Here is a 72,089-nt window from a genome sequence, read left to right on the forward strand (position 1 = left end):
TTTCAAGTGCAGCTCGGTTCGTTAAATTGTGTAATGCGGGTATAGTGAGCGAGTCAAAAATGCTTTAAAAATTATGAAAATTTTATTTTATTAGTTTTTAATTATTCTGAGAATCTTAGAATTTGTTTGGTAATTTTTCTGATTTTATTTACCGGCGCGTTTATTCGATAAGTTGAGAAATGCGGGGTAAAATAAAATTTTCAGGTATAAATAAGGATATGTTGATGTGCTCTGTTAAATAAAAAAAAGAAGAAGAAAAACGTGTCAAAACCCCCAACCCCCTGGCTACCCACGTACCCCCCTACCCCTCCCCCTGTGAATGTTTGTGTTTATTTTCTCAACAGTCTCTCCTCTGTCTCATGTCTCTCTCTCTCGTATATGTTTATATACTTTTAATTTTCAAAAATTCATATCTTCTCAACCGTTTATCCAAATTTCAATTGTTATATATATAAACGATCAGCGCTTCGATACCTACGCATAGGTATATATATTTCGAGGTTTTGAGAAGAAAATTTGCGGGACATATTTCCGTTTTAATTTATTTTCGGGACATTAAAAAGGAGTATGGCGGTGTTGATTACTCCATATGGCATCTCAGCGTGTATATATCTATCGCTATTAATTTCGGATTTTTCTGGAGATATTTTCCGGACATCAGATTTTCTCTTCGGGGTGATCAGAATTTATTTAGGGTAACGATTCCGAAATTCCGCCTTCATAGTTGTGTATATTATAGCATGTTAATGTTTATATATTTATTTCGTAATTTTTAGAATTGGTTGTAGAAGTCATTTTTGACCGTGTTATTCATTTCTGGAGTGTTTATACGCGTAAATATAAATTATTGTGTTGATTTTTGTTGGTTGTGTCGATATGATATCGACTGGCAGTCTGAGAAATAGAGGAGGTGCTGTCCGATTTCCAAGAAAATATTATTTTAAATTATTTTTCAGGCTCGATAATTCTTATAAAATTATTTTCGGGTGTTCGAGCCCTATTATTTAGTTATAAAATGATTCAGAGACCTGTTTTAATTCCGAAAAATGTTCAAAAATTCATATTAAATAAACCGTTCGTCCGTTTAATACGACACGAACGCGTACAGACTCAGAAAAATATCCTGCTTTCATTAAAAATACTTTTGAGACCCAAATCCTTTTGTTTCGAAAGGTCGTTTGTTTTACGAATCATTCCAATTCGATTATTGATCGATAAATCATATTTTTGACCCGATTTCAGTTTTAAACGTATCGAGTCGAACCTTTTGACGAACTGAGTCATATATGATATGAATTATGTGATACGTGGATTATGTGCTTACGTGCTATGTGAATTATGTGCATATGTGGGTCAAGATTCCTGTGTTTGGCTGATATAATTATGTGTGGGCTATCGTATGGGTAGACAATAGGATTTTGACGCGCAGTTCGTCGAGTGATTATCGTTTAGACAATTAAAGTTCTATATTTTAATTATAGATGCGGATCTTTCGAGTTGATCAGGACAAGACGTTGGATAAAGAATGAGATGGAATGATATTGGGTATCCGGCTTCTAGCAATCGCAGGATCAGCATATCAGTAAAATATTGAAAATAAAGACGGTGATATTTTGAGACAGAATGTCAGAATAGATGCGGTTTTGCGAGTGTGACTAACTGCTAAAAACCCAATGGCAAGTACCCCTAACTTCACTTATCGTTCAAGTGATGTTTATTTCAAATCATATTATGCAAGTATCCCTATCATCACTTATTGTTCAAGTGATATTTATTTTAAATCTTATCATGCAAGTACTGCTTTTCCTATTCTCAGTTCGTAATAGATAAATGTTTTACATATCGCTGAATTAAATAATTCTGTTTATGCAAATGCTCATCTGCTATTCTATATTCAGAATATGCAAGTGTTGTTACTTATCCAATTACTGGATTTACAAATGTTTTGGATTTTGAGGAAGATGATTTGGTTTTGCAAGTATTCCCGAACTTTCTTGTAAATACTGCAAGTACTCCTGATTTTTCTTTTAAATTACTGCAAATATTTCTTCGTTCCTATTCTAAGTTCAGAATAGTAAAATGTTTTACATTTCGCTGCAATTACTCTGATTATGTATGTTCTTTTATTCTTGTTCCTATAATTCGATTGCTCTCTTGAGCAAATACCCATTCTTTCGGGTTATTTGCGAACCCTGAATTGGGATGTTTTGAATTCAAAATGATTTGATATCAAAATACTCCACGGGCTGGATAGTGATACTTTGGGGATTAAGTTTTACTTAATCCTAAGGACCGAAACATAACCGGTGCCTTGAGATGGGCCGTAGTGTCTGAGGACCCGACTGGAACTATACAGGTTGGTGTAGATCTGCAGTGTATCCTGACTGATCAGCTGGATATCGATGCGAACTAGTGTCCAGTCATATTTGTTGTTGATCGCCATTAACGTCATTCTCTCTCGAAAATTTTATGATTATGGATTAATGCTATTCTTTCTTAGCATTAAGTTTTGGGAAATTACAGTGTTTATAAATGAATTCGAAGTTCAGATTGTTGCTTTAGCATTAGTTGCTCAGTGATAATTAGAATTTTGAATGAATTGGGATCTTCTTAATTATTCAACCCGTCCTTATCAGGCTGGTTTAGCAGGCTAAGTCTATGGAAACTTAGTCGATAATGATGGATACTGAATAGTTATGAATTTCTTGAACGTTGTTTTATGGATAGTTGATGCATTCGTTGCTTAGATATGAAAGTGTTACCAGAAGCTATTTTGAAAACACGCAATACTGAAGCTCTTACAAAAATGTCATTATTTCCTATGTGATTTATAGGAATGCAAATCAAATTGATTTTTAAGTTGTTGAAGTATATCCTCTAAATGATTTCGTATTTCGCTCTTCAAAATATTTCAGAAATTGCTTTTACTTTAATGATACTTGCTGAGCATTTCTTTCGCTCATACTTGCCTGTTTTCAAATTTAACCTCCAGTGAGGATTAGTTTCGCTGTTTAGCTGCGTAATTCGAGGAAGCAAAGAAGAAGCTCTTGGAAGGTGGTTGATCCAGGGTTTGCGGGCTAGTGTAAGTTTTATTGTGAAAAGTTGTTTATATTATATTATATTATAATTGTGTTATTTTTGGGCCTAGTATATTTGGAAAATTTTGAATAGAGTTTCAAAAGAAAGTGAAAAATTTATTGGTGGAATTTGGATATCTTGTTTCTAGAACTGTAACCTTAAAAGATCTTGGAGTAGTTTGGGGTCATTTATGATAAATATCTTCCGCTGGCATTTAATTATTAATTAAACAGGTTGATTTAGATTGAGGTTTCATAGTGACGACCAAATCCTCTGACCCCGGATTTGGGGGCGTTACAGGTTGGCATCAGAGCTGAGGTTATAGTAAACTAGAAACGAGAGTCTGTAGAAGTGTGTATAGCTATGTGAGGACGCTTGAGCTCATATCGAGTTCCTGTTGGACTATTGGATATAGTACCAACGAATAAGTTAAGATAGGCGCATTCGTTTGAGATGGTTGTGTTGAGCTGGACAAAACTCCTGGCAGTTGCAAACTTCTATTGTGGAATCTTTCGAGGCTACTACGTTTTGACGACGATGAAGATTATCGATATCCTTGGAACATGAAGAAGCGTCTAGAATCAGATGGCGAGTCAACTGGAGAGTTCAAATTGAAGATAAATATTAAGACTTTGGCAATACCTTTTCTTTCTATAATTTCTTTTGGCCTCTCTCAAAAGAAGTAATTGTTAGAGGATATATTCCCTAACACTCATTTTCAATCATAACTGTGTTTTAAATATGTCAGAGGCTGTCATGAAGCCTATTTTTCAGGTTTTGATAGCTCTGCCAAGTTATGATAATTTAACTTCCACTTTTCTTATTTGGTGGATGGTTTCTTGGTGATGTGACACCACTTGCTCATTTGGTGCCAAAATTTTGTTCTCTGGATTTCATTCCTTCAGAAATATCAGCTTTGAAATCTTTTCAGTTTTATTCATTTGATTTTCGATCCCTTTGATATTCTTTCATTCTGACTGAGATGAACAACCCTAACTATAGGGGACATAAGGTATACCTGTCTGTGTGATAGGAGTTGGATGGGACGCCATCACTTGTGTGTATTGTGAATACATGAAGGTTAACAACCTTTAGTAGTGTCTTAATTTGGACACGCAATACCAAGTTCATTTGATCATATTGATCTCTCAGTTATTCTTTCATTTCAACAACACTTTCTCATAAATTCAGACTTTGGTACCCACAATGGTGAGACATCTGTTATGATATCAAATTCTTTTCTTTTTGAAATTCCATGATTTTATCATCTCAAACATTCGAAGGTATGCCAATCAAGTTAAGCTGAGTTTTCCTGGTCAAGTCAAAGCAGGGTTATGTGATGGGATTATCAAGAGCAACAGTGGATTGCAATGCGATTAAAATATCAGGGGTGTATAGCGAAGTCAATCTGTTTCTTTATTTCTCTATCTCTCTATTTCTTTTCTTCCCTCTATCTTTCTCTCTATTCTTCTTTCTCGCAATCAGTAAAGCGATTCTATTGAGGAATTGGTCAAAAGAGGTGAATGGAATAGTGGTGCACGGTGAAGCTCCTATAAAAGTTTTATTATACAAGGAATACAAGATTTATTTGAGATTATGGAAAATTGAGGTTATTTGGAAATGGAAAATTGGCTAGAAGAATAATTAGTGCTTTCTTCTGTTGATTCCGAGGACGGAATCCTTATAAGGAGGGTAGATTGTAATATCCCGTATTTTCAGAATTATTATTATTAATATTTGAATATGTTTATGTGATTTTCTGATTTAGAAGGAATAAAATGGTGGATATTTTATTCCTATTTGACGAGTTGGTGTTATTATAAGGTAATGTGTTAATTGTTAAGTGTTATATCGATCCTTGTTAATTTCTGAAAATATTTCTTTAAATGTATTATTTTCAAAAGTTTATTTGAAAACCGATCATTTTATTGATATCGGTAAATTGAGTTCGTTTAGTAATATTAGGGATTGGATGGATATTCTGTCTACTATGTGTTGTATGTAATATTAATTGTGTGGGACTCAGTTGTGATTGAGGATTATTTGTATTATTAATTACTGAGTCGTATGTTTTGTTTTTGTCTTTAAAAGTGATTTTATTGAAAATCTAATTTCATAAATATTTAAATTATCTTAAAAAACTATTTTTATGACTTTATAATTAAAATAATTATTTTTGGGATTTTATAAAATTTAGAAATTAATATTTCATCAATTATTTAGCCCTGTATGATTTTCTGATTGCATTTATTTGTAAAATCCGTATTTAATTCCAACGTTCTTCAAAAATTATGAAACTCATATTTATCTAAGTTTGGAATATTCTGAGAATTTTAAAATTATTTTGGGAATTTTTAGGATTAGTTTTACCCGCGCGTTGAATCGTTTAATTGATAAAAGCGGGTATAAATTGCGTTTCAAAAATTATTTTAAAATTTCGAAATTTATGTTTTTATAAACTTCGGGATATTTGTAACATTTTAAGACTATTTTCGTGATTTTCTGAATTTGTTTCAAGTGCAGCTCAGTTCGTTAATTTGTGTAATGCGGGTATAGTGAGCGAGTCAAAAACGCTTTAAAAATTATGAAAATTTTATTTTATTAGTTTTTAATTATTCTGAGAATTTTAGAATTTGTTTGGTAATTTTTCTGATTTTATTTACCGGCGCGTTTATTCGATAAGTTGAGAAATGCGGGGCAAAACAAAATTTTCAGATATAAATAAGGATATGTTGATGTGCTCTGTTAAATAAAAAAAAGAAGAAGAAAAACGTGTCAAAACCCCCAACCCCCCTGGCTACCCACGTACCCCCTACCCCTCCCCCTGTGAATGTTTGTGTTTATTTTCTCAACAGTCTCTCCTCTGTCTCCTCTCTCTCTCTCTCTCTCTCTCTCTCGTATATGTTTATATACTTTTAATTTTCAAAAATTCATATCTTTTCAACCGTTCATCCAAATTTCAATTGTTATATATATAAACGATCAGCGCTTCGATACCTACGCATAGGTATATATATTGCGAGGTTTTGAGAAGAAAATTTGCGGGGCATATTTCCGTTATATTTCCGTTTTAATTTATTTTCGGGACATTAAAAAGGAGTATGACGGTGTTGATTACTCCATATGGCATCTCAGCGTGTATATATCTATCGCTATTAATTTCGTATTTTTCTGAAGATATTTTCCGGACATCAGATTTTCTCTTCGGGGTGATCAGAATTTATTTAGGGTAACGATTCCGAAATTCCGCCTTCATACTTGTGTATATTATAGCATGTTAATGTTTATATATTTATTTCGTAATTTTTAGAATTGGTTGTAGAAGTCATTTTTGACCGTGTTATTCATTTCTGGAGTGTTTATACGCGTAAATATAAATTATTGTGTTGATTTTTGTTGGTTGTGTCGATATGATATCGACTGGCAGTCCGAGAAATAGAGGAGGTGCTGTCCGATTTCCAAGAAAATATTATTTTAAATTATTTTCCAGGCTCGATAATTCTTATAAAATTATTTTCGGGTGTTCGAGCCCTATTATTTAGTTATAAAATGATTCAGAGACCTGTTTTAATTCCGAAAAATGTTCAAAAATTCATATTAAATAAACCGTTCGTCCGTTTCATACGACACGAACGCGTACAGACTCAGAAAAATATTCTGCTTTCATTAAAAATACTTTCGAGACCCAAATCCTTTTGTTTCGAAAGGTCGTTTGTTTTACGAATCATTCCAATTCGATTATTGATCGATAAATCATATTTTTGACCCGATTTCAGTTTTAAACGTATCGAGTCGAACCTTTTGACGAACTGAGTCATATGTGATATGAATTATGTGATACGTGGATTATGTGCTTACGTGCTATGTGAATTATGTGCATATGTGGGTCAAGATTCCTGTGTTTGGCTGATATAATTATGTGTGGGCTATCGTATGGGTAGACAATAGGATTTTGACGCGCAGTTCGTCGAGTGATTATCGTTTAGACAATTAAAGTTCTATATTTTAATTATAGATGCGGATCTTTCGAGTTGATCAGGACAAGACGTTGGATAAAGAATGAGATGGAATGGTATTGGGTATCCGGCTTCTAGCAATCGCAGGATCAGCATATCAGTAAAATGTTGAAAATAAAGACGGTGATATTTTGAGACAGAATGTCAGAATAGATGCGGTTTTGCGAGTGTGACTAACTGCTAAAAACCCAATGGCAAGTACCCCTGACTTCACTTATCGTTCAAGTGATGTTTATTTCAAATCATATTATGCAAGTATCCCTATCATCACTTATTGTTCAAGTGATATTTATTTTGAATCTTATCATGCAAGTACTGCTTTTCCTATTCTCAGTTCGTAATAGATAAATGTTTTACATATCGCTGAATTAAATAATTCTGTTTATGCAAATGCTCATCTGCTATTCTATATTCAGAATATGCAAGTGTTGTTACTTATCCAATTACTGGATTTACAAATGTTTTGGATTTTGAGGAAGATGATTTGGTTTTGCAAGTATTCCCGAACTTTCTTGTAAATACTGCAAGTACTCCTGATTTTTCTTTTAAATTACTGCAAATATTTCTTCGTTCCTATTCTAAGTTCAGAATAGTTAAATGTTTTACATTTTGCTGCAATTACTCCGATTATGTATGTTCTTTTATTCTTGTTCCTATAATTCGATTGCTCTCTTGAGCAAATACCCATTCTTTCGGGTTATTTGCGAACCCTGAATTGGGATGTTTTGAATTCAAAATGATTTGATATCAAAATACTCCACGGGCTGGATAGTGATACTTTGGGGATTAAGTTTTACTTAATCCTAAGGACCGAAACATAACCGGTGCCTTGAGATGGGCCGTAGTGTCTGAGGACCCGACTGGATCTATACAGGTAGGTGTAGATCTGCACTGTATCCTGACTGATCAACTGGATATCGATGCGAACTAGTGTCCAGTCTAATTTGTTGTTGATCGCTATTAACGTCATTCTCTCTCGAAAATTTTATGATTATGGATTAATGCTATTCTTTCTTAGCATTAAGTTTTGGGAAATTACAGTGTTTATAAATGAATTCGAAGTTCAGATTGTTGCTGTAGCATTAGTTGCTCAGTGATAATTAGAATCTTGAATGAATTGTGATCTTCTTAATTATTCAACCCGTCCTTATCAGGCTTGTTTAGCAGGCTAAGTCTATGGAAACTTAGTCGATAATGATGGATACTGAATAGTTATGAATTTCTTGAACGTTGTTTTATGGATAGTTGATGCATTCGTTGCTTAGATATGAAAGTGTTACCAGAAGCTATTTTGAAAACACGCAATACTGAAGCTCTTACAAAAATGTCATTATTTCCTATGTGATTTATAGCAATGCAAATCAAATTGATTTTTAAGTTGTTGAAGTATATCCTCTAAATGATTTCGTATTTCGCTCTTCAAAATATTTCAGAAATTGCTTTTACTTTAATGATACTTGCTGAGCATTTCTTTCGCTCATACTTGCCTGTTTTCAAATTTAACCTCCAGTGAGGATTAGTTTCGCTGTTTAGCTGCGTAATTCGAGGAAGCAAAGAAGAAGCTCTTGGAAGGTGGTTGATCCAGGGTTTGCGGGCTAGTGTAAGTTTTATTGTGCAAAGTTGTTTATATTATATTATATTATAATTGTGTTATTTTTGGGCCTAGTATATTTGGAAAATTTTGAATAGAGTTTCAAAAGAAAGTGAAAAATTTATTGGTGGAATTTGGATATCTTGTTTCTAGAACTGTAACCTTAAAAGATCTTGGAGTAGTTTGGGGTCATTTATGATAAATATCTTCCGCTGGCATTTAATTATTAATTAAACAGGTTGATTTAGATTGAGGTTTCATAGTGACGACCAAATCCTCTGACCCCGTATTTGGGGGCGTTACAGGTTGGTATCAGAGCTGAGGTTATAGTAAACTAGAAACGAGAGTCTGTAGGAGTGTGTATAGCTATGTGAGGACGCTTGAGCTCATATCGAGTTCCTGTTGGACTATTGGATATAGTACCAACGAATAAGTTAAGATAGGCGTATTCGTTTGAGATGGTTGTGTTGAGCTGGACAAAACTCCTGGCAGTTGCAAACTTCTATTGTGGAATCTTTCGAGGCTACTACGTTTTGACGACGATGAAGATTATCGATATCCTTGGAACATGAAGAAGCGTCTAGAATCAGATGGCGAGTCAACTGGAGAGTTCAAATTGAAGATAAATATTAAGACTTTGGCAATACCTTTTCTTTCTATAATTTCTTTTGGCCTCTCTCAAAAGAAGTAATTGTTAGAGGATATATTCCCTAACACTCATTTTCAATCATAACTGTGTTTTAAATATGCCAGAGGCTGTCATGAAGCCTATTTTTCAGGTTTTGATAGCTCTGCCAAGTTATGATAATTTAACTTCCACTTTTCTTATTTGGTGGATGGTTTCTTGGTGATGTGACACCACTTGCTCATTTGGTGCCAAAATTTTGTTCTCTGGATTTCATTCCTTCAGAAATATCAGCTTTGAAATCTTTTCAGTTTTATTCATTTGATTTTCGATCCCTTTGATATTCTTTCATTCTGACTGAGATGAACAACCCTAACTATAGGGGACACAAGGTATACCTGTCTGTGTGATAGGAGTTGGATGGGACGCCATCACTTGTGTGTATTGTGAATACATGAAGGTTAACAACCTTTAGTAGTGTCTTAATTTGGACACGCAATACCAAGTTTATTTGATCATATTGATCTCTCAGTTATTCTTTCATTTCAACAACACTTTCTCATAAATTCAGACTTTGGTACCCACAATGGTGAGACATCTGTTATGATATCAAATTCTTTTCTTTTTGAAATTCCATGATTTTATCATCTCAAACATTCGAAGGTATGCCAATCAAGTTAAGCTGAGTTTTCCTGGTCAAGTCAAAGCAGGGTTATGTGATGGGATTATCAAGAGCAACAGTGGATTGCAATGCGATTAAAATATCAGGGGTGTATAGCGAAGTCAATCTGTTTCTTTATTTTTCTATCTCTCTCTTTCTTTTCTTCCCTCTATCTTTCTCTCTATTCTTCTTTCTCGCAATCAGTAAAGCGATTCTATTGAGGAATTGGTCAAAAGAGGTGAATGGAACAGTGGTGCACGATGAAGCTCCTATAAAAGTTTTATTATACAAGGTATACAAGATTTATTTGAGATTATGGAAAATTGAGGTTATTTGGAAATGGAAAATTGGCTAGAAGAATAATTAGTGCTTTCTTCTGTTGATTCCGAGGACGGAATCCTTATAAGGAGGGTAGATTGTAATATCCCGTATTTTCAGAATTATTATTATTAATATTTGAATATGTTTATGTGATTTTCTGATTTAGAAGGAATAAAATGGTGGATATTTTATTCCTATTTGACGAGTTGGTGTTATTATAAGGTAATGTGTTAATTGTTAAGTGTTATATCGATCCTTGTTAATTTCTGAAAATATTTCTTTAAATATATTATTTTCAAAAGTTTATTTGAAAACCGATCATTTTATTGATATCGGTAAATTGAGTTCGTTTAGTAATATTAGGGATTGGATGGATATTCTGTCTACTATGTGTTGTATGTAATATTAATTGTGTGGGACTCAGTTGTGATTGAGGATTATTTGTATTATTAATTACTGAGTCGTATGTTTTGTTTTTGTCTTTAAAAGTGATTTTATTGAAAATCTAATTTCATAAATATTTAAATTATCTTAAATTTTTTTTCTTTAAATGATTAAGAAGCTCAGGTTCATGCACCAGAACCTGTGACTGTTGAAGCTGAAAATATGGTTTTTCAGAAAGAAGCTGAAGGGTCAACCCATCAGAATTTAGATGAAGCTGAGGGTTCAGGTACTTTGAAGAGGAAAAGAACTGTAACATCTGATGATCAAGCAACTTCTTCACTATCAAGGAGATTAAAGAAAATGAGGGCAAGAAGGCATATGGCTAAGCCTCCATCAGAGAATACTGAATAAGCTGAGGAAGGGGATCAGGAATCTCTGATCTCACAACCAATTGTACTTGAAGCTTTTCCATCTCCAACTCAAGCTCAAGACACTGCTCAAGATACTGTGCTCACACCTCCTGTCTCTCCTATTCATGACAAAGCTACAGATAATGTTGAAGAACATGCTGCAAGTTCTGAAATAGATATTCATAATCTGAATATACCAATTGTTCTTTATACGGAAGCTCCAACACCAGCAGCTCAACCATCTACAGTCAATTTTCCAATTTCACAGGCTGAGATTCCATCAGCACCTATTCTGGAGATAAATTCTGATGCTCAGAATTTAGATGAAGTTGTTCCAGGATCTCCAGTTGCCTCACATACTCTAGTACTATCAGATGATAATGAGTCTTCTTCAAGTTCTAAAGACAGTGTTTCTGTTGATACTCCAGCTCCCATTCTAGGAAAGGAGTCATTTATTGACAAATTTGTTGAGCAAGCTGCTCCTATTCCTTGGGAAGATTGTTAGTCCCAAAGCATCGTAGAAGGGGGGGTTGAATACGATACCTACAATCTTTTTCGATTCGTTTCAAGTTCTTCGTTAAAAGTACGAAATCAAAAACAACACAAAACAATTCGAGGAATATATTATATTATTAATATAAACCTTGAGGTTTCTACAATCTAATCAAAGTATTGATTAGCTACAATAAATTCAGCAGCATAACATTCTGTTTACAAGGATAATAAATGTGAAGCTTTAATGGAGCTCTCGTAAACTTTATGTGTTTGCTGAAGAAGATGACCCACTTAAATTCAATTACATTTAATTGCTGCTTTGTAGTCTTTCAAAATTAAATAGACAGCTGGCCAATTATTGTCCACACAAATCATTTAACTTTGCTGCATATTGAATCAGTGAACAACACCTCTGTGGTGACATACCTATGGCGACAAGTTTTCTCTGTGTATCCTCTGTGGCGACAGCTCTGTGGTGACAGAGTTGTATTGTTATTCTCTGTGGTGACAACCTCTGTGGCGACAAGCTTCTATGGCGACAATTGCTCTCCTGTGGCGAAAGCCTCTATGGCGACAGTTGCCTTGAGCAATTGTTCCAACACCTCTGTGGTGACAAGAGCTTCTGTGGCGACAGAGTTGTCTTAGAGCAATATCTCTGTGGTTACATCTCCTGTGGCGACAGGGGTGCCTTGGTGCCATTTCTCTATGGTTACATCTCCTGTGGCGACAAGTAGAGAGAGCTGTCTTTTACTTAGAATATTTTTGGCTCTTTGTCAAACCATTCTTCAATGTATCAACCATTCTTCTTCTGTAAATTGAATCAAAATACTTCCTTGAATGTTGATGTTTGGTGCATTGGTCTGGTTCAAAAATAACTGGTACTGAGAGGATCCTAATTCAATTTGTCTTGTGATTCTGAGTTGATACATATTGATGTTTATCCATTGCTTCTTTCACTGAACCCTTGATCTGTAACATTTGAAGTCAATACATGCAACTGATACTTAAAGCCCCTTGATGTCTTATTCTTCATGGCTGCTTGAACATAGCAATGAACTTCTTCCCATGATCTGTAGGAGGATTTAATGAATCAATCACATCATTTGGTTCTTTGTGTTTATCCTATCTTCATCTGAAGGGTTCCTGTGCTTCACAATTTAATAATGTTTATCTGTTTCTATTTTCATGTTGAGTTATAAATCCTCGATTACATGTTACATTACATTATGCCTTACAATCTCCCCCTATTTGATTGTTAGAGTTCGACAAGCAAATCCTTAAGGATAACTCAACTGATAATAAGAAAAAGTACGAACTGTAAAACAGATAAATATATTAAATACATTCTGGATTATATATTCATTTCCAGATTTCTTAAGATACAAATTACAAAGAAGTGTTCCTCTAGCCTGAATATATACTCTATGTCTTCTTTGTCTTTGTCTTCTTCTGCTTCTTGCTTCCTTCTTCTTCTTGAGGCTGAACGGATTTTCTCTTAGAGACTTTCTTCTTAGGAGGAGATTCCTTCAGCTCATTCAATCTAGCTTGAACACAATCACGAGCTTCTGTTTCAAGTGCATTGACCGGAGGTGGATTGTTTAGCTCATGAAGCAATATCTCAAGATACTTGACTTTAGAACATTTAAGAACCAGATCAAACAATAGAGAGGATTTTCTGGACATTACGAAGACTATTATCCTTTTTGGATGTCCTCTTACTCTTCTAGTGTCATTAATCGACTCTTCTTCCATTACTTCATCAAGAATCTTTATGATAGGGATCAGAGCAACCTTGTCATCTTTACAAGTAGATAGTTTGACATCCGTCAAGGCTTGCTAAATTGAGCTTGATTCACTTATCCTGAAGTCTTTGATTCTGATTCTGCATTTGTTAATTCTAAAGACTAACTCTCCTTCACTGTCAATGCTGATTATGGGTTCAGTGTCTTTGAGAAGATTAATTTATGCTTCTCCATTAATGAACACCATTTCATGATATTCTCTTGTGATTGCCCTCATATTTTTCTCCGTGTCTCTGATCATCTTGTCATTGAGCCTATAAGCGTATGGAACTTCAGCAGCTTTGACATCTGCTTCAGATCTCTTGACACCTGGAGTTGTCAGCTTAGCTCTTTTGCTCCTTAGTTGACTTTCCAGAAAGGTAAGTTGTAGATACCGAATGCTTCTTATCTGATGGTCAGACATGGTGATATTCTGCAATCTACCACCCGCAACAAGTTTGATCACGAATGGATACATAAATGCTTGAGGAAATACATCCATCATCATTCTCTAAAGTCTGTCTCTGAAGTATTCATTTTCATTCGATTTCAACCATGGGATCTTTGAGGCTAAGACAAACAGTTCAACAATGTTCAACTTCTTCAGTACACTAGTAGACACTTTCATCTGTAGACCATCTTTATGATTGATAGTGATCTTCCATCCATTTTTCAGAATGTTCACAGTAGTTCCAGTAATTACTTTGCTAAACTGATCATAGAACTCATGGATGTTTACATATGTCTCTCTGTAGTGCTCCACAGTTCTCAACAGATTAAAGTTTCCAAGGTCTGAATAGTGATATATTTCTGGTTTATCCATTTTCTTCTTTATTTCTTCCCATTTACTTCCTTTCCGATTAGCTCTGTTCCTTTTTCTTTGAATAGCTCTTTGAATTCTTGCTCTGGATCTTTCTATTTCTTCTTGAATTTCCAGATAAGAGCGATTGATTTTCTCTATGATTCCATAGGATAGACAGTCATCTGAGAAACCATCTTCATCTTCAAATTCTTCATCCTCTGTGATGATCATTCTTTCTTCTGTAGCCACTTTTTCAAATCTTGGCTCACACCCTATCGGAACATCACTTTCATCTATTTCACCTTCTTCTAGTTCTTCTCCAGAAAATAAGGGTGTCGGAGCATATATCTGAGACAACAGATTTCTCTGTGTTGTAATAATTCTGCTCAGATGCCCTGATTGCTCCCCCTGAGATGTTGCGCTTTCCTTAGAGAATCTTTCCTTTAGGAGCACCCTTTTATCAATTCTCTCCTCTAACTCTTCCTTCATCTCTACTTCAAATTCATCATACGTACCAGTCATCTGAAAGGCATCTTGAAGTAGATTAATAGCAGTGTCCACTTTTTCTTGTTCCACTACCCTTTTCTCCCCCTCAGTTGGGTTATCCTTCAGAGCTGGTGTTGATTGAGCATGTAAGGTCGAGACAGGGATCTCAAGAGAAGCAAGCAGTTGCTTGCTGACTGAGGTCTTTGGCCCAGTACTGGCAAGAGCTGCTTCAGATGAGACCGGGATCGGCGCCTGCTTGCTAACTGAGATCTTTGGCTCAGTGTTGGCAGTTGCTTTTCCTTTCCCTGTATGAGAGATAGATCGCTCAACGAATTCCCGCAAACTGGCGAATGCTGCTTGTTGATGTTCAAGTTGATCGGAAAGACTGGCGATCTGATGATCTCGGAGAGATAGTTCTGTCTGAAGGTGTTGATCTTTGAGAGCCAGTTGTTCCTTGAGATAGCTATCTTTGAATGATAGCTGCTCTTTGAGATAATCTTTAGTAACGAAGTTTGATAGATCTATAGGTGTATTTTGGATGGTAGGTGTCTCACAAGATTCTCGCAGTGTATCGCTCAACACTCTATCACTCGGTTTAGGGTCATGTGTTTCACTCGTTCTCACAATTTCACTCCTCTCGAAGCTCCGAGTTCCAAGTGTACCTGCAGAAGACACTGAAGCCATCCTTAAGGAGGTCAACAGTGGTGCAATGGGAGTTCGCAATTCCCCATCCTTGTCTGAGACAAGTTGCCTATCATCAGGAGATGATTCATCCAGAGTTTGAATCTCTGGGGGGAGCACTGGGGCCTTCATTTTTGGCATCTAATCCCCAACTTCCCCTTGTATCTGTGAAGATACATTCCCCTTTGGCTCACCAGTTAAATCTGGTTCATCGCCAATGGGTTGCCGATCCGCACCTACGTCGGATCCACTATCCACAGATGCATCTAGGTTTATTAGTCCCGGGGTGGTAAGTGTTGTGCTAGATTTGGCAGCGATTACAACACTCTCTCCTAATACTTGTGAAGGCAATTGATCCATTGAAGGACCTTGAACAGGATATTCTAACCGTAAAATGGTTGAATTCCCTGTTACCGTCAATGCTTCCTCACCAAATAGTACTCTTCTAATTGACTCATTTAAAGCTTCAAGAGCTTGGATATGGATAAGTTGTTTGACTCGTTACAGGATGCCGTGGCTGACGGGCGAATTTCAATAGATCTACCTTGTCGAGAAGATAGATCTAGTAATTGTGTAGTTGCCTTTTTATCCAGAGAATCCTTTTGAGAAGATACCTGGAGGTTTGCAGTTATCTCAGGATGTTCACTACTTTGCTTCATAGGAGACAGAGTTGCGGGTTCACTCAAAGTACCTTCCTTATTTGCTGCATCTAGTGCAGTTTCTCCCTCTATTTGCATAGGGTCCTTATACTCCAGGATTTGAGCTAGGAGAGATGACGGTGTTTGGTTTGGCTCTAGAGGGTGGTTATGAATTTGTGGCATGCCAAATTCACTCCCTAGCCTATCGACTTGTTCAACAAGTATCTGTGTGTGCTGAGAATCAAGGTGTAATTGATCTATGCTAATGAAATCGGAGCATGCTTCAAAAGTACGACTCATAGCAGAAGTACTCATACCTGAGAAGACTGGTCTATAGACAGATGTATTAGAATGAGTAGACTCAGCAGCTTGATATGGTGGACTAGCAGCTTCAGGTTGAGGTTGAGGGGAATCTTCAGGTTCAGCTTCTTGTTCTTGGTCAACTTCAGCCTCTGCTTGGACACCATGCTCAAAAATAGATTGATCTACTTCTACATTCACATCTTCTTCAGGTTCATGATTAATGTTTTCCTGTGGGTCATTTTCAGCTTGAGGTTCATCTGCAGCTATAGATGCATCTTCAACTTCTTCTTCTTCTTCTTCATATTGAGCATTGATAGTGGCAAATGCATCTATCATGTGGTCTGTTAGGAAAGCAACATCTCAGTTTGGATAGTTCCCTTTCTTGTGTAGCTTTGTTACTACCAGTTGAGACAAGACATGAAGATATTGCATTAAGTCACTGTGAGTGGATGTCTTTTGGGCTTCTGACAGTTTTCCATTTAGCACTATCTGAAGAAACCTTGCATATAGGATAAAGTTCTGATGATTGGATTTGTTCTCCAAAATGTGCTCCATGAATAACTTCCCAAAGTTGATGCGAAGATTATCCGCGACAGTAACCCCAACAACTTGATTGAAGATAGTGAGTCCATAAAATCCAGCTGTCTTGGGAGACAAGCAATGAGACAGAATATTGAAGAATAGATTCCATTCCTTCGGAAGATGACTTTTGTTGAAATGCCTTGGTAAATCATCATTCGCTGTCATTGTGCTCCTGATTGCTCTGAAGAAGCTGAGTAGTTCCCAGTCTTCTGGAGTGTCATCAAAGTTATCTCGAGGTAACTGAAGATGTTCATTGATATCATCCTCTATAATTCTGATGGTCTCATCATCAATGTCAAAAGAAAAAGCTAATTTGTCATCTGCAGAAGAGTTGATAGCTGTTGTGTGTACATGCCTGAGAAGCTCAACATTCAATTTCACATTAGTCGTTAATGCGAAGCGCACAATTGAATGTTCGTTTAAAAAACGGATCCAAGTTTCAAAGTGTACCATTTTCACGGGATCACGTTCAATAATAGAAACAAAATTTGTTTTTGGAATCTGAATATTATTCGCCATTTGAATAAAATGAGAATAAAATTTAGATTTAAAATAAATTAAATTGAGCACTTCGAATTATTAAAAGAAATAAATAGACTCTAATTTAACACACTTTAGTTCTAAAGGATTAACCAAACAATGTCTTAAGGAAGAAATTTAATTGAGATTAAAACCCTTAATGGAGTAACCAAACAAAGCCTTAAACAGTTAAAAAGACAAGTATTTCGATCTGCAAAATTAACTGGTGAAATTGAGTGATTTTGATATCAAACTACTCCTGATTAACTGGGCTTTTCAAAACTGTAAAAATTATAAATTTCGACAGCACTTAGTTAGGGTTTTGATCAACGAAAAAAAAAATTTCTTTTCCTGCGAATGTAATGCTGTGTGTATAATGAGGATAATCAAACCTGACTGTGTATATACATTAACAGCAAAACAAACAAAATCAACCAAGGGGCTGTGTTGCGACCCCTCTCTGTGGCGACCACTCACTGTGGCGACACAGAGTACTGGACTTAGAGAAATTTCTAAGTCAGGTCTCTGTGGCGACACAGTCTGTGGCGACACTGAGTACTGGACTTAGAGAAATTTCTAAGTCAAGTCTCTATGGCGACATAGTCTGTGGCGACACAGAGTACTGTACTTAGAGAAATTTCTAAGTCAAGTCTCTGTGGCGACACAGAGTACTGTACTTAGAAAAATTTCTAAGTCACAATCCTTTGCTACTGATTTATTTTAAAAATAAAAAATAACTCGTTAAAAAGGATGTTTAAAACAAATAATTATTCACAATTATATTTCACTATTTTTACATATATTATCATTTTATTGATAACACTATAATTTTGTGAAAGAAAAAAAATTTATGCTACAACATATTTAATTTTAATTTCAATGAACCCCTTTAAATATTAATTATTTAAAGTCCACCGAGATCAAATTAAATAGCTTTATCAATATGAATGTGTTCATCCATATATATAATTTGTATGTAAGCACAAAAATGATTGAATTACGAGAAATAATTAATGGCATGTAAATTCAGATGTCCTTAAGATATTGAGATTAAACAATAAGTGAATTTAACCAGACCAAATTGCAGGTATTGACTTCTAAAATTAATTAGAAATATTTAACATCCCAAGTTCACTAACCAACTTAGAGAAAGTGTTTTCATCAAGTGGTTTGGTGAAGATGTCTGCAATTTGATCATCTGTGGGTACAAAATGTAACTCCATAGTGCCATTTGTGACATGCTCTCTGATATAGTGATACCTGATATCAATGTGCTTTGTCCTTGAGTGCTGAACTGGATTGTTTGAGATTGCTATTGCACTTGTATTGTCACAGAATATTGGAATCTTTGACACCAATAGACCATAATCCCGGAGTTGGTTCCTCATCCACAAGATTTGAGCGCAGCAGCTTCCAGCAGCTATGTATTCAGCTTCAGCAGTTGATGTGGATACTGAGTGCTGCTTCTTGCTATGCCAGGATACCAATCTTCTTCCAAGAAACTGATAGCTTCCTGATGTACTTTTCCGGTCAATCTTACAACCTGCAAAATCTGAATCTGTATAGCCAACTAGATCAAAACCTGTACCTTTAGGGTACCAAATTCCAAGATTTGGAGTTCCCTTAAGGTACCTAAATATTCTTTTAATAGCTATTATATGAGATTCTTTTGGTTCAGCTTGAAATCTAGCACATAAGCATGTTGCAAACATTATATCTGGTCTACTTCCGGTGAGTTAAAGTAATGAGCCTATCATACCTCTGTAGCTTGTGATGTCAACTTTCTTACCAATTTTGTCCTGATCAAGCTTGGAGGTTGTTGGCATGGGAGTCTTTGCTGGAGCTGAATCTTCCAGATTATACTTCTTAAGAAGTTCTATGATGTCCTTAGATTGACAAATAAATATTCCATCTTTCCTTTGACTCACTTGTAATCCAAGAAAGTAGTTCAACTCTCCTATCGTACTCATTTCGTACTTACTCTGCATTAACTTAGAGAATCTCTTGCAAAGATCATCATTAGTAGAACCAAATATAATATCGTCAACATATACTTGAACTAATATCATATCAGATTTATGCACTTTATGATACAGAGTTTTATCTATGACATGTCTAGTAAAACCATTTTCAAGTAAAAACTCAGAGAGAGTGTCATACCATGTCCTTGGAGCTTGCTTAAGACCGTAGAGAGCTTTGAATAGAAAGTATACAAAATCAGCCAGATTTGGATCTTTAAAACCAGGTGGTTGTTCCACATACACTTCTTCTTCTAACTCTCCATTCAAGAATGCACTCTTCACGTCCATTTGATAAACTTTGAATTCTGAATGTGCTGCGAATGCCAGAAACATCCTGATTGCCTCAAGTCTAGCTACTGGTGCATAGGTTTCATCATAATCAATACCCTCTTCTTGAGAGTAACCTTTACCTACCAGTCTGGCTTTGTTCCTCGTTACAGTGCCATCTTCATCTAGCTTGTTCCAGAATACCCATTTAGTGCCTATCACTAACTTGTTCTTTGGTCGGGGTACCAGCTTCCATACTTTCTGTCTCTTAAACTGATTGAGTTCTTCTTGCATTGCAATAACCCAATCTGGATCTTCCAGTGCCTCATCCACTTTCTTAGGTTCCATTTCTGAAAGAAACCCTGAGAAGTTGCATTCATTCTGCGTGGCATGTCTAGTTCTTACTCCTGTGTCAGGATCACCAATGATAAATTCAAAGGGATGGTCTCCGTTCCAAACCCTTTGACGAGGCATATAAGATCTTGATGTTTCCCCTTGTTCAGCCTGATATTGAGTGTGAACTGTAGATCCTCTTCCTGCTCCCCCTGAGTTGCTGTCACCATGACTGGATGATTCTGATCTGTTTGTAATGGTTCTTGATGGAGTTCCTGAATGATTATCATGATCATTATTTCCACCATTATCACCACTTGATCCTGAATCAGCATTGCCCTGAGCTACAGGCACAGTTCTAGCAATCTCAGGTTCTGTTATATCCAAAGGATCATCTGATAGATTCTCAAATTCCAGAGATTCAAAATCCTCTTCTCTCTGCAGGCTTGCCAACTTGGTGTCGTCGAATGTTACATTAAGGCTTTCAATCACCTTCTGATCAGAGATCACATAAACCCTGTAAGCTTTAGATTCCAGAGAGTAGCCAAGAAATATGCCTTCTTCTGCTTTAGCATCAAACTTTCCTAGATGTTCATTTCCTTCCTTTAGCACAAAGAATTTAGCACCAAACACATGAAAGTATTTCAGTGTTGGTTTCTTGTCAGCCATAATCTCATAAGGAGTCTTGTCATGATCTTTGTTAATCAGGGTACGATTTTGAGTGTAACACGCTGTGTTGACAACTTCAGCCCAGAAGTAGGTGGGAAGTCTTGATTCACGTAGCATAGTCCTTGCTGCTTCAACCAATGTACGATTCTTCCTTTCTACTACCCCGTTTTGTTGTGGGGTCCTTGGGGCTGAGTACTGTCTCGAAATACCTTTCTCTGTACAAAATTCATTTAGAAATGCATTCTTGAATTCTGTCCCATTATCTGATCTGATCTTTCTAACAGGTAATTTTTCTTCCACCTCAGTCTTCTTTATATGATCCACTATCAGCTGAGGTGCTTCATCCTTGGATTGTAAAAACAACACCCATGTGTACTTGGAGAAATCATCGACCATTACTAAAGCATATCTTTTCCTTGATAGTGACAATACATTCACGGGACCAAATAAATCCATGTGAATCAACTGAAGAGGTTCAGTTATACTTGTCATTTCCTTGCTTCTGTGTGATGCTTTCTTTGATTTCCCTTTTTCACATGCTTCAGAGAGTCCTTCTTGATTGATAGAATTCTATCTGTGGTAACCCTCTCACTAGTTCTTTCTTGATCAGAGAGTTCATTGTTTTGAAGTTCAAGAGCGAGAGTTTCTTGTGCCATAGCCAACTTAGTTCTGATGAAGCTTTGCTGTAGAAACATCTGCTTACTCCATCACAGGTAGACTTCAAGTCAGCTACGTACAGATTACCTTTCCTTACTCCCTGTAAAGCAAGCTTCTCATCTTTCCTGTGAGAGATCAAACATCTTTCTGTTCTGAAATCAACATTGTATCCCCTGTCACAAAACTGACTTATGCTCAGAAGATTATGCTTTAATCCTTCCACAAGAGAGATATTCTCAATGATGACATTGCCAATTTTCAAATTACCATATCCCTTAGTAAATCCTTTGCTGTCATCTCCAAAGGTAACTATAGGGCCAGCTTTCTCAACCACACCTGTGAGCAGGGACTTTTCTCCTGTCATGTGCCTAGAACACCCACTATCCAGTATCCACATGATCTTTTCTTTTCTTACCTTACCCTTGAAACACAGATTGATTAAGAAGACTTTGGTACCCAAGCTTTCTTGGGTCCTGAAGGTTTAGGAGTAGAAAAAGAATCAATAATTGAACCCTTAACAGGCTTAACTTTCACTTTGGCTGGTTCCTTCTCAGTGTTAGTCTCAACAGAGTTGTCAGACTTAGAAATAGGAGTAACAGTTTTGTCTTATGTGTGCTTATTACTCATGCTTGTCTTAGTGTTGATGCCAGTGCTAGCAGTTACATGAAAAGCTTTAAAATAATCAGACATGGTAACAAATACATATGACATACATCCAACTATACCACAAGGTTCATGAAAACTAGGCATGTTAGGCATGGCAGACATACTGGAAGTTGCAATAGATTCTACTTTACCTTTAGTGCATGCATGTGTAAGATGTGCAGCATAATTGCAATTATTACAACGCTTCCTAGATGCAGATGAGGAAGATGCAAAATCAGATTTCTTATTAACACCTACCTTGCCATTCCTGTTCTTCTTAGTCTTAACCTTAGCACTCTAACCAGTCTTAGAGTTGACTATATGTTCTGGTTTTTTAAGAGTTTCAGGTTCCTTTCTATCCACCTTAGTACCTAGGTCAGCTATGGATTTAGCTTTCGTAGCTGGAGCCTTAGGAGCCTTAGGAGATTCCTCTACCTTCTCTCTATCTTCAGGAAATAATTCGTCATTGATCAGCAAACTTACTTCATCCAAAGGTTCTGAAACAGACTCAGTGAATATCGGAGATACAACATCCTTAATAACATGTGGAACCTTTTCTGAGACAAACATGTTTATCTCTGATGTGCCACTATGTTTCTTATTGTTCAGCTTAGAATAGTCAAGTCCTATTGAAGTCTTAGATTTAAATCTGTGACTATCTATTATCTCCTTCTGAGTCAAAGCTGCATTCTTAAACGCCTGTAACTTCTTTTCTAAGTCAGCAATTTGGGTTCTAAGAATGGCCTCTATTTCTGCATTGCACTTAACCTTATTCTCTAGATACTCATTCTTTTGCTTAAGGTCTTCTAGTCCAACTACAAGCAATTCTAGTTCTTCATTCCTAGAGGTTAAACTCTCAGATTTAAGAACTAACTTATCATTTTCCATTTTATATGCAAGCATGCTTGTATGAACATTATACAATTCTAAAGTAATTTCATGCACAATAGATTTGTATTCAGATACAGACATTTCTATAGTGGTAAGTTCAGGAACCTGAGATGGTCGTGGTGATTCCTCTGCAGAGTCTGCCATGAGAGCCAGATTTACATGCTCTTCCTCTTCATTCAAATCAGTATCATCCCAGCTTTTTCCTTCAGCGATGTAGGCTCTCCCTTTTTCCTTTACCACATAAGAATTCAGCTTCTGTTTCAGCTTCTCATTCTTCCTTTTCAGATCTTCATAAGTTTCCTTCCTTTCATAGGAATCATTTGGTTTAGCTGCCTTGGGCTTTCTGCAGTCAGATACAAAGTGCCCTAACTCATTGCAGTTGTAGCATCTGGTTTTGCTCTTGTCAACCCAGCTTGACTTGTAGCGTCCTTTGGAGCTTGACCCTGACGAGTGGCTTCCTTTCTGAAATCTTCCTGATGAACCCCTTCGTTTGTAGTTGGGATTTCTTCTGAATCTAACATGACTAAATTTTGCAGCCATGTATGCCATAGATTTGTCCTCCAACTGTTCAAGTTCCTCTTGAGTATAGAACTCACTTTCATCTTCTGGCTCACCATGAGTAATTTTAGCTACGAGAATTTCTTTAATTGTTGAGGAGGGTGCAACCTTGTTTTATTGAGATTCTGGTTCACGAACTACAAGTGCAGTGGTTTTTGCAAGTGCCGTACTCTTACTGTCAACAGAACCAGGTCCATAGATAATGGCTCTTTGCTCTTGCTCTAGCTCATGTGTTCTTAACTTACCATAGATCACATCCAGGAAAATAGTGATAAAATCTGATCTTTCCCTGATTGATGTGTTCTTTTGTTCCAGGTGAATTGAGAGCGTCAACATAAACTTTCTGTTAGACTCTCGTATGGGGTAGACTTTCCCTTGCAGCTTTAATTCACTTAACAATCTTGTATATCTCTCAAAGAGTGAAGACAGTGCTTCTCTGGGTTGAAGTTTGAATGCCTCATACTGAGTCGTCAGAATATCCATCCTGTTTTCTTTGACTTCCTCTGTTCCTTCCATCAAAAGCTCAATGGTCTCCCACATATCTTTTGCACTGTTACTTCCTAGAAGCTGATGACTCATATCCTTATTGGTCAATTCCACAATTATGAGTTGAAGGCTTGTGTCCAGATTTATCAACTCCTTATCGGTTTCCGTATATTTAGACGGATCCCTGTGAGTAGATGTGGAAGGAATTCTTACACCAGTTGCAGTTGTGGATTCAACAATTACTTCCATCGGAACATAAGGTCCATTTAGTAGTATCCCAATGTAAAGTGGATTCGAAGCTTTCATAAACAACATCATCTTTTTCTTCCATAGGTTGTAATTATCTCAGTCAAATGGAGGAACCTTTATGCTTCCAATTCTTTGGTTATTCATTTTCTTGGAAGAATTAAATTATTTAAAATTCAAAAAATTACAAGAAATGAGAATTTTTGAAAATTAAAAATTTCAAGAATTTTTCAAGAACTTGTTTCTTTCTCTGGATCTTGATTTGTGTGTCAATCAACAAGCTCTAATACCAATTGTTAGTCCCAAAGTATCGTAGAAGGGCGGGTTGAATACGATACCTATAATTTTTTTCGATTCATTTCAAGTTCTTCGTTAAAAGTACGAAATCAAAAACAACACAAAACAATTCGAGGAATATATTATTTTATTAATATAAACCTTGAGGTTGCTACAATCTAATCAAAGTATTGATTAGCTACAATAAATTCAGCAGCATAACATTCTGTTTACAAGGATAATAAATGTGAAGCTTTAATGGAGCTCTCGTAAACTTTCTGTGTTTGCTGAAGAAGATGACCAACTTAAATTCAATTACATTCAATTGCTGCTTTGTAGTCTTTCAAAATTAAATAGACAGCTGGCCAATTATTGTCCACACAAATCATTTAACTTTGCTGCATATTGAATCAGTGAACAACACCTCTATGGCGACAAGCTTTCTCTGTGTATCTTCTGTGGCGATAGCTCTGTGGCGACAGAGTTGTCTTGTTATTCTCTGTGGTGACAACCTCTTTGGCGATAAGTATCTATGGCAACAATTGCTCTCCTGTGGCGACAACCTCTATGGCGACAGTTGCCTTGAGCAATTGTTCCAACACCTCTGTGGCGATAAGAGCTTCTGTGGCGACAGAGTTGCCTTAGAGCAATATCTCTGTGGTTACATCTCCTGTGGTGACAGGGGTGCCTTGGTGCCATTTCTCTGTGATTACATCTCCTGTGGCGACACGTAGAGAGAGCTATCTTTTACTTAGAATATTTTTGGCTCTTTATCAAACCATTCTTGAATGTATCAATCATTTTTCTTCTGTTAATTGAATCAAAATAATTCCTTGAATGCTGATGTTTGGTGCACTGGTCTGGTTCACAAACAACTAGTACTGAGAGGATCCTGATTCAATTTTTCTTGTGATTCTGAGTTGATACATACTGATGTTTATCCGTTGCTTCTTTCACTGAACCCTTGATCTGTAACATTTGAAGTCATACATGCAACCGATACTTAAAGCCCCTTGATGTCTTATTCTTCATTGCCGCTTGAATATAGCAATGAACTTCTTCCCATGATCTGTAGGAGGACTTAATGAATTAATCACATCATTTGGTTCTTTGTGTTTATCCTGTCTTCATCTGAAGGGTTCCTGTGCTTCACAGTTTAATAATGTTTATCTGTTTTTGTTTTTATGTTGAGTTATAAATCCTCGATTACATGTTATATTATATTATATTATGCCTTACAAAGACACTCACAGAGGTGTGGAGTGGACCAAGAAGTGGAATGAAACTGATTTCATTCCAAGCTCCAAAGTACTGACGACCATATTGGAAAAGCTGATGAGTTGCTCACAAATTCTGATTTCAAGACACAACTGAAAGTCACAGCTCTGTCTACCAAAAATCTTCAAGGTCTACACTTTGCTACTCATGAAAAGGTTGACAAACTTCTTGAAAAAGCTGAAAAGCTGGATATGGAGACAAAACTTGATAAAAAGAGGTTTATCAGACCTATTTCCGAGAAAGTTGAAGCCATTGAGAAAATTCAAGAATAGCAACATGCCCAAATCACTGAGGTCCTGCAGAATCAAGCTTCTCAAAAAGCTCAATTGGACGAAATCCAATCTTCAGTTGAACTTCTCTCTCTCTCTCTCTCTCTCTCTCTCTCTCTCTCTCTCTCTCCTACTACCTGATGATGCCAAAATGGGGGAGAAGGTAGTTAAGTCCAAATACACTCCTACTCTAATACTGAAGAAAAAGGATGATAAAGGTGATGACCAGGGAAACTCTGATAAGAGTAGAGGTCAAGGTCAAGGGCAGAGCAGCAAGTTTTCTTCAAGAAAACTAATTACTGATGTAAGAAAATCTTCTACTCAAAAGAAGACAAGTTCTGAAGCTGCTTAAATTCAAAATCTGATAGCAAGTGTTGATAATCAAAATCTGATATCAAGTTCTAATAAGAAAAGTCTGATGACAAAGCCTGATGTTCTGATACAAGGTGGAAGTCAAGACTCTCATAAGTTTCTGCAAACTCTGAAGCTAAAGGGGAAGCAGACTACAGTCTACTATAAGGATCCCAAGGTTCAGACACTTGATGAAGAGATTGCTAGAAGATTATTTCTGAAGCATAATCCTGGAATGGATTTAGAAAATCTCAAGGTAGAAGAAGCTAGATTTAAAGATGAAAAGACAAATCTAAAGCCAAAAGCTTCTGTTGCAAAGAAACCTCCAAGGCCTAAGGAAAAAGGCATTGTGATCAAGGAGAAGTCAAATACTGAGGCATCAAAGCCCAAAACAAGATCACAGATTGAGATTGATCCCAAAGACAAAGGGAAGGGAAAAGTTGATTAACCAACCAAGCCATTGGAGATGAAAATTACTCAAATCTTGATGAAAATAGTGTGCAAAATGGTTCAAGTTACTGATGATACTCTTGCTGAAGATGAAACTGTTCAAACTCTGAAAAGAAGGAAGATTTATGAAGAATCAAAGACAACCTCTGACAGTGCTCAAGTTTTTCAGAGTGAAGAACTGCAAGCTACAAAAGAAATAACAAGTTCTGATAGAGTTATCAAGACATCAACCTCTGACATAGCTCAAGTTGATTTAGACAAGATGAAAGTAGCTGATAAAAAGAAACTTCTATGTAAAAATGTCAAATCATCAGATCCAAAGAAAAGCCAATTGATGTCTGATTTCATGACTATTGGGTTAAATGCTAGAGAACCAAGAGACAGGGCTGGACTAGGTTCTGATGAAGCTAAAATCAAGACAGGCGTTGAAGTTGCTACTAGAGATCCATTTCTATTGACTGACAGACCTCTTGAAGATGTTACACAGAAACACCTTGATAAGGTTATCTCTGTTTAAGTGGTACTGGATGCTCATGACAAACACAATGTCAAGGAAAATCTGATTCTATTTCTTGAATATGGAAGGACATATCAAATGTCAGAATCGGATTTGCTAAACAAATCACTAAAAGAACTTCAATTCTTTCATTACCTTTTAGAGGTAAAGTCTGATATTACCAGAAGATGGTCAAATTTCATATTGAAGACCATAAGAGATAAAGCTAGAATTTATGGTTCAAGGGTTACAGAATTTATTCCTAATATTGTTGAAGATGATGGAAGTGAAATTCCAATAAAAAAGGATTCTGCTAAACTTGAAGTGATACTGAAAGAGAAATGTCTATGCTACAATGAAGATTCTTCTCACCCAAGGGTAATAAGACTGGATGATGGTTTAGAAAGAAATCATATTTCTGCTTTAAGGACTGCAATCTACCAGATTGGAAGTCAAGATGAAGAGATGAAGCAAGTCAAGACTACAATAGCTCAAGTCCTTAGGAATAAAGAAGAAAAGCTGATATCAAACTTTGTCAAGAATCACTTTGGATTCAGATTGACTCAGTGAGATTGGTAAAAGCTACAAGGACTGTAAGTTGTAGTTAGTTATCTAGTTAAACTCTTATTTGCATTTGTACTTAAATGTTTTTGACATCATCAAATCTATTAACTTGTATATTTTGCATAATTTACAAGTTGGGGGAGATTGTTAGATATATTTGAGATGTCATGTCTAATATGATTTGTGTTTAGTTTTCAGAACTTAACAACATGACATATCAGGACTTACTGAAATCAGGATTTACTGAAGTCAGAGCTTAATATCAGAACCTAAGGTCATATCAAAACTTAAGTGCAGGAAGACTTTCAGTTAAGGAATGAAGCTGATTTACAGGAGAAGATCGAGATTAAAATAATAGAAGATATGCATGGAAAGAGTTAGAGGACTAGAAGACTTATAGAAGATATCTGATTGATATATTTTAGGAGACAGAATTATATTCCATATCAATTAGAATATATCTTGTAACTGTGTACTATATAAACACAGACTTAGGGTTTACACTATAAGTGTTATCATTTTCGAGAAGATTATACATTGTAACCTAGCAGCTCTTAGTGATATTTGTTCATCACTGAGAGAGAACAACAGTTCATATCATAACAGAATTTATTGAATATACTTGATCTTTGTTACATACTTGTGTTAAATCGATTTGATTGTATAAACACTATATTCAACCCCCTTCTACGGTATTGTGTGACTTAACACAACCACCATCATATCATCATCTCAACACTAACTCCTCTCAAGAACATCATGTTCTTGAGGCAACAACATCAACCTTAGTATAAACTAACTAAACATCAATATAATAATATAATAACCATCAAAACTAGGTTTACAACAAAGATCTTAAATTTTCTTGAAACTTAAACCTTAAATGAAGTTTGGTCAAAATATTTATAGCTTTTTTAAAAGCTTGAACTATGTTCTTCTTGATGGTTGAACCTTGGGGATGCTTGGATAAGCTTAAGAACCCTAAATCAATCCATGAAAATCAAGAAACCAAGACAAGTTATTATTCTACACTATTCATCATCACTTTCATGGAATTATTTCACCATTCATACCTTAATGAAATGCTCTCAAAAATTTATCTTACCTTATTTTAGTATGTAGGAAGCTTATGAATTAATTAGAGAATTTTTCCATGGCTTGAAGTGGAGTTTTGAAAATTGATTCTTTCTTGTTTCTTGATTTTGCCGAATGGAAGCTTTTGGAGAGAGGAAAGAGTTTTTTTGTGGTTTTTATTGGATGCTTATTGTATAATGATATGTATCCTTTATGTATATATCTTCTAGGACAAGCAAATCTCTTACAATCTTGCTAGGTTAACTAATAATCAAAGCTAGTTTCTAGCTAAGTACTCTCACCACTATTCATGTCACTATTTACTTAGCTAGGTTACTATGCACTAGCTTGGTTACTATTCTTGTTAGATTAGCTACTATTTGGTTGTTTAACCGTGGTTACTTTCTTACCCTAGTTATCTTGCATGGTTAGCATGGCTTGATACGTTTTATTTATTCGCTTACGCGTTCGCTTATTCATTTTCGTAATAAATCTCCGTAAGCGGTTCACGGGGTAAATCCTTTCTTATATGTCCTTTATGCTTTGAAGCCATGTATTTGGGTTTGAATTTGTAGGATTTTAGATTTTTAATTACATTCTGATTCTCATATTCCTTGATAGTTCGTAGATACGGTCATTTTTTAAAGTTTGTTTTCTTCGAAAACTAATAGCATTTACATACACTTATTTGGTATGTATAATCTTGTTATCGACTCGGAAAATAAATTTCTCATGCATAATATAGTGTGGGCTAAAAAGTTTTCCTCGATTGTCCGGGTTACTATTCATAAAATATTTCACAAAGTCTCAAAAATTCGTGTTATTATAGCCTTGAACCTAATTCCTCAACTTTCCAATTCAAGGCATATTCCTTCCTGAGATTTTGATGGATGGTTAGCATGAAGGAATCAGGAAGTTTGACATACAGTATCTTGGTGAGATACTCCTTGACTTGCTCAATGTCATGCTTGAGTTCATCTACAGTTTGATTATGTTGGAGAGCCTGAATTTTATGCAACTGAAGAGACTCAAGATGGGCCTGTAGAAGACTTTTGGTGCTGTCATTTTTGGTGGCTTGTATGGCAGCTTGGGCACTACGCCATAGATTGGATTCTGCAACCCCAAGAAACCGTTACTAAAGGTCAAAAAACCGTTGTTACATGAGCAAAAAATGCTATTACAATGCTTATTTGGGGTTGCAAGTTTAGCCGTTGGGAAAGAACTATATTGCAACCCCAACATACCATATTGCAACCCCTGCTTATCTGTTATAGAAACATGCTACTGTAACATCACTGGGGTTGTAATAGTTGTTAGACTAGTGTTACAATAAGTGTTTGACAATTAGTAGAATATTGTAGGAATATTGTGGGCCCCACTGGGGGTCCCACATGCAACGACCCACTGGTGGGTCCCCCGACAACGCTTTTATAATCAAAAATTGATAGGAACCTATTTGATTTATTTCTATATTTCCCAAAAATAAGATGCATGTTTTTTCAATTTCATCAATAACAAACAAGCGTTACATCAATATAACATATTATGAACATTCATCTAACCTAAAATACTCGTTAAACACCTTATTACTAGTACAAATGTGAGAACTACAACATTTAAAAGTCATAAATATCCGACTATGAAGTGATGCATCAGTCTTGTACTAGCATTCTGCTATTTATACAAAGTGTTGCTATTTTTACAAAGTCATAAAACGAGGAACACACGATATTCGGGGAAATATATATTCATATATAAATCCGCAAGGGTGTTGCTACACTCCGGTAAATAAATTAACCGGCTACAATCTAAGAACAACAAAGTTCCTAAATTCTACAAAGATTTACAAATCAAATCCTATACAATGATCTAGCTTTGTTTGTCTAAGGATTTAATTACCGGGTAACATTTATAATGACCCTATGAATATACAAGAGTTAAACCAGGCATTATAACGTTACTCCGGTGAGAAGTTAAACGGATATACAATTTGCTTGAGCTTCTCTGAAAATATTTGCTTCTGTTTTATCAGCTCTCTTGTTGGAGAAGAAGATAAACAGAACTACTGAATTGCTTGATATGATCTGCTGCTGTAGTGTAGTCTTTATATTCAATTCAAATATGTGGCTAAAAATGAACCACACAAATAATTGATTGTACAATAAAGTAGTGGATGGGGAGTTAGTTGAGTCCAGGGCTTCTATCACTTACTTGCGCACACATGGGGCTTTGTACTTAAAATTATTTTCACAAGCTTTACATGCGACCAGGAGGAGTGAGGAGTTGTTTGCCTTAGTTTATTTTAGTTTCCAACAACCTACTTGCGACCTCCAATTCACTAGTACATTACTTGTACTTAAATAAAAAGAAACTAAACACAAGTTACTTGCGACTGGTTGTACTAGTATATATACTTAACAAAATTGGCACCTCCTTTAACCTTTTGAATTTGATTGCGCCAGGAATACTAGTACTTAACCTGTGTTTCTTTCCTTTTTCGTTTACTCCTTTTTTTGTTTTCTTTTTTGTTTTTGTTTTTGCTTTTTTTGTTTCCTTTTTCTTTCTATTATTTTGTTTTATTTTTAATTTCTTTTCGTTTTGTTTTCCTTTTTCTTTTGTTTTTTTTCTTTTAGTTTAAATTGTAACTAAATTAATTTATAAAATAAACTTAAATATAACTTATATAAATAAACTAATTTAGATTTATAAAATAAACTTATTTAAAGTTCATAAAATAAATCATTTTAAGTTTATTAAATAAATTATATTAAAGTCCATTAAATAAATTTAGTAAGTTAACAATTAAAATTTGAACTTGGCCAATCCCTTGAGCTGTTTAGCTGTATACTCCGCGCACCCATTCTCGTACTTTACAGATAAACGTTCAATCCAAGTACGTTCCTCAACTTAACAATTCTTCTAAAAATAACACCCAGATTCCTTTCACGAGCTGTTGATGCCTAGTGCAACTAGTCTGGTTCACAGACGACTAACTCCAATTCAGGTCTTCGTATTATAGCCTCGATTATATTGTTAAGCTTGAAACAACTTTATCACTTCAGACACTGATTGTCAATAAATAAATGTACTTTCACTGGAACCCTTTCTTGTACCTTAGAAAACATCTTCATTGCTACTACAATCTTGAATACTTAATTCACTGTTCTTCACCAACGCTTGAACATATAAATGAACTCCTGTCAGTGAGTATAACTTCAAGACTGCAGCTGTCTTCTTTAACCTCTGTCTATACCATGTCTTCAATTCTTCAGATTCCTATGCTTCGAACACTGTCTATCTTTAATCAATGCCAATATACTTAAATCTTCCGGTGACACTTATACACTGAATCTTCAACATTTCCGAAATCCTGAAAGTCTTTAACCTTTATTCTTCACTGAGGTATGAACATATTAATGAACTTCTTTCAGTAACCTGTAAATAGACTTCAAGCTTTCTTCTAATCTTTGGATTCTTTGTATTTGCCTTGTCTTCATTTCTTCTGATTTCTTGTGTAGACATAGTATTATTTACCTGTCATGTTCTAGTGTTGTTCTCATGTTGTGTTATCACGTAACTGTTCATACAACTATGCAGTCTCACCAACAATCTCCCCCTATTTGATTGTTAAACCTAACAAACAAATTAATTAGAGAGGATAACTCAACTAACAACTTGAAAAAATAAAGTACCAGGACTTGTAAATAATGCTACTGGTTTTCTGGATCAAATACTGCATTTCCAGATTTCTTGTGTAACTGAAATGAAAGATGCTTGTTTTTCTAGCACTGAACTGATCTTCAAGTAGTTTCATCTTTATTTCCTTGGTTCTTCAAATCTCTGCCAGATAATACTTCTCAGTCTTGAAGTAATCATCAGCAGCTTCTTTTGTACAACCACATTTCCTGTTGAGAAGCACATATCTCTTGATTCTCCCCTATGAGAATCGATATCACTTTCATTTACCACCTCTCCCGTACAATAGGATCCGCAGATAAAAACCAACGGTACTCCCCGTTTGGAAAACAGCTTCTCCCCTTATGAAGAATAGTGATGAACCTATCCACTTCTTCTGATGTTGTGTGATGTACATGTGCTTTACCTTTTTCCTCCTGGCCTGCTATTTCTCCCCCGTAGTTGAGGAATCCTCCAAACTATTATTTAAGCTTTTATCTCCCCCTTAGAGAAGGAATGTATGCTGTAGTTTGAAAGAGTTCTCATATTTTACTTGGTCGGAAAAGAAATAACAAGTCATAGTCTGATCAACCATGCCCATTTAAATGCTACAAGAATGACTTCACCGTTGATCATCCTGTTAACCAATCTTCCCAACTCCTTATACCTCCCAACTGTGAGATCACCAATTATTACCAATTGTTATGTCCCCAACTTCTTAGGTCCCGAATTATTCTAATCCAATCTGTAAACGTTAGGTCCCTAGAGTTAGGTTCTAATCATAAACATATTCGAGACCCGAAGTATCAAGAACCAGTGTTTAGGGATAGGAATGGGATATGGTGTTTCTCTTTCTTCCTCACTGTGAGTGTGTGATTCTGTTTCGTGTACCTCACAAGTTTTTCACTCTTCTCTCCACTCGTGTTTACACTCATTCACACAAGTGTATCACTCCTATCATAGCTCCAAAGTCCAGCTGTACCTGCAAGGAAAATCACCTTATCCATCCTTAAGGAGGTCACAAGCGGTGCAATGGTAGTTCGCAAATCCCCATCCTCGTTAGACTCGTCAGATGAATCTGAGTCATAATCTACAAGTTGCTAGTTTCCCTTTGAAGGTTCCAGATTTGAACTCTGGGAAGGTAAACAATGATCCAAAGAATTTAGCATGAAAATCAAAATTTCATTCTAATGTCTGTGAAGACATTTCCTTGCGACTCATCAGGTAAATCTGAATCATTGTCAACAAGTTGCCGATCGGCACCTATGTCAGATCCACTATCCGCAGATGCATCCAGGGGATTTAATCCTGGGGAGGTAGACACTGACCACTAACATATGGCTATTGGATCAGTATCCTCTCCTAACACCTGTAATGGCATTTGGTCCAGTAAAGGACCTTGAAAAATTGAATCTGACCGTAATAATGGTCTAAACTCTTATTTCCGTCAACTCTTCCTTTGTGTGTGTAACCTATCCTTGTACATCAAGCATTAATTATGTTTGAGGTGGTGACACTACATCAGATACCCTGGCCAACAGGCGAATTTTAATAGACGCACCCTGTTGAGAGGATGAATCTAGTAACTGTTTTTGTGCCTTTTTAGCCATTACATCTTTTTGAGAAGATGTATGGAAGCTAACAGTTGTCTCAATTTTAATATATCTCAACTTTTTAGGAGACAATGCTGATGGGTTGACTTTAAAACCTTCCTTATGTGGTGCACCAAGGCACTTTCTCCCTCACGCTCATTCATACTTCATTTTGGTGGTAAGAGGGTGTTGGTTAGTTCTGTTTCTGTGTTTGTCTTTACAGTATGGGATAGAAGTTGTGGGTTTTCAACCTCATGACTATCAAATGAAAGAAGGCTATTGGAGGCTGAACCTGCATCACAGAACTTATGGAAATATAGAGATAAAAATTCACTTAAGATCTATAATGAATGAAAGTTATGCATTTAATCTTTTGAGAGAAATGATGTACAATAGTGATTTCAAAAGATTTTAATGAAATAAAAAATCACCACTGTAGAAAGAAGTTTGATTTTTCTCTTAAAACTGTTCGAGTGCACGAGTCTGTTTTTATACATAAAAAGATAAATAATCATGTCTTTTAATATGAAAAGGACACAGACTCATGACCTAGCAGTATTAAAAAGAGAAAGAAAGATTTTTTCTTTCAAGATGAATGAGTTTTTGTAAAAGCATTGATCACTTAGGGTAAAGTCTAAGCAATTCTCATTCATGTCAAAATCTGCATAATCTAACTTTATAAGATTATAATCAACAAAATTGTTTATTGATAAATAACCTTAATAAGACTGATTATGCTGCTGATTTCAAATTCTAGTGAATCTGTCAGATATAACAACTCATATAAATTCACTAGAACTTAAAATCTCAAAATTATCTGCAACAAAATATTAACAATATATCATTTACTGATAATTGTCAAGTATTTTAGATACTAATAATTATATTGCATCCTACTTTAATATAATTTAAATCATGGAACTGATTTGACATGGAATTGTCTAACATTATAATTCAAATATATTATAATAAGATATCAATGATTTAAATACCAACTATCTATTAAATAGACATTAGCATTCAATTTCATATATTATACAATTGTTAGCTCTTTACAACTGTAATATCTCAAACAATGTTGGTTCGATAAATAAAGCAACATTAACCAACATTGTCTTGTTTGCATTCTTAGAAAAATATTCTAAGTTCCATATACTTTGATCAATTGAGTATGGCATTTATTATCAAAGTGTTAAGGAATTTGCAAATAAGTATAAAAATTATTCTAAGTTGACAACATATGGTTATTTCTAATAAAGCATCAAACACTGTTGTTGAGTGGCATTTATGACACTTTATTACACTCTATAGAGCTTTGAATTGGTGTGTTTATACTCAAGTTATTGGTATTTTAATGTGTTTTCTAGTGTTTTTGCATTTTCAGGCATTCTCCAGGTAATCAGGTAAATTAGCATTATTTTGGTGCTAATTTGGTGTCAGGAAGGCGTTGGAATAAAAGCTCTTGGAAAACCAGCTCAATCGGCAAGGAAAAAGAAGAATCCAGTTTATGGGTCAGAGAGCCAGCGCTCCCGTGCTGTCAAAGCGCGTGGCCGCGCCCAAACATCAGAAACCCAGCGCACCCATGCTGATCAAGCATGCAGCCGCGCCGTGTCGGGATATTAGAATCCTGATTCTACTTGGATTTTGAGAGAAATACTTATACATTGCATGGGGCTGATATATAATCATAACTTTAGGTCATTTTTCATAACTTATCAGAAGGAGACATAACAGAGCTTAAGGAGAAGACATCAAGAGACCTATAACATAATTCAACAAAGGCGAAGACGATCTAGTTTATTTTTGTGAATCTTTGTTTTGAGTTGTAATCTTGGATGCTCGTTTCTTATTTTGTTGAATCTATACTCTTGTGTTAACTTTGTTTTATTTATTCAGTATAAAGACTACATTTATTATACCATGCTTTCATCGGAATGATGATGAGTCCGATTATGGGCTAATCATTATCGTGGGGTTCTAACGGATTTATTTATCAATTTCTTTAGTTGATTTATCTCGATGCCTTAGTGTGTGGTGATTGTATGATAGCCTAGTATTGGTTGTGCGTATTCGTCTTATGAGCGTCGCGAACTTATAAGATAGTGTGTTAATTCTTAATGAAGCGAAAGTAAATTTAAGGAATTAGAACTTGCCATGCTACCATAGGTTCATGTATTTGTTATGCATAATTCATAGGAAATTTTAACCATCTTACTTGCCCTATGTAATCAAGATAGATAACTTATGCTTAAAACGTTATGTTGTCAAATTCTATAGACATATAAAGTCTCAATATAATTGCTGTCTATTCAGCTTCTATCTCTTTTGTGGATGTCTGATAGTATGGTATTCGTGCAACGAAAGTTGGCATTTATCAATTTCGTGTTATCTGATTAGTATCATAACCATTACAATCTAAGGTTAAGAACGAAAAGACTATTGAATGAAGTATTTAATGAAGTTAGAATCCCATGTTTGTTATATATATATTAATTCAATCATTCTTATTTTCTTAGTTATAATTGGTAGTTTAATTCTTAGTTATCAACAACCTCATATTGTTATTCGTCTTAGCATTGAATAATAACCATACATTGTTGCTTCAGTGCATATATTATAAAGTTAACCTAAACCAGTTCCTGTGGGAATGAATCTGATTTATATCTTATAATACTTGCGAACGCGTATACTTGCGTGTAATTTAGCGCGTGTTTACCGACTAACAAGTTTTTGGCGCCGCTACCGGGGACTCGGTTTTAATTTTTAGTTTATGTGTTTTTCATCAGTGGTCGTTAAAGTTCATTGACTCGGACATTGTTACTTATCTGTTTTCTTGACTTTTTTCAGTTACTCTAGCAAGCGTGTATGCATACGCGTTCGCGGTCTCGTAAGAGAACTCTGGATAAATCCGAGGAAAAAGTTGTGGTGGTTCGAAGGGAAGTTTTTAAAGAAGAAAAGAAGGTAGAAGAAGAAGAGAAAGTCGAGGAACCAGTTTTAGTAGTGATGGGAGATCAAGCAAAAAATTCTAAGGCTTTGATGGACTATTCTCAGCCTAAAATCAATGACATTCGGTCAAGCATCATCAGGCCAACCATCAGGGCTAACACTTTTGAGATCAAGTCAAGCACGATTGAGATGATACAGAACTCAGTTCAGTTTGGGGGTTCTCCTACTGAAGACCCCAACATGCACATCAGGGATTTCATCGAGATCCGCGACACTTTCAAGTTCAATGATGTAACTGAAGATGCTATTAAGCTGCGACTCTTCCCATTCTCTTTGAGGAATAAAGCTAAGTGCTGGTTACACTCTCTACTAGCAGGGTCTATCACCACTTGGGAAGATCTTGCTCAAAAGTTTCTCACTAAATTCTTCCCTATGGCGAAGACTGCTGCAATCAGGAATGCTCTTACTCAGTTTGCTCAGCAAATTGGAGAATCTCTGTGTGAGGCTTGGTGTGGCGCCCTCCAAACCCGGGTCAGAAGTTTGGGGTCCACACACACATCTTATTTATAACCTGCTTATAACAATAATAAAGATAACAATAATATGCAGTGATCCTATTTACCAACTACCACGGATCGCAACAGGTTAAAGTATGCACACAAGCCACACATCTTCTTATATTACATATCGTTCAAATCCCAACCATTCAAACTCAAACTGAGTATTAAACTTTATTACAAACTTTTACAGACTTAGATTATTCCAAAAGAAGCCTACTAGCTCAGCTTTCTCAACCTGAACCCCTAGCTCTCGCGCTGGACTGGGGATCCTCGTTACCAACTGGTTCCTTTTTAGCTGGAAAGAATATAAACAACATCGCACAAATGAGCTAACTAGCTCAGCAAGTCACAATGACAAAACTTAGAATAATGATCATCAGGTGAACATGATTACGATATCAAGTGAACAATGGATTATGATTTAGAATTGGATATTATACTTTTAATTTAAAAACCAAGGTTAGGCTACTGATCAGTCACACACTAACCCCGAGCAAGGCACACAACATTGCTCTAACTACTGGATCCAAGGCACACATTGGCCTAACTTGACCATTATATGGTCTGACCACGAATCTGGTCCACAATTTTATAAAAACAATCCAATTCTAACATAATAACAAAATAAGCAATAATAAACAATAATCAGAATCATTAACAATAATGAGTGTTTAACAATGTAAGGGTTTCAATACTTGTAAGGATCAATAAGATAATTTAAAAGCTTAGATGCTGGTATTGAAAGAATTGGATAACAAAGGAATCAACATTTCAGGGTTTCAAAGATTTGGGCTTTCAAAGCATAGGATACAATGTTTGAGTATATAATTAATTCAGTTTAGTGTTTGGAATTTTGTTTGCATGTATTTGTGGAGTAGTATCGTATACTTGAGGTTCGTGTTTGGGTATACAACAATCAATGGTCTAGAAAAAATAAGGTTCATAGCTCAAGATCAATAACTGGAATCAGGGTTTAGGTTTCTGTGCTTCAAAGCACTTGCAATATCAGAGGATTATCAAGTACTACAATATCTCGAGAAAGTTCTGAACACTTGCCTGGTACTAGCTTACTATTCTGCACTCACTTCCAATCACAATCGTCTTACTCCTCAACTACCTGTTTCCCTTTCCTACGCCTTGCCTCTTCTGCTCACATATTATAAACATCTATCAATAATCGACTCATAGAGTTCTATTCAACACATACTTCTGTCTACCCTTCGTTTTACCCAAATCCGATTAACAGATTGAAAGTTATGCAATAATCAAGTAAACACCGAATATATAGACTGATAGTCAATCAATAAGTCACATATAGCACATAATACATCACGTAATCAATGATATATTATTTATAAAGAAGTCTCGGGTCATAAATAGGCTTTCTGATATTTAAAATAATTTTTAAAACATTTTTCGGAATTAAAATGGGTCGTTGGATCAATTTCAGAATAATAAACAGGATTCGGTTGGCCAATTATGGCTCCGTAACAATTTTATACTAATTATCGAGCCTTGGAAATAATTTAGTATAATATTTTAAAGCTCGAAACTATTTTTCGGAATTTTTAAATCATTTTTAAGTAATTATATCTAATTAAATAATTAATTAAAATCAATTAATAATTAATTAAATCAATTAATCAATTAATTTACAAATTAATTGACCAATTAATCGATTAAAAATTAACTGAAATTAATTAACTAATTAATTCAAATTTATTTTTGAATTAAAAATAATTTTCGGAATTAAAATAATAATTTTCAGAATTTTCAGAAATTAAAAATGAATTTTTATAATAAAAATAAATAGGAAATATGATTTTTAAACATTTTATAAATAGGAATCCTATTTTTGAAAACTTTGCAAACTACAGGGACTAAACTTCACCATCTTCAAAAATACAGGGACTAAACTGCAATTTTGCAGTTTTAGTCTCCGGAAAATCGTGGGTGGCCGAAGAAGACGATCCCGGCGTTCTCACCCCACCAACACCTCCAGATCAACACTACACAACACCAGGAACTTGTTCATGCATTCAAAACATTCTAATCATCCCTGTTCTGACCGGAAATTGGCCAAGAACATCGCCGGTTTCCGGCGAACATCGTAAATCTTTAAAACACAACTCCCTTCGATTCAAGCATCCTCTGTTAACGAGCTATATATCAATCGATTGCAAATTTTATAAGGAACACAACCCACTATAAATCAACAGCTAATAACCCCTAAATCAAAAACCCCCAAATTTCAATTGAAAACATTCATACGGGTTATAAACCCTAATTTTGAAATTCCAAAATTAAACCCACTTTTGAGCATGTTATTGAACTCCAAATCCGACGTATGACATATGAAAATCATCAGGAAAACGAGCTCTACAACATGCAATCATCAAATCATACAAACAATCATCCGAACAAAAATTCATATTTTTAATAAAATAAATTCGAAAATAAATAAATTTTCAGAAAATAAACCTTTGATTCTGCAGTGAAACAAAGCTCAGAATCTGATAGAACACTTCAAATCCTTCGTTTTGGTTACTCAAGCTTTGAAAACAGAGATTGGTAACGCCTTCGTTTTGCTGTTTGATTCTTAGAACAGTTTATGCAATTAGGGATTTTCTCTGAAAATTATAAAATTAACTATCTACAAATGATTTTGATACGAAATAAAATACGGAAAAAGGCTATTTATAATTACGGAAAATTAGTATCCCGTTGGATCATTCCGGATATAAAATGGTACGTTTATTTATAAAAACTGATCCAAACGGTATCGGTTTTCGGGATAATTATCCAAATCAGTACAATTTGTACTGCGGTCTTGGTCTCAGAGCCTGGTTACACGTACTACGAAGTGATAATTGGGATAGTTTAATAAAAAGCTCCCGTTTATCGAAAATACGGGTTTTATTGATTTACCGAAACGAATATTGTATCAAAAATATTGCGCCGGGACCCGCGCAGAATAAACCGTACGCCGGATCGAAAAAGTCGAAACATGAAATATGCTCGGAATATTACAATTAGGTTAGGAAGGAGTTCTCGGAAGAGTTTCGGGTTCCAAAAACGTAACAACGGTTGACGTCAGTGGGTTCCCGTTTTTATAAAATAGATTTTAAATACTCATAAAAAGATTTTATAAATTTCATATGATCCTTATAAATCCATAAATCAACATAAAAATAATTAGGAAAATATGACAATTATCTATGTTTTATTTTGGACATATAAAAATTAAAATACTCAATTAATATTATTTTTGAATATCCAAGTACATATAACATTTAACAATTAACTCACAGAATAGATACTGAACACACATAATAATTATTTAATAGCAAAATAATTACACGATATATCCCGGATATTACATCCTTCCCCCTTAAAAGGATTCTGTCCTCCGAATCTCCTAAGAAAACAAATGAGGGTACTTTTCTCTCATATCACTTTCTAATTCCCAGGTTGACTCTTCAACCTTTGGGTTTCTCCATAATACTCTTATTAACTTTACCACGTTATTTCTCAATACTTTCTCTCTCTCCTCTAAAATCTCTATCGGACTCTCTACATAAGACAAATCTGCCTGAAGCTCTATTGGCTCATATTTTATTACATGCCTAGAGTCTGGATTATATTTCTTGAGCATCGATACGTGAAAAATATTGTGAATGTGCTCCATGTGCGGTGGTAATGCCAACTCGTAAGCTACTTTGCCAACACGCTTTAGGATCTCAAAAGGTCCGACATATCTTGGACTCAGCTTTCCTTTCTTTCCAAACCTCGTTAGTCCTTTCCACGGTGATACTTTCAGTAATACCAAGCTTTCTTCTTCAAATTCCATGTCTTTCCTTGACTGATCTGCATATTTCCTCTGATGATCTTGTGCGGCTATCAATCTCTTTTGGATAATTTCAACAATTTCCTTTGTCTGCTGCACCAATTCAGGTCCGAGTATTTTGTGTTCTCCTACTTCATCCCAATATACTGGAGATCTACATTTGCGTCCATAAAGGGCTTCATAGGGTGGCATCCCAATGCTGGCGTGATAGCTGTTGTTATAAGCAAACTCTACCAGGGGTAAATGCTCGTCCCAACTTCCCTTGAAATCAATAGCACAAACACGTAACATGTCCTCGATTGTCTAAATCGTTCTTTCACTTTGGCCGTCCGTCTGCGGGTGATAGGCCGTACTCATATTCAATTTTGTTCCTAAACATTCTTGAAAACTCTTCCAAAATCTTGAATTAAATCTCGGATCTCGATCAGATACAATAGACACTGGAACTCCATGACGAACTACAATTTCCTTTAGGTACATATGGACTAACTTGTCGAGCGAAAATCTTTCATTTATAGGCAGAAAATGAGCTGACTTGGTAAGTCTATCCACTATAACCCAAATGGCATCATGATTAGCCCTTGTCCTTGGTAATCCAACTATAAAATCCATGGCAATGTGTTCCCATTTCCATTCTGGAATCTCCAATGGCTGTAGCAATCCACTTGGTCTCTGATGCTCTGCTTTAACTCTCTGACAGGTATAACATTTGCTAATCCATTCCGCAATTTCCCTTTTCATGTCTGGCCACCAATAATTCTTCTTTAAATCTCTATACATCTTGGTACTTCCTGGATGGATGGAATACCTTGAATTATGTGCCTCCTGTAGAATTTCATTCTTTAACTTTGTCACCGGTGGAATCCAAATTCTAGATGAAAACCTCAGAATACCTTGGTTATCTTTCTGCATGCATAAGTCTTCCCCTACCAAATGATTTATATCTTGATCCATTACATCTTCCTGACATTTGTTTAATTTTCTCTAATAATTCCGGTTGGAAAATCATACTGTACACTTTTACTTCCTCAGGCTTGCAAACTCTAATCTCTAATTCCAATTTCTGAAATTCCTTATATATGTCTTCAGGTACTGATAACACATTCAACCTTTCCTTCCGACCCAATGCGTCTGCTACCACGTTCGCTTTACCGGGATGATAATTAATCGAGCAATCATAATCCTTGATCAACTCTAACCATCTCCTTTGCCTCATATTAAGTTCCTTCTGGGTAAATATATATTTTAAGCTTTTGTGATCCGTGAAAATCTCGCACTTTTCTCCATACAAATAATGTCTCAAAATCTTCAAAGCGAAAACTATGGCTGCTAGCTCCAAATCATGAGTAGGATACTTCTGTTCATGTGGTTTCAATTGCCTTGACGCATACGCAATCACCTTTTCGTGCTGCATTAGAACACATCCTAATCCTTTGTGAGAAGCATCACTATAAATTACGAAATTCCCTTGATCGTCTGGAAGTGACAAAACAGGTGCCGTGATCAATCGTTGCTTCAACTCCTGAAAACTTTCCTCGCATTTGTCGTTCCATATAAACTTTTCATTCTTTCGTGTAAGCTTTGTTAATGGTGTGGCAATCCTCGAGAAATTTTGAATAAATCGACGATAATATCCCGCCAATCCTAAGAAACTTCTTACCTCGATGGGTGTTTTCGGTCTCTCCCAATTCGTAATTGCCTCGATCTTTGTCGGGTCCACTTTGATCCCTTTATTACTAACTATGTGTGTAACACCCCCAAATCCGGGGTCGGGGATCCGGGTTGTCACGAGTTCCATTTCCCTTAATAACACCCAATCTTAATAATTACTCAACTACTTTGTACTGTGACCCCACAATAAACACACACACCACACGTTATAGTCTCAGAGATGAACATCAAAAAAAATAACCACAAGTCATTATATTCCACAATTATCTGCCAATACACCTTAAAAGGTTTTCTGAATAAATTTACATTTCTTTGCCATTATTACAATTCATAAATATACATAAATCTGGTACATCAGAAGTTGAAAGCCTAGCCTATTGGTAGTTCCTACCTCAGCTATGGCGGCATCAGTGCTTCTAGAAAACTGCGGAACGTCTCCTAACCTCTTGCGAATCGGGAGCTTGGTCCGGTTCATCTTGTCTATCTGATGTTGTGTGATGAAAGAAGAAAGCAAGGGTGAGCAGCAAGCCCACTGTTATGGATTAAAACTACTATATATAATTGCTGTATTTAATACTAAGGAACGTGAGCTTCGAGGCTCGATTTGACTGCTCTTGTGTTTCGTGACTCAATCTGCCTTAACAAGATGCCTACGTACCTTGCTGATTGCCAAGGATCAAGTCAAAAAACGTAGTTCTGATGGGTGGGGGTGAGACCCCTTATATAGATGTGGGAGTCCTTGAATTGGACTTGGTATAGGAGACTTGGTGGATAAGCCTCTGAATTAGGATAGACTTAGGAGTCCTAGGAAGTAGGAAGCTGATTCCTTATCCTTTTAGGTTCCCTTGAGGCTAATCTCTAAGGACTTATATCCTCATCGGGACTCTTTTCAACATCTGATTTCTCCCTTATTAATTAATTACGAAATTAATTAATAATCAGGGCTTTTTGGCCTTTTTTTATTCCACCAGGCCTGATCTGGTCCGTCAGGCTTAACCTTTCTGGTCTGAATATCATACATCTTCTTATTGGGCCTAGCAGCCCATTAATTATAAAACCAGGACTTATTTATCCCTATCATTTGCCCCCCAACTTTTGGGAAACATTGATTAGGTTTCGCAGAAGTTAAATCTATTCGTTCCCTTACAGGGTTTCGTTTTTGCGTAAAGTGTGGAGCGACCTACACATTTACAACGAATCTTCCTTTTATTCAGAAATTATCTTAATTTCCAGGAATTTTTCCCTAATTTTCTGGGATTTATCCTTAATTTTCTGGATTTTTCCCTTAATTTCTGGGATTTATCCTAATTTTTCTGGATTTATTCCTTATTTCTGAGAATATTAACATTTTTCAGAAAATATTTAAGGAATTTCCTTATTTTTCTGGATTTTTCCCTTAATTTCTGGGATTTATCCTTAATTTTCTGGATTTTTCCCTTAATTTCTGGGTTTTATCCTAATTTTCTGGATTTTTCCCTTAATTTCTGGGATTTATCCAATTTTTCTGGATTTTTCCCTTAATTTCTGGGATTTATCCTTAATTTTCTGGATTTTTCCCTTAATTTCTGGGTTTTATCCTAATTTTCTGGATTTTTCCCTTAATTTCTGGGATTTATCCAATTTTTCTGGATTTTTCCCTTAATTTCTGGGATTTATCCTAATTTTTCTGGATTTATTCCTTATTTCTGAGAATTTTTCAGAAAATATTTAAGGAATTTCCTTATTTTTCTGTAATTTTTCAGAGATTTTTCTTTTCTTTTTTTTTTTTTTTTTTTTTTTTTTAATATAAAATTCGACCAGGAATCCATTCGGCCAGGATCCTGGTCGAATTACCCTTCAGTGTGCCTTGGTCGACTGAATTTCGAGCAGGGTCTATTCGATCAGGAATCCTGGTCGATTTTCGGCCAGGATTTTCACCCCTTCCCCCTTTTTTTTTTTTTTTTTTTTTTTTTTTTTTTTTTTTTACAATTTTCGACCAGAAAATTTTCGACCAGAAATTTTGTTCCTTTCGGTCAGGAGTCCTGCTTTTTGACCGAATTAACCTTCATTTGTTGCCCAGGTCGAAGCAATTTCGACCTCCTGTATTTCGACCAGGATTTCCACATGATTCCTGGTCGAATTGGGTCATATTCCTGATCTTTTTATCCATTTCTCCCTGGACTTTATTTTTGGGCCACCTTCACTTAGCTGGGCCTTCATTCTTTTGGCCCATTATGACTGGATTTTGGGTTATGGGCTGTTAACCTTAAATATCTGGGCCCTTTTCTGGGCTTTTTAAACACTTGGGCCCTTAGCTGGGCTTTATTTTTTCAAGGTTTTTTTTTTTTTTTTTTTTTTTTTAGAATTGGGCCTCATTTCTAAGCCCAAATTCCAAACTCTTCTAATATCTTTCTGGATTCTTCCAAAATCTTGAAAAAACTCAAGCTTTTCTTTTGATTTTTTTACTAGAATTCTCTTGAATTTTCCAGGAACTTCCAGAACCTTCCAACTTTTGGGCCCAAATGGGCTTTTTAAGGTCCATTACCCATTTATTTCTCCTATATATAGGTGGGATGAGAGTGTGATTCTTCACACCTCTCATTTCATTTCTCTTCACCTACAACTTTCTAATCTTCTCCTCTCTCAAATCCACTCCTTCTTCCTCCCAAGTCTTTTCCAGTCTTTACTAGATGGCCGACAAGAGTTCCGAGAGGGCGGCCAAGATAGCCTCGGCTTCAAAACGAGGTAAGGATATCGAGATCCGCTCTTCATATATGTCTTTAATTGATATGATTAATACTAGGGGGGATGAATATCCTTCCACTGCACATCTCGACTCCTTTAATCACTGTAATACTTGGCATAACATAGATTTCAATAAACTAAATGCTCGTTATAACGTCCCTCCTCCCTTTAGACTAGTTCCAGTCTCTGGTGGTGACCGTACTTGCCACTGGAGGCCTGATACTCTCTTCATCTACACCGACGCCCTTAATGCTGGGCTCAGGTTCCCTTTTCATCCTTTTATCCCTCATCTTTTGGCTGACTTACAAATTAACCCGTGTCAGCTTCCTCCAAACGCCTGGAGGAATATTCTATGTTTTATGGTTTGTTGTCTTAGGGAGGGCTTTCCTCTTTCTGTAGCCGTTTTTAGGAAAGTCTTTCAATGTTACAATAGTTCTTCCAATATTTGTGGCTGGGTTTATGTCAAACAAAGGCCCAAAAGCAAACATATCTTTAACAGCGCCTCTATTCCGGATAATAATCCAAATTGGAGGAATAGTTTCGTCGGGTTACGTTGGGAGAATGGCGATTGGGGCACGCTCTTTCGATCTTCCTTCGGGAAGGTCAGTGATGGTAGCCTCAAATCCATTCACTTAACTCCTGAAGAAACTATCATTTATAATGGGCTCACTCAGGATGATGGCACCACCACCAGCTGGACTCTTTTAGAAGAGTTTTCCCTGATTCATGTGGGACTATCCTCTGTTTCTCAACAGGGTATTTCTCTTCCCTTCTCAATTTTTCTTTATTTCACGCATTATTAACATCACTTATTTTGTCTTTTGCTTTGTTTCAGCTGCTAAGGAGATTAACGAGGACAATGTCCCCTTGGTCGAGGAAACAGCTAGGATGAAGAAAGCTCGGTTAGCAGGCCTAGACACCAGAGGAAAGGCGACAGAGCCTATCTTCTTGAGAAAGCACAAGGAGCCTATGGGGGAGGCTTCAACTGAAGGAGCTGAGGGCCATAATGCTCCTATCACTGCTGCTGCCCCTGCTGCTGCTGCTACAGGCGCCTTTCAGCCTCTCTGGGGATTCCGCCGAGGGGATACCGTGGTTGGTTCCACGAAGCATGCTTGGGATTGGTCCTACCATAGCGTGACCCCAAAGGACTTTACTGATGTGGTGGCCACCCCTGACCTTGAGAGGATTAAGCTCATGGGAGCCCAGTCTCTGGCTTCGGTATGCCTTCTCTTTTTTAAACTTATTTCTCGTTCTTGTAGCACTTTCTTGCCTTATACTTTGTTAATTGTTTTGTTTCAGTCTAACGCCTACTTTCAAGGCGCTGTGAGGCAAGCCGAATCATGGAAGCGGGCTTCTGATAAGGCCGATAATGCCCTCAGGAGGCAGCAGAAGAAGTATGCTACCCTGGAGAAGAAGCTCAAGCGCAAGGAGGAAGAACTCGGAGAGTCTAACGCCGAGCTGGTGGTACTTCGGGCGGAGAAGGATAAAGCTATAGACAATTATCTGGACTCGGAGGAGTTTGCCCAATCCATGAGGATTAGGGATGATTCAGTCTTTCCCGAGTTTTTTAGGACTGGCTGGGACACGGCCCTTGGGACCGTGAACGAGGCTTGTCCTGATATTAACCCGGCGGACTACATCTGCCCTGACGATGAGGCTTTGCTACAGAGGTTTCGTACCCGAGTAGTTGTCTCGGATCATGTTCCTCAGGATCCACTTCTTCCTCCTCCCGAGTCTTTTTCCAGACCTGCTGAGGATGACAGCTCTTCCTCCTCCGAGACGACGGAGACATCTAGCGAGAGCGGAGAAGACGATGATATGGACGCCGAGGGCACCTCAGCTCCTTAGAGCTTTTTCAGCCCTGCGTGGCTTTTTTTATTTTCGAGACTTTATTTATCAAACTTTTGTAACATCTATCAGATCTATCTCATTTATCACCTTTTATGCTTTGCATCCATGCATTTGATTTTTATTTGTTAGGCCACAATCATACTTTGAAGAACTTATGAATTTCATAAAATTGTCTGGGATTCGTCCCTTACACAAGTCTTAATAAATTTCGTAATAAAACTAAAACATATAAATCCTAAGCAAGCAAAGCTTCAAGGTGCTTTTCAACCTACTCGCCATCCTGACGAGTGAGAATCGTACTTCGACCATCTTACACGTAGTAAACCTTCAGGTTTTGTGCGTGCCAGGTTCTCGGGACTTCAAAACCATCCATAGTCTCCAGCTTGTAGGTTCCTCTACCCTGAACGCTCTTGACTCTATACGGCCCTTCCCAATTTGGGGCAAGCTTTCCTTTCTGTCCGACACCAGAAGCCTCTATTTTTCTCAAGACTAGGTCACCTTGTTTGAAAAACCTCTCTTTAACCCTTAGGTTGTAGTAGAATGAAGCCTTTTTCTGATATTCTACTATCTTTGCGTGTGCTTTATCTCGTACTTCATCGATTAAATCCAGGGCTAACTTCTGCCCTTCCTCATTTTCTTTTTCATCAAAAGCCTGAATCCTTGGAGAAGAATGTGATATCTCCACGGGAACTACTGCTTCCGCCCCATATGCCAACATGAAAGGAGTTGCATCTGTCGTGACTCTACAGGTAGTCCTATAAGCCCATAATATGGGAAGTATCTCATCTACCCAATTATTTCTCGACTTTTCGATCCTCTTCTTTAGTCCATCCAGGATTATCCGATTTGCTACTTCCGCTTGCCCATTGGCTTGCGGGTGAGCCACAGAGGTGAATCGTAACTCAATTTCATTTTCTTCACAATACTTCTTGAATTCCTCATTGTTGAATTGCGTTCCATTGTCAGTGACGAGGATACGGGGAATTCCATATCGGCACATAATGTTTTCCCACAGGAATTGTGCAACCTGCTTAGTTGTGATTTTGGCCAAAGGTTTGGCTTCGATCCACTTGGTGAAATAATCAATGGCTACAATCAGAAACTTCCTTTGTGCTGTGGCCATAGGAAAAGGCCCTAGAATATCCATCCCCCACATAGCAAAGGGAATAGGTGAGTTGATAGAGGTCAGCATCTCGGGGGGTTGTCTGGCGACTGGTGCATGCTTCTGACAACGATCACACTTCTTTACATATTCTTTGGCATCAGCCATCATTTCTGGCCAATAGAAGCCTAAACGAGTTATCTTATGAGCCAAGGCCCTGCCCCCCAAGTGTTGCCCACAAATGCCTTCATGCACTTCCTCAAGAGCCAAGCGTGCCTCATCGGGCCTGAGACACCTCAAGTAAGGAACCACGAAAGATCTTTTATATAGAATCCCATCTATCAAAGAGTACCTTAGTGCTCGAACAGTTAACTTCCGTGCCTCAATTGTATCGCTTGGCAACCAACCGGTCTGAATGTGAGCCTTGATGGGATCAATCCATGACGTCCCCAAGCCTACGGGAGCCACAAGTTTAACATCTATGCTTCGTGTCTTCAAAACACGGAAGTACACACTTCCTGAACTTTCTTCAATCTCAGATGAAGCAAACTTTGATAGCGCATCTGCTTTAGCATTTTCTTCCCTTGGAATGTGTTCAACATGGCATTCATTAAATTGGGTCATCACAGCCCTTACTAGGCGAACATACTTTGCCATCGTATCATCCCTTGCTTCAAATTCTCCCTTTACCTGGGATATGATCAACTTCGAGTCTCCACGGACCTTTAAGTTTTTGACCCTAAGTGTCCCAGCTAGACCAAGGCCAGCAATCAGGGCTTCATACTCTGCCTCATTGTTTGTGGTTGGGAAGTCTAGCTTCATGGCATACTCAATTAAGAATCCATCAGGGCTTTGCAAAACCAACCCTGCTCCACTGGAATTTGTTTTTGATGCTCCATCAAAATAGAGAACCCAATATTCTTTCTCCTTGTCCCCATTGTCGACTCCCTTGTCTTGAGGTGTGGTATCTTCCTGCCCCCCGACTTCTTGGTTGGGTATGGTACATTCCACCACGAAGTCAGCTAGTGCCTGGGCTTTTATGGCCATACGTGGCTTATACTTGAGATCGAACTCTCCCAACTCTATTGCCCACTTAATTAGTCTCCCACTTGCCTTGGGACTGTGAATGATATTTCTCAGTGGCTGATTTGTTAGCACTTCAATTTGGTGAGCTTGAAAATAAGGACGCAGCTTTCTTGAAGCCATCACCAAGGCTAAAGCGAATTTCTCAATGGCTGAATAATTCAACTCAGCACCACGCAAAATTTTGCTGACATAGTATACGGGTTTCTGGACTTTCAGTTCCTCCTTAACCAATACCGCGCTCAAGGCGCTTTCCGAAACAGCCAAGTACAAGAATAAAACTTCACCCAGAACTGGCTTGGCCAACAACGGGGCCTGGCCCATATACTTCTTTAACTCTTCAAATGCCTTCTGATTTTCCTCACTCCATACAAAGTCTTTAATGTTCTTTAATGACTTGAAGAATGACAAGCACTTGTCTCCTGACTTGGAGATGAATCGTCCTAGCGCAGCAACCCTTCCTGTGAGTTTCTGAACATCCTTGACAGTTTTTGGGGGTTCCATGTCCAGGATTGCCTTTATTTTATCGGGGTTAGCCTCAATTCCCCTCTTTGAGACCATCAATCCCAAGAATTTTCCAGATCCTACTCCGAAAGCACACTTCGTGGGATTCAACATCATCTTGTGGTACCTCAGGACCTCAAAAGCTTCCCTCAAATGGGTTATATGATCAGTCTTTACTAGACTCTTGACTAGCATGTCATCAACATAGACTTCCATAGTCTTCCCAATAAGATCCTTAAAAATTTTATTCACCAACCTTTGATAGGTGGCTCCTGCATTCTTGAGACCAAACGCCATAACAAGATAACAATAAACACCAAAGTCAGTGATAAATGATACCTTTGGAATGTCATCCTTATGCATTTTGATTTGGTTGTATCCGCTAAATCCATCCATGAAACTCAGCATCTCATGTCCAGCGGTGGCATCAATCAAAGTATCAATTCTAGGCAGCGGAAAACAGTCTTTGGGGCATGCATCATTCAGATCGGTGAAGTCTATACACATCCTCCACTTTCCATTAGCCTTCTTCACCATTACAGGGTTTGCTAACCACTCCGGAAATTGAATTTCCTCAACGAAACCAGCCTCTAAGAGCTTTTCCACTTCCTGCTTTATAGCCTCTTGTCTTTCCGGGGCAAAATTTCTTTTCTTTTGTTTCACTGTCTTCCGGCTTGGATCCACGTTTAACTTGTGGGTAATTAACCCCGGGTCTATGCCTGGCATATCAGCTGCTGACCATGCAAACACATCACTATTTTCTTGCAAAAATTTCACTAACTTCCCTCTAAGGGGCTCCTCTAATGTAGCTCCAATGAAAGTCATCCTCTCAGGATTCTTGGGATCTAAAGGAACCGAAACCAATTCTTCTGCTGGCCTTCCTCTATTTTCATCATTTTCTCGAACATCCATATCTTCAATAGGAAGAACCTGCCCCCCGACTCCATCTGCCCTCAAAGAGGCCACATAACAGCTTCTAGCCATCTTTTGATCTCCCCTCTCTTCTCCAATCCCGTTTCGGGTGGGGAACTTCATGACTGAATGGTAGGAGGAGGGGACTGCCTTGAAAGCATGTATCCCTGTTCTCCCCATGATAGCATTATAAGTTGAACTAGCCTTTACCACCACAAAATCCAGCATCTGCGTTGCTTGCCTAGGCTCCGTACCTATGGTGGTTGGTAATTTAATTATCCCTTCCACAGGACATTCTACTCCAGCAAATCCATATATCGGCATGTCGGTTGGTGTCAACTGGGAGTCGTTATACCCCATCCTTAGAAAGGTGTCGTGGAGCAAGATATCCACAGAAGCACCATTATCCACAAGGACCCTCTTAACCGGGCTATTTCCTATTATCGGCGTTATGACCAGCGGGTCGTCATGGGGAAACTTCACACCCTCTAGGTCGGAATCATCAAAAGCCAATGTTACTTCTGTCCTGGCCCTCTTCGGGGCTTCTCCAACAATATGCATAACCTCTCTAGTATATGCCTTTCTGGAATTTTTGGACAATCCAGCAGCAGTTGGACCTCCAAAGATCGTGTTTATCACAGGCCCTCGAGGTCTCGGCCCTCCATAAATGGTGTTTATAACTGGTCCTCTAGGTTGGGGATTCCGCCCCTGATCATCTTGGTCCCTCCTACGATCTTCAAAGTTCTTCCTTCCATTATTGTTTCTGTCTCCTCCATCTCCAGTATACTTGTTCAGCCTTCCTTTTCGAATCAAAAACTCAATTTCATCTTTCAACTGCCTACACTCATCGGTGTCATGGCCAACATCTTTGTGAAACCTGCAATACTTGCCCTTATCTAGCTTGGCGGGATCAGCCTTCAAGGGCTTAGGCCAGCGAATATCTCTGTCTTTCTCAATCTCCATCAAAATCTGACTTCTGGGGGCATTCAGCTTAGCGTATTCAGTGAACTTTTGCCCAGGTCCTCCCTTCTTGGGGGTTGAATCAGGGTTTTGTTCAGTTCTAGGATACTTATCCTTAGCGATATACTCCAAATCAGTTTTTCGTTTCTTGCCTCCAGTGGGCTCATTACTTACTACGGTCTTCCTCATACTCTCTTCAACCTTGATATACTTCCCTGCCCTCTCTTGGAGCTGCAACATGCTCTCAGGGGGTCGTTTGGCCAAAGACATCTTGAAAAACTCATCCCTAGTTCCTTGTTGCAGTGCTATCATGGCTACCTTATCATCAAGGTCTGGGACTTTTAAAGCCTCCTTTGTAAAACGATTTAGGTAATCTCTTAAGGATTCTTTAGCTCCCTGCACAAGACTCATAAGAGATGCTGAACTTTTCTCATGGACTCTTCCACTGATGAATTGCTTAATAAAAGCCTGACTTAATTCTCTGAATGATCCAATAGAATTTGGGGGTAGGCGACTGTACCATCTTTGAGCCATACCCGACAGGGTTTGAGGGAAGGCCCGACATTTTATAGCATCATTCACGGGTTGCAGCAGCAGTGCATTAGAGAATGTCCTAACATGATTAGCGGGGTCTCCCGTGCCATCATAGGCTTTGATAGTGGGCATCTTAAATTTTCTTGAGATATGGGCATTCATTATCTCTTCTGTGAAGGGTGGAGTTGGATCATCAGGATCTCCAAGGGGAAGGAGATTGCTTGGATCAGTTCTTGGGACAGCAGCCCTTCTTCTTACCGGACCATCCAGGTCTATGATAGGAGGAGGATTTCTCCCCCTAGGAGGTATGTGGGGTCTGGTGGCTTGGTGAGCCTCCAAATCACGCCTCAGCCTTTGGATTTCAGCCTCATGAGCCCTGATCTTTTCCTGCACTTCTTGGGGATTCGCCCCTGGGGTGCTTTGGGGGCGTTGCCTTCCATCGGCCATTGGCTCTTTCCCAGGACGCCTCCTTCTCGGGGCCACTTCATCATCCGAAGATTCGGAGTCTCTCTCAGTGTATGGACCAGAAAATTCCCGATCCTCAGGGATAGGATCCAAACCTCGTATATAGGGGGGCGACCGCCCTCGTGCTTCGCTTCGCCCAGCATATCCACTTCCTCCAACCTCAGGGTGAAGGGGCATCCCATAAGGGGGGTTAGTAGTAACAATAGTTGAGTATTCATACCCGACGGGTCGAGAATTCACAGGTATATGTATTTGTTGAACTTGAGGATTCGTACCTTGAACAGTCGGGGGAGTTGTCCCTTGTGGCTGAGGATGAGTTGCCCCTGTCTGGGCTTCCCCCTGAGTAGATGCATAAGTTGAATGGGGAGGAACCTCCACGGTTGATGAAATCACCTGGGTTGTCCCTGATGGTGTTCCCTCCTCCAGAGTGCTGGTTGTTCTCCGTGTTCTCGCCATGGTTGTTGTTGCGTATTTCCCACAGACGGCGCCAAATGTTATGGATTAAAACTACTATATATAATTGCTGTATTTAATACTAAGGAACGTGAGCTTCGAGGCTCGATTTGACTGCTCTTGTGTTTCGTGACTCAATCTGCCTTAACAAGATGCCTACGTACCTTGCTGATTGCCAAGGATCAAGTCAAAAAACGTAGTTCTGATGGGTGGGGGTGAGACCCCTTATATAGATGTGGGAGTCCTTGAATTGGACTTGGTATAGGAGACTTGGTGGATAAGCCTCTGAATTAGGATAGACTTAGGAGTCCTAGGAAGTAGGAAGCTGATTCCTTATCCTTTTAGGTTCCCTTGAGGCTAATCTCTAAGGACTTATATCCTCATCGGGACTCTTTTCAACATCTGATTTCTCCCTTATTAATTAATTACGAAATTAATTAATAATCAGGGCTTTTTGGCCTTTTTTTATTCCACCAGGCCTGATCTGGTCCGTCAGGCTTAACCTTTCTGGTCTGAATATCATACATCTTCTTATTGGGCCTAGCAGCCCATTAATTATAAAACCAGGACTTATTTATCCCTATCACCCACCAAAATAATATGTATAATGATTAATAGTATATGAGCCTTCTCATAGTACTCATGAAAGTCTTGGTCAAAAGAAATGAACCAAGTTGATATCTTAATGCGATGAAGTCGCAAAATATTCAGTATATATACATATATACTTCAAAATATTGGAAGTCCTCTTCCATGCATAATATACACAAAGTCCCAGTGTATAACTGTATAAAAAAATATCATTGCAAGGTGATCTCATATATCTAACCTTGTCTCAACGTTTTTCTGAAAATCTTTGTCATTCATAAGACAATTATTAACTAGATATAAGTTTAAAAGATGAAGTTACAAGATACTCCAATATACATATATCTTACCCAAATACTACTTGAACTACCACCGTTCAAGTTATAATTAGTTCAAAAGTTTATCACATAGATGAGACTACAAGATAATACTTGAATAGATTAAATCTTTGCAATATTATTAAAGGAAATGAAGTTATGATATACCTCATTAAGTTCTGATATATATATATATATCCACATATACATCTTCTTTATACATTTCCTGAAAACCTCTGTCATGTAAAGTATGAACAGAGTTGCAATATCCAATAAATTTGGAAAGGAAAAGAATTTGGCATAAACCAGATATCTTGCTGATCAGGAAAAGATACCCATAAGTAACCTTTTCTACTAGTAGATGGACGAATTCCCCACTGGTCATCACCCTGGTCGTAATAGGACCTTATGCTGGACTGCCACTCAGCCACTTATGCATTTGATGGACTCCCACTGAGCCACTTACACTATCATGGACGCCCACTGAGCCCATGTTGCTTATGCCGACTCAATAGATGGACTTACTTCCCGAACGTTGGGTAAGTAATCAATTCATTTACCAAAACTGCAACCTTGTTGCGAATATAAAATACACCACAGAGCCGGATCCCTCAGGTTTTGAGCGAGTATTTAAATCCCCTTAAAAAGGAAGATCTTAAATATAAAAATGAGTTTTTTTTTTTTGGGATCCGCTCTAACTTTTAAAAATCATTTTGAAGACTCGAAAACACTTTAAAGAGTGTTCGGAGTAAAGCTGATTTAATGAAGTAAATCAGTCCCCATTATATTTAGAAAATGACTGAATATTATTATTTAAATAATATTCCCATAAAGAATAATCTTTATAAAAATAATTGAAGTAGAAGTTTTGAAACTTATACTTGAAATGAATATTAAATATCCAAAGATATACTTATATGAAAGTACTATCTTTATTTGAATAATCGAAAATAAGTTTGATTATCGACACCTTATTCTTTAATAAAATAAAGAATATTATTAAGTAATAAGCGGAGTCATAATACCTCGAATGAATATTATAAATAATATTCATAAAATAAAGGAGTCATACATCCTCGAATGAATATCCAAGTAATATTCAATAATAATATAAAGGAGTCATAAGCCCTCGAATAATATTCGAAATAATATTCAATAATTAATATAAAGTTATCGAATAACCCTTATTCGATTAATAGTTTTTGAAAACTATGACCATATATATATATATATAAATATATATATATATATACAAAATCTACTCGGGATCCTCGACTCCCGGTTTTAGAAAATATTTTCACCTTTGGGTCCCTATACTAAGGGTATATGCAAATTACCGCTATCCTCTAGCATAGGTATTATGCAACTGAACCAACAGATATATATGGCAAGAATACGAAACAGGCATGCATATATATACCATATCAGCATGCTTCAATATATTGCAACATTTGCTAATATAAACATCATGCATCTATCGCAAGATAATGCATATACATATATACATCACAACAACAGTATAACGGGTAGAAAACTTGCCTGAGCAACTTGGGGTGAAAAAGGCTCGGGACGAGTCTGGTAACCTATAAACAACAAGTAAGTTGGAATTAAACCAAAGTCACTTGTAAATCTATACTCTAACCAACTGAGACTCTAACGCTCATTTTGTGCTTACTGATTCTCTTAAGTCACTCGAGTACCCTCGGCTCCACCATTTTTTTATAATTTAACCTTTACGAGTTTTAAGCGATTCCTTCGCGGGTGTCTTACCAACTGCCTAACACACTTACCATAAATGTTTCTCACCCCAATTAGTCATTTAAGGTCTTTAACCTATGTTTCAAAGTAAGACGAGGGGAAAAGTTTCGTTCGCGAAACGCCGTTACTTGAAACGGTCGTTTCTCCTAAACCGTGCATCGGAATCGAACGAACTACATATGAAAACGAAGCTCGTAACATGAGCTATCTAAACATGGCAATGGTCATAATCTAGCAGGGGGTTCTCGGGTCCTAATGTTATGCACAAAAACAGTCTAAAGAAAATCGGACGTTACGACGGCTATGTTTACGTGATTTCCCAAATTTAAACCATTCAAAACCAACCACAATTCAACCCCAAATCAATCATACAACCAACATTCATCCAAAACACACTCCAACAGCCCCCATCAAATCAATGTTACCAATTCATACTTATTTCTCAATTATGAACTAAGAGTTTTACTTAAGTTCATTGACTAATTAACCAAGATTTCCAACTCCAAAAATATCACAAAATCAACCAATCTCTAAACACACAATAATCATGCCTCTCACCAACTAAAATACTCATAACAAGCTTTAACATTATTACACACCCATTACCCTAACCCTTCATCTAAACATTAGGAAATCTAAACAACAAAACTTAAAGCTAAGATCAAGAAGAGTTATACCTTCCTTGAAGCTTTTAATCCATGAAAGATCCTTGGAATGCCCATGGAAGCCTTAATCTAACCTCCTACAAGCTTGTTCTTTCAAAGAAATCAAGAACACAAAAATTAATTTCAAGAAAGTACTATTCACCATCTTCTTTCTTGATTTATAGAAAAAGATTGGCTTGGAATTAGAAGCTTAAAGTTATAGGAAGTATGTAACTTAACTAGGAGAAGCTAGGATAATTACCTTGCTAAATAGTAAGTGGAGGAGCTTGGACTTTCATTTTTTAAGAAAAGAGGCCGAGAGCTTGAAGAAGAAAATGGGGGTTTTGTGTTTTTTGATGAAAATGAAATGTTTTGGCTTGGTTGGTTGCTTTTTGTCTTGTTTTTGGTTAATTACTTTTCTAGCCTTGACTTTGTGTGGTTTTAAATCAACCACATCTCCTTCCCCTTATGTCATGCTTATGTCACATTGCTATGTCATCATCCCTTCTAATCTCTTTGATTAGATTCTAATTGTTTGCCTAATGACCGCTGATCTGTTATACGGTTCGCTTAACTTTCGTTTTCGTTTATCGTTTGAAGGATCATACCCGGGATCTTATTACTTAGGTTCCCTTAACCTTTCTCAATACATTATATTCCTTTTTATGATCCTCTCTTATAATCCTTGAATTTAAATCCTTTTAATCATGTTACCTTATACTTAATTCTTTCCGTATCTAGTGGATTTCCGGGAAAAATCAAAGTGTTCGGAATTGGATTCTGACGATCTTTACATACACTTATATACCACATAGAGTACTAATAATATCCCAGAAGATCAATAACAGAACCCCTACATAGCGTGGCTTGAAAAGTTTTCTCATACAGCAAAAACACTATTCATAAGGGTTTCAAAATTTTCCAAAAATTGGGGTTATTACAGTCTCCCCTCCTTAAAAGGATTCCGTCCCGGAATCAGATAGAAAATGAATAGGGATACTCTCTTAGCATTGCACTTTCTAACTCTCGAGTAAATTTTCCCACATTGTGGTCCTACCACCAACTCTGCCTGGTTTAATAACCCTTCTCCTAAGCACTTGTTCCTTTTCACTCTCTAACCCTTCCTGGTTGCTTCATATAGGTTACGTCGGGTTGCATGTCTATGCGCTCATATGCCCCTATTTGTCTGGCATCCGAATTACACTTCCTTAACATTGATACGTGAAACACGTTATGGCTTGCTACATGTTCGGGGTTAGGGCTAGCTCATATGCTAACTTCCCAATACTTCTTAATATATCCAAGGGTCCAACAATTGGTGGACTTAGCTTTCCTTTCTTTCCGAATCTCATTAACCTCTTCCAAGGGAATACCTATAACAACACTAGGTCCCCTACTTCCCATTCCTTGTCCTTTCGTGTCAAATCAACATACTTTTTATGTCCATCTTGGGCTACTACCAGCCGTCCTCTGATTAGATCTATTATATCCTTGGTCCTTTGGACCACTACTGGTCCGAGCATCTTGCGCTCTACAACTTCATCCTAACCTAAGGGAAATCGACATTGTCTTCTCTCAAGGATCTCATAAGGCGACATCTCGATAATGACATATGATCTATTGTCGTAAGATAACTTAATCCGCGTTAAGTGATCATTCCAAATTCTTTCAAGTCTATTGCACAGACTCTCATCATAGCTTCTAACATTATAGCTTTGGCTTCTCAATACCCATTCTTTCCCAGTTCGTAATCGCTACTACATTCCGTTCCTAATATTATACTGGTTATACTTTTGCTCGTTAGCGTTCTATAACCTATTAATAACCATGCCAACCTTAGTATCACGAATGTGTTTCCATTCCGAATACTACCACAACTTTATTACTCCTTTTTCAGCTGTTTCTATTTTTGAAAGCTTAATCCTTCATATAGAAGTAAAAGAATTTATTGAGAGATCACTATGATCATGAACACTTGTTACATTGCATAGTTAGTACAGAAGGTGGCCAGCCTTTAGTACTTGACAAGCAATTAAACAATAGATGGTATCCTACTAGGCTTCTATCACACAGATAGATAGTCATTCGGCAATACCTCCCCTTTCTGGAAGGGTTGTTCTTCTCAGCTTACATGAAATGAAAAGAAGAGAAAAGAACGAATTGAAGAGAATTGTATATATGAATAAAATATACTGCCACAAAATATCTGGCTTGGAACCTACCTCTGAACTATAGAGGTTTGTCATAGGAGAACAAAACATATGTGTATTTATATCAACATCAAGTATTATAGCATCGTATTTCACATGCCTAAATATTTGCTATTTCATCCATCATTCTATGGACCCATGCTCTTCCTCGAGCTTATACACAATCACCTTTGAAAGTCCCTCGATTTCGAAAATCGAACCTGGGATCTCATTCTAGACATCATCGTTACTAGAGTTCTATGCTTGCACCGCAACCCTCCTCGTATAATAATACGACTCTCTATTGATAAGAAAGAATAAATATACAAGAGGTAGATACTCTACTTACTTAGTCTATCAATGATAACTTATACACTACCACGACCCGAATAGTGATACTCAATCTCAACACCCATTCCAATACAACTCTCACGGTTGTAATCAGCTCAATACTCGCAGAATCATTGCTGCCTTACTATGGTCCACCACTGACCTACTGTAGTCATTCATTTTCCATGAAGTCTTAATAGCTAACCATACGGAGTCCATACATGTCGTATCAAATCCTTCTAAGGAGGTAACATAATCACCATTCATGATTCATGGAGTACACTCCTGATTCTGACATACATACATGACATGAAGCAGATAAAATTGCAGAAGAGTTTCGCTCAAAGCAACGATAGCAGGTTAATACCATTCTTAATCATATGCCTTCAATAGAAGACTTAACTCAAAGGTTTGTTTAGTCCTTTTTGAAATATGGTCCTGGCTTATCTCAAGATTGGACCTTCTAAGATAGATAGCCCGTTCATGGCGATTACACGAATTAAACCTTTACCAACTACTATTACGGTTGGGTATTGCACAGTCATCAGAAGGAATGTCAATCTTCTAAACCATAATACAACCTTCACAGCTTTAACCATCATCACTGTATTCTTTGGCACAAGCGCCTACAATTATCCTTTTACCGTTAAAGTGTCGGCCACCTCTTTGGCCTTTCCTGATAGTAATAGTTCCTTATAATCAATGTCTTTTAACCACCTTCAACTAAATTTTCTACCTCATTTCCATCACAGCTGATGTGAAGATGTTTTCATTAAAATCTAATGAGTAAAAAAAAATCACCATTTTTCCATAAGTTATTGCCTCAGTCTTTAGAGGTTAATCACTGTCGCGACTGACACTCGATCATACTTAGAACATCTTTTGTCTTAGGTCCTAATTGCCCTCAACAATTTCGACCTTTACTGGTTCGATCCATACTTTCTCGTGGTTTAACACGTGCCCCACTTGGCAACATTATAATTACGTCATATTTCCTTTATCAACATTTCTATTCTTGAGAATTTTGAATATTACCTTTCTCCTTGTAAAACCTCTAAGGTTATCCTTCAATCATTCCTCCTGTATTCCCTAGATACAGGGCATATCAAGATACCATTTATTAATACCAGAATCATTGTCTATATACTTCTGAAAAATTTCTCCACTGATTCTTAAAGGTTGTTATTACCTTAATCATTCCCAATTCATCCTGTCAAAACTCATACTGTCCCTATTAAGGGTGAAATGCCAACCTTTATGCATTCCCCTAGGATTCATTTTAAGTTACCGATGTTCTATTCTTAATTCCACCTTTAAAAGGTACCTGCATCCTTCCATGGATAAATCAAGTCATATATCCCTGATAAGGGTGTCTTATTCAATCATTCCCACCTCGATAGTATATGCCTAATTTCACAATAACATCTGTATACAAAATGAGGTTAATCAAAATGGCCTCCAAAAGATAACAACGGTTATCCGCTTTTCTTGCCTAATCTGGTAACGATAACAAGGATGTTCTGGAAGATATTGGTCGTGTTCAACGTGAACTTCTTCTTAATAATTCCTTATTTACTTTTGTTGTTTATCTCAACAGTCACCTCAATGTTGGGATATCTTTCATATCTGGCATCTCCCTTTCTGGGTATATGCCACCGGTCTTACACTTCACCTTCTTGAAGGTCACTTCCTTCATCCAATTTTCTTAATTTCTTACTTTCTTGTCTCCTCAGTCTATCCGCATCTCATTATTTATCCTTCGAATTATCTCAAGGTTTCCTCGAATCTTCCCAACTTACAGGGGATAAAATATATGTATCTCTTATGCCCTCAACCATCAACTTTAACTCATGGTGAATCACCCTCATCCTGACGATTACATGCTTTTCTATTTCTATTGCTATGAGTCTTTAGGGTTTCCTCATACCTAACTCCCTTATCATTTCTCAAACTCTATTGCCTTTATATTCCTTTCCACTTCAGTTTCTTTTTATTTTCCTTTCTCTTATCATTATTTCACGAACAAATCACAACATAAGCATTGATTTCAAACATCCCGTCATTCCGGATTCGTGTCCTCAGAACGAATCTTGATAACTTTTACAACTTAGATTCCTAATTCATCATACTCGTCTGCCTTTGTTCTGGCTCTAAAGCTTTTACTCTATCTCCATAACCTTGGGAATTACTTTCTCGAAAACAATTGATTGAACTTTAATCAGTTTATTCTAACCCCTGGCTCCGTGCCTTCCTTGTCCTTTCACCAGCGGGTGGTCTCTCTCTTAGGAGGGTAAGTGACAAAAACAGTCTTTTGTGGTTCGTCAATCATTTAGAATCTAAAATGATTCCTATATTTCCTTTAGCCAGGCTCTTGCCTCGACTGGGTCAGCTTGTTCCTTAGAACTCTAAGAGCTTAGCCACTTAAAGGTCATAAAAGAATTTCCTACCGCATTGTTTCCTCAAGGTGGTGGTTGGGGATAATAGTCTAAGTTCTTTTTAGACAGGTCCATGAATTGCCGTATAGGAGTACCGTCTCGGGTCTCCTTATCTCGCTCGACTTCTGCTTTCTTAGTCTAAATATTTCTTCCTTCTCCCATACTTGGGGTTATCTTATACGTTAAAATCCTCATTTTCCACTTCATTAGGTTATGGGTTCCTTCTATCTTGATGGCGTCCTCCCTGACTATCAGGTTCAGGGTTTGCTCTAAATCTTATTCCTCAAACTATGACTTTCATCTAAGATCTCATCTTTAAGCTCTTGAACATTTGGAATCCAAATTCTATAGGAATACCTCATTATTCCCTTATCATCTTTATCGGTATTAATCTCATATCTATTTGTTGGCTCTCTGCCTTCATTCATCACTTTTTCTGGCACAATATGTCCCTTTCCGATAATTCGGTCTGTATTGCAATCTCAAACAGCTTTTCGGTACCGGCTCCGGTTACCTTCATATCTATTTCCATTTTCTCAAAATCTCTTATCAACTCTCCCAAAGTCATTATCATCTTGAGTCTCTCCTTTTTACTAAGGCATCAGCCACCACATGGGCTTTCCCCGAGTGATACAGAATCTCCCAATCATAATTCTTGATTAGCTCTAACCGCCTCCTCGGGCGTATGTTCAGCTCTTTCTACGCGAAAATGCACTAGAGCACTTATGGATTGTGTAAATCTCGCACTTCTCTCAATACAAGTAGTGCCTCCAATCTTTAGGGCAAAACTATTGCCACGAGCCTAAGCTCATGGATGGGGACATCGAATTTTATACTTCCTTAATTGTCTTGACGCGTACGTGATTACCTTGTTGTGCTGTATAAGAAGCACCCTAATTCCTTATGCGAAGCGTCACTACATTTCACAAAATCTCCTTTTTCCATCTGACAACGCCAATATAGGGCCGTCACCAACCTTTGCTTCAGTTCTTAAAAGCTGTTCTCGCATTTCTCTGTCTATTCGAACTTCTCAGTCTTATGAGTAAGCCGCGTTAAAGGGGCTACTATCTTTACAAACTTGAACGAACCTCCGGTAGTGACCGACCAATCCTACCTCTGGTAGTCGACCTAACCATGGTCATCAATTCATCAGTGGTCCTTTATTCATTCTTGTCAGGATCCTCCATGGGATCCTCCTCAGCAACTATCCCTTCCAGGATAACATCCTCAACCGCTACATCCTCAATATCAACATCATCCGGTCCTGCATTAGGACACTCTATCGGATCCACAATCCGATCTCCAATTAGTAATAAACATCATCGTGTTGTTGCTCCTCAACCTCATGGTTCGAAGTCCCGCTACCATCTACGATAACGAACTACGCTCCTATCACGATATTTATAAGGGTTCCCATAAGGGTTTTAACTGTCAGTACTACGTTAGGTAGTCCGACTATGAACTTGGCAAGAGTTCTTATTATCTTAGTGAACTTATTATCTTAACGTCCCATCATCTCTGAGGTTTATAACGCTTAGCTCTGATACCACTTCTGTAACACCTCCAAATCCGGGGTCGGGGATCCGGGTTGTCACGAGTTCCATTTCCCTTAATAACACCCAATCTTAATAATTACTCAACTACTTTGTACTGTTACCCCACAATAAACACACACACCACACGTTATAGTCTCAGAGATGAACATCAAAAAAAATAACCACAAGTCATTATATTCCACAATTATCTGCCAATACACCTTAAAAGGTTTTCTGAATAAATTTACATTTCTTTGCCATTATTACAATTTATAAATATACATAAATCTGGTACATCAGAAGTTGAAAGCCTAGCCTATTGGTAGTTCCTACCTCAGCTATGGCGGCATCAGTGCTTCTAGAAAACTGCGAAACGTCTCCTAACCTCTTGCGAATCGGGAGCTTGGTCCGGTTCATCTTGTCTATCTGATGTTGTGTGATGAAAGAAGAAAGCAAGGGTGAGCAGCAAGCCCACCAAAATAATATGTATAATGATTAATAGTATATGAGCCTTCTCATAGTACTCATGAAAGTCTTGGTCAAAAGAAATGAACCAAGTTGATATCTTAATGCGATGAAGTCGCAAAATATTCAGTATATATACATATATACTTCAAAATATTGGAAGTCCTCTTCCATGCATAATATACACAAAGTCCCAGTGTATAACTGTATAAAAAAATATCGTTGCAAGGTGATCTCATATATCTAACCTTGTCTCAACGTTTTTCTGAAAATCTTTGTCATTCATAAGACAATTATTAACTAGATATAAGTTTAAAAGATAAAGTTACAAGATACTCCAATATACTTATATCTTACCCAAATACTACTTGAACTACCACCGTTCAAGTTATAATTAGTTCAAAAGTTTATCACATAGATGAGACTACAAGATAATACTTGAATAGATTAAATCTTTGCAATATTATTAAAGGAAATGAAGTTATGATATACCTCATTAAGTTCTGATATATATATATATATATATATATATATCCACATATACATCTTCTTTATACATTTCCTGAAAACCTCTGTCATGTAAAGTATGAACAGAGTTGCAATATCCAATAAATTTGGAAAGGAAAAGAATTTGGCATAAACCAGATATCTTGCTGATCAGGCAAAGATACCCATAAGTAACCTTTTCTACTAGTAGATGGACGAATTCCCCACTGGTCATCACCCTAGTCGTAATAGGACCTTATGCTGGACTGCCACTCAGCCACTTATGCATTTGATGGACTCCCACTGAGCCACTTACACTATCATGGACGCCCACTGAGCCCATGTTGCTTATGCCGACTCAATAGATGGACTTACTTCCCGAACGTTGGGTAAGTAATCAATTCATTTACCAAAACTACAACCTTGTTGCGAATATAAAATACACCACAGAGCCGGATCCCTCAGGTTTTGAGCGAGTATTTAAATCCCCTTAAAAAGGAAGATCTTAAATATAAAAATGAGTTTTTTTTTGGGATCCGCTCTAACTTTTAAAAATCATTTTGAAGACTCGAAAACACTTTAAAGAGTGTTCGGAGTAAAGCTGATTTAATGAAGTAAATCAGTCCCCATTATATTTAGAAAATGACTGAATATTATTATTTAAATAATATTCCCATAAAGAATAATCTTTATAAAAATAATTGAAGTAGAAGTTTTGAAACTTATACTTGAAATGAATATTAAATATCCAAAGATATACTTATATGAAAGTACTATCTTTATTTGAATAATCGAAAATAAGTTTGATTATCGACACCTTATTCTTTAATAAAATAAAGAATATTATTAAGTAATAAGCGGAGTCATAATACCTCGAATGAATATTATAAATAATATTCATAAAATAAAGGAGTCATACATCCTCGAATGAATATCCAAGTAATATTTAATAATAATATAAAGGAGTCATAAGCCCTCGAATAATATTCGAAATAATATTCAATAATTAATATAAAGTTATCGAATAACCCTTATTCGATTAATAGTTTTTGAAAACTATGACCATATATATATATATAAAAATATATATATATATATATATATATATACAAAATCTACTCGGGATCCTCGACTCCCGGTTTTAGAAAATGTTTTCACCTTTGGGTCCCTATACTAAGGGTATATGCAAATTACCGCTATCCTCTAGCATAGGTATTATGCAACTGAACCAACAGATATATATGGCAAGAATACGAAACAGGCATGCATATATATACCATATCAGCATGCTTCAATATATTGCAACATTTGCTAATATAAACATCATGCATCTATCGCAAGATAATGCATATACATATATACATCACAACAACAGTATAACGGGTAGAAAACTTGCCTGAGCAACTTGGGGTGAAAAAGGCTCGGGACGAGTCTGGTAACCTATAAACAACAAGTAAGTTGGAATTAAACCAAAGTCACTTGTAAATCTATACTCTAACCAACTCAGACTCTAACGCTCGTTTTGTGCTTACTGATTCTCTTAAGTCACTCGAGTACCCTCGGCTCCACCATTTTTTTATAATTTAACCTTTACGAGTTTTAAGCGATTCCTTCGCGGGTGTCTTACCAACTGCCTAACACACTTACCTTAAATGTTTCTCACCCCAATTAGTTATTTAAGGTCTTTAACCTATGTTTCAAAGTAAGACGAGGGGAAAAGTTTCGTTCGCGAAACGCCGTTACTTGAAACGGTCGTTTCTCCTAAACCGTGCATCGGAATTGAACGAACTACATATCAAAATGAAGCTCGTAACTTGAGCTATCTAAACATGGCAATGGTCATAATCTAGCAGGGGGTTCTCGGGTCCTAATGTTATGCACAAAAATAGTCTAAAGAAAATCGGACGTTACGACGGCTATGTTTACGTGATTTCCCAAATTTAAACCATTCAAAACCAACCACAATTCAACCCCAAATCAATCATACAACCAACATTCATCCAAAACACACTCCAACAGCCCCCATCAAATGAATGTTACCAATTCATACTTATTTCTCAATTATGAACTAAGAGTTTTACTTAAGTTCATTGACTAATTAACCAAGATTTCCAACTCCAAAAATATCATAAAATCAACCAATCTCTAAACACACAATAATCATGCCTTTCACCAACTAAAATACTCATAACAAGCTTTAACATGATTACACACCCATTACCCTAACCCTTCATCTAAACATTAGGAAATCTAAACAACAAAACTTAAAGCTAAGATCATGAAGAGTTATACCTTCCTTGAAGCTTTTAATCCATGAAAGATCCTTGGAATGCCCATGGAAGCCTTAATCTAACCTCCTACAAGCTTGTTCTTCTGGCTTGATCTTTAGTTGATGATATCCTGATCTTAAATCAATTTTGGAGAAATACTTGGCTCCCTTCAACTGGTCGAACAGATCGTCAATTCTGGGTAACGGATACTTGTTCTTGATCGTAAGCTTGTTGAGCTACCTGTAGTCAATACACAGTCTCATGCTTCCATCTTTCTTCTTAACAAATAATACCGGGGCTCCCCACGGGGATACACTGGGTCTGATTACTCCTTTTTCTAACAGCTCTTGCAATTGCTTTGCTAGCTCTTTCATCTCAACAGGAGCCATTCTATACGGGGCCTTGGATACTGGTTCTGTTCCGGGTGATAAGTCGATCATAAATTCAATTTCTCTATCTAGAGGAAGTCCTAGTAACTCGTCAGGAAATACGTCTGGAAATTCATTCACAACTGGAATATCTTCAAGTTTTGTTGGTTCTTGACTTCTGTCAATCACATATGCCATGAAATGCTCACATCCTTGTCGTAGTAACTTCTTGGCTTGAATCATCGTTAAGAACTTCTTTACTTGTTTTTGACCCTTGAATGTTACTATCCTTTCGTCTGGCGTTTTCACCATTACCTTCTTATTTCGACAATCTATCTGGGCATCGTGCCTAGATAACCAATCCATTCCTAATATAACGTCAAATTCTCCTAACTTAAATAGTATCAAATCTACACAAAACTTACTACCAGAAATCTCAACCTCACAATTCCCACAAACTTGATTCACAGTTACACGCTCTTGGTTTGCTAATTCCACAGTCATTATTTCATTTAAATACTCTACCGGACAAGTTAACTTGCTAACAAAATCTTGTGAAACAAACGATCGAGTTGCTCCCGAATCTATTAACACTTTGGCACATAAAGAATTCACATTGAGCGTATCTGCCACAACATTTGTATCCTGGATAGCATCCTTCACTGACATGTCGAAAACTCTAGCCCTTGGAGTCTCATTCACTGTTGGGGTAGATCCCATAATCCTCAATGTATTACTGACTGGGGCTGGTGTCTTGCAATCCCTGGCCATATATCCTGGCTTTCCATATTTGAAGCACGTAAATCCAATGGCTGGAACCTTCACTGCTGGATTCCGGATAGTTTGATCCTTATTTGCTGGCTCTCTTGCTGGCTGATTTCGGCACTCCCTCGAATAGTGCCCTTTCTGATTACATTTGAAACATACCACGTTCAACTTGTTACAAACTCCCCCATGCTTCTTTCCACAAACTTGACAATCTGGAAAAGTTAATCTCAACTGATTCGGCTGATTCACATTAGCTGGACGGTTGCCCTGGCCTCCGTCTCCTGCATTTTATCTCCTGAAATTAAAATTTCTCCCTGGCTGAAACTCGCCCTTCTTAAAATTTGGAAACTTCCCTGGTTGTGACTGACCTTCACTTCCCTCAACTTTCCTTTTCTTGCTTTCCTTTTCCTTCTGGAACATCTCACTCTCTGTCTCTGCGATCATAGCCTTCTGTACTACTCGTGCATAGGTATCCAATTCAAAAATGGCTACCTTCCCTCTGATCCATGGTTTCAAACCTTGCTGAAATCTTTTAGCTTTCTTCCTGTCAGTATCCACATACGACGGTACATACCTTGACAATTCCTCAAACTTACCCTCATAATCTGTTACCGACATGTTCCCTTGCTTTAATTCTAAAAACTTCAGCTCCGTTTGATCCTGTACAAACTGAGGAAAATATTTTTCTAAAAACAATTCCTTAAACCTTTCCCAAGTAATAACATCTGTGCCTTCCAATGTCTTCACCATTTCCCACCAATAGGTGGCTTCATTCTTCAGATAGTAACTTGCAAACTCAACCTTCTGTTCCTCCTTTACTTTCACTAAGGCAAATGCCTTCTCCATTTCCTTTAACCACACATTTGCTTCAATTGGCTCTAAGGAACCCTTGAATTCTGGTGGGTTTACTGCCTGAAAAGTTTTAAAAGTTACCTGGGGGTTGGTCTGTCTTTGTTGTTGTTGTGCCAGGTGAACTGTTTGTTGGGCCAAGATTTGAAGAATCTGGGCTATTGATGGGTTTATGGGTCCTGGGTTCACATTTGGGTTCGTATCATCTTGGTTGTTATTGTTGTTGGTTTCTTCATTCTGGGTGTTGGTGCGGGTATTTCTTCTGGGAGGCATTTTCTGTAAAGAATCAAACAACTTATTCAGCTTTTGAATCAAATCTTTGTATAAAAGAAAAGTTTTGTAAAACAGAGGTATCTCTTTTTGAAAACAGTTGTAACTAAGTAAATTGCATGCTTCTTTACATAATATAAACAGTCATGGAAAACAGGGTACATGGTATCACAGGGTATAACTGGTGCAATAAATAAGGTAAAGTAAAACAGGTGTGATAAAGTAAATGACAGTGCTGGAAAGGAAGAAGATACTGATATATATAGATCAAAAGTTTTAGGTAGTACAAGCGTAAAGACGCTTCGGAAGTAAAAGTAAAAAGGGTAAAACAACCTACTCACCAGTCAGAATAGCTAGTCTATAAATATAATTCAAAAGTCTACTGATACACACTATACACTACTGTATATACTACATAACCATAACAACACTGCTCAGCATCTCCCTCTCTGAATCTCTGACTCAGCTCCAAGGAAACTCTAGTCCTACCAACCTCTCAAAGTCCTCCATCACCTCAGTAGCCCAACCCATCAGTGAATCAGGGCCTCTGCCAGGTAGTGTAGCTCCATGTAGCCTAGCCTCAAGAACCCTCCGTGTTACATGAATCTCCTCTCGAAGCTCCCTCACACCACTATCAACATCTGTAGTCCTAATAATATGTTGTAGCTCTCTGATCTGGGCCAACAAGGAATCACGCTCCAATAGAAGAGCCTCATACCGGTAATAAGGAACTGGGGGCAATGTAGACTGGAATGGGGCACTCGCAACTGAATGCCCAGTGGAATCCGAATCAGCTGGTGGGGGTCCTCTGACAGGTGGCCTCATTCCTGGAGGTGGAATAGCCTGCAATGGTACGGGCTGCAACACAGGTGGAGGTAGTATAGCCAGCACTGGTGGAACAACAGGACGTGGATCCGAAGACGGCACTCCAACTGAAGGCTCTGAATGATCAGCTGATATAGGAATAAAAGAGTCGGCCATCGCTGCTATCTGAAATTATATTGCAATATAGAATCTCGAACCACGACGCGAATTATACTACTACTGGTTATACCGTAACACTCAACCTCTCAACGTTCTATCATTCTATTCCTTACTTCTAATCCTAACCCTCTACCCATTCCCGTCAACCTAGGCTTGTGTCAATGACTTATAACCTGTAGCTTTGATACCAAACCTGTGGCGCCCTCCAAACCCGGGTCAGAAGTTTGGGGTCCACACACACACATCTTATTTATAACCTGCTTATAACAATAATAAAGATAACAATAATATGCAGTGACCCTATTTACCAACTACCACGGATCGCAACAGGTTAAAGTATGTACACAAGCCACACATCTACTTATATTACATATCGTTCAAATCCCAACCATTCAAACTCAAACTGAGTATTAAACTTTATTACAAACTTTTACAGACTTAAATTATTCCAAAAGAAGCCTACTAGCTCAGCTTTCTCAACCTAAACCCCTAGCTCTCGCGCTGGACTGGGGATCCTCGTTACCAACTGGTTCCTTTTTAGATGGAAAGAATATAAACAACATCGCACAAATGAGCTAACTAGCTCAGCAAGTCACAATGACAAAACTGAGAATAATGATCATCAGGTGAACATGATTACGATATCAAGTGAACAATGGATTATGATTTAGAATTGGATATTATACTTTTAATTTAAAAACCAAGGTTAGGCTGTTGATCAGTCACGCACTAACCCCGAGCAAGGCACACAGCATTGCTCTAACTACTGGATCCAAGGTACACATTGGCCTAACTTGACCATTATATGGTATGACCACGAATCTGGTCCACAATTTTATAAAAACAATCTAATTCTAACATAATAACAGAATAAGCAATAATAAACAATAATCAGAATCATTAACAATAATGAGTGTTTAACAATGAAAGGGTTTCAATCCTTATAAGGATCAATAAGATAATTTAAAAGCTTGGATGCTGGTATTGAAAGAATTGGATAACAAAGGAATCAACATTTCAGGGTTTCAAACATTTGGGCTTTGAAAGCATAGGATACAATGTTTGAGTATATAATTAATTCAGTTTAGTGTTTGGAATTTTGTTTGCATGTATTTGTGGAGTAGTATCGTATACTTGAGGTTCGTGTTTGGGTATACAACAATCAATGGTATAGAAAGAATAAGGTTCATGGCTCAAGATCAATAACTGGAATCAGGGTTTAGGTTTCTGTGCTTCAAAGCACTTGCAATATCACAGGATTATCAAGTACTACAATATCTCGAGAAAGTTCAGAACACTTGCCTGGTACTAGCTTACTATTCTGCACTCACTTCCAATCACAATCGTCTTACTCCTCAACTACCTGTTTCCCTTTCCTACGCCTTGCCTCTTCTGCTCACATATCATAAACATCTATCAATAATCGGCTCATAGAGTTCTATTCAACACATACTTCTGTCTACCCTTCATTTTACCCAAATCCGATTAACAGATTGAAAGTTATGCAATAATTAAGTAAACACCGAATATATAGACTGATAGTCAATCAATAGGTCACATATAGCACATAATACATCACGTAATCAATGATATATTATTTATAAAGAAGTCTCGGGTCATAAATAGGCTTTCTGATATTTAAAATGATTTTTAAAACATTTTTCGGAATTAAAACGGGTCGTTGGATCAATTTGGGAATAGTAAACAGGGTTCGGTTGGCCAATTCTGGCTCCGAAACAATTTTATACTAATTATCGAGCCTTGGAAATAATTTAGAATAATATTTTCAAGCTCGAAACTATTTTTCGGAATTTTTAAATCATTTTTAAGTAATTATATCTAATTAAATAATTAATTAAAATCAATTAATAATTAATTAAATCAATTAATCAATTAATTTCATAATTAATTGACCAATTAATTGATTAAAAATTAACTGAAATTAATTAACTAATTAATTCAGATTTATTTTTGAATTAAAAATAATTTTCGGAATTAAAATAATAATTTTCAGAATTTTCAGAAATTAAAAATGAATTTTTATAATAAA

The 72,089-nt window shown here is 37.0% G+C and overlaps 1 protein-coding gene across 1 annotated transcript; it reads left to right on the top strand.

The window, feature by feature from the left end:
- The first annotated feature begins 24,850 nt into the window (after positions 1-24,850).
- LOC141695586 (uncharacterized) lies at positions 24,851-47,932 on the top strand. The gene is made up of 3 exons (XM_074499822.1): positions 24,851-25,127; positions 46,755-47,137; positions 47,219-47,932. Exons 1-3 carry the CDS (start codon positions 24,851-24,853, stop codon positions 47,765-47,767), a joined length of 1,209 nt encoding a protein of 402 aa, XP_074355923.1. The 3' UTR covers positions 47,768-47,932.
- Positions 47,933-72,089: the final 24,157 nt, after the last annotated feature.

This window comes from Apium graveolens, chromosome 11 (assembly GCF_009905375.1).
Source record: "Apium graveolens cultivar Ventura chromosome 11, ASM990537v1, whole genome shotgun sequence".
Lineage (NCBI taxonomy): Eukaryota > Viridiplantae > Streptophyta > Magnoliopsida > Apiales > Apiaceae > Apium > Apium graveolens.

Bases quoted from the DNA above. Each gene is read 5' to 3' on its own strand.
- LOC141695586 (XM_074499822.1), top strand. From the start codon at position 24,851: ATGGCGACAAGCTTTCTCTGTGTATCTTCTGTGGCGATAGCTCTGTGG. The intron at 25,128-46,754 runs GTGATTACATCT...GCTTTGTTTCAG, and splicing joins TGCCTTGGTGCCATTTCTCT to CTGCTAAGGAGATTAACGAG. The intron at 47,138-47,218 runs GTATGCCTTCTC...GTTTTGTTTCAG, and splicing joins GAGCCCAGTCTCTGGCTTCG to TCTAACGCCTACTTTCAAGG.